Source organism: Rhinolophus ferrumequinum, chromosome 7 (assembly GCF_004115265.2).
Source record: "Rhinolophus ferrumequinum isolate MPI-CBG mRhiFer1 chromosome 7, mRhiFer1_v1.p, whole genome shotgun sequence".
Taxonomy (NCBI): domain Eukaryota; kingdom Metazoa; phylum Chordata; class Mammalia; order Chiroptera; family Rhinolophidae; genus Rhinolophus; species Rhinolophus ferrumequinum.
Genome location: NC_046290.1, coordinates 12,426,136 through 12,498,224, shown reverse-complemented (window position 1 = coordinate 12,498,224; position 72,089 = coordinate 12,426,136).

The following is a 72,089-nucleotide window of genomic DNA, read 5'->3' as shown; positions in this document are numbered from 1 at the left end:
TGTCCATTTCAGTTATTTTGTTGGTGGTGGTAGCGGTGGTGATTTAATATGTAGGTACCTCACCTCCACTTCGTCCTGTATAACATTCTGGATCACCTTTACAGGTACCACAAACACAGTATCTGTAGTTCCTTTTGATCAAATTCCAACTCATGTTTTACTGATTGGATACGCTGCTCCTTATAAATAACAGGAAAATATTTTATCATTTAGGCCAATTGCTTTGGACTAGTGTTAAAAGACAAATTGAGGCATATTACAATTTTTAGGAGTTCATTTGAGCAAAAATTGATTTGCATTGGGGGCATCTAATCTAGGAGATAGGAAGGAGCTCCACGGATCTGTACAAAATGAAAATTGTTTTACAGGCAGAAGGGAATAGGAAAAAGGAAATTACACTAGGCAAAAAAGTGGGTTGATTATTGCCAGGTTATTTTCCTTTAGGGGATGGCAGGGGCCTGTCAGGCAGATGACCTCACTAGTGCTGATCAGGTGATTCCTGATTGACTGGGTTAAGATTTCAATTCTGGGAGAGGCTGAGACTAATTACGTTGTCTCAGTTTGGTGAGGTAAGACTTAGCATAAGCAATTTTATTTGGGGCCTGCTGTCTTTTTTCGCCCCCTAGAAACATCATATTTTTAGAGAAGAATTGCTACAAATACTTTCTATATCCTTTCCTCCTTAATTTCATTAAATATTTAATTTCTTTCTATGAATTAAGTCAATTACCAGGCTAAAAACATAAAGAACTCAAATTTTCAATGTAGTAAATTTAGGAAAAATTAAGGATAAAATACATATAAATATTAAAAGTAACTGAAAAAGAGGTGGTTGAAAATGCACCTATTTTGTTTTCCCCTTTTTAAATTTGTAGAGTTATCCTATCATGGAGTTCGAAAACTAAAGTGATTTTTGAAGAAGTCAAATGTAGACAAATTTGCTTTTGAATCAAGCACAAAAAGTTAACCCAATTTTACCATTTCCTCAGTTAATTTTAACTCAATATAAAATTTCTGAAATTTTAACATATTGCTAAATAATAATTAAAATGAAAAGTGATTGTAAAATACCTTTTAGTTCTTGGGAAAGCTTTTTGTATTCAAGTTATTACACTGAAAGTGAGTTTAGAAAGCAGAAGTGTGGGTTTGATGATGTCTTCAGATATATTTTTATATTATTCATATCTACTTTTGATTAAGTTAAAAATTAAATACAGTTCACAAAAAATCATAAAATAGACATATCTACAGATTACCAAAAAGGAATATAAGTATTAAAACAAATTAATAATAATCAGAAATCAGAAAAGTTATGCCTCACAGTTTTTTATGTCTTAAATAGAACAGTCGTGTTTTATGTTACTGATTATAAGATTGACTTTTTCTCTTAATCTCCAATAGATGTGTGTTTTTTAAATTATAAATAACCTGAATCTTTGGAAGAAGTAATAACCTGACTTTGCATTCATTAGAGTTGCACTCATTTCTTTTTGCTTGGTCATAAGATGAGGAGCTTTGACTTGGGTAGGAAATAGTTTCATTTTCTGATATTATAGTTTCTCTTATCTTTAATTTCAGTAACTGATGTAATGAATAGTATATTTAAGTGTCTTCTATTTGTCTGCTGGAGATGTTAGCTAATGTTAGTCAGTACTCCATTCACATCAAGAACTTAGATTCTTTGCCTTGCAGGCTTCAGATGTTGTAAATCCTCACATTTCTTTAGCATTATAATACACAGAAATTCCCTCCAGCCCTATTTTTGGATTTATTTGCAAAATTTTCACTCATCTTGAATATGCCCTGGAAAGACCTCTGCTAGTGCATATTATTTATGCCTTCTTGCATATTAAAAAAAAAGAAGTGTTCTGTTTATTATTATGGGAAGAGGGGAATTGTGTGTTTGGACAAATTGAAAAGTTTGCTTCCTTCTGGCTTGGTTCATACAAGGGCTTATATAGCAAAGCTTGGAGTGGAATTTACCCTTAATTAATTCACCACCTTGGCCAGGCACGAAAGAGAATTAAACCCCATGAACAATTAGTCTAGTCTTCTATGTATTATTTGTATTATATTGTAGCTTTGAGAAAAATTATTTCTGTAGGCTGACTTTAAACTGGCTATTGTATGGCTCGGGAGTGCTGGAGTAATGTCAATTAGTGAGTGCTAAGTACCCCAACTTTTCTGATCCAACTCAGATCTGTTCTCTATGTTATTCAAATTTGATGACTTCAGGAATCTGAGTGGTGCCCTTTCAAGCTACATGCTTGCCAGGAAGAAAAAAAAAGATACTTTGATTTTCGGTAGACTATGGCCTTTTGACTTTAGAAAGATTAATTTTATTGCTCAGCACACAGCTATGTAGCTGCGAATCTCTTTTTTTTTCCTTTCATCTTTAATTCACCAGACACTTAGAGACCATAGAGCGAATCCGTTACATTTGCCCATCTAGCTCTACCTTCCCTCACACCCTGTCCCTTGTCCATCCTGCTGTCTGTCCTGAGAGGTTTACCTCTGTACACTGTACCTTTGAACTTCGTAGCCTGTGGTTTCTGATGGTGTTTGGCCAATGGTCAGCCAAAGCAGGAAATAGGGTCAAGGGGTTTGTTTCCCAGCCTGTGAATGGTGGTGGCCTCCAGCTAGCTGAGGCTCATACTAAGGTAAAATTGACTCTTACCACATGACTTTCTCCTGCCATAAAACAATCTCCTTCCCTCTAGTGCCAGGGGATCTGGTGTCTACAGTCTTATAAATAATGCTGGGTTTGTAATATTATTCAGTAACGATTTCAGGTACCATGTATACATACATGAATAAGAAACTTGTACATAGCTCAGAAATCTCTTGGTATACTGAATCTCTTGATATAACATTCACTTAAGTATTGGGATATGTAATATAAAATGTGTTTCTTTTTCTATTACTAAATAAAGGAAATGGTAACTAAACATCGAAGGGGGAGAATATTTTTTAAAATGGGGAAATTCGCATTTTACTCTCAAACTTGTATAATTTCTTCCTCTTCAGCAGTGTTTTTAGGTGATATTTTAGAGTCGATAGACATCAAAATCATTTTATACGTGAATGACATATAAATCTTTTTCTACTTTAAGAAAAAAATGAGTTCTCCTTTGAGCAATACATAAAATACTGGCTAAGATTATGTATATTGTTGAAATATTTGATAATTTGTCATCTGATGTGAATTCATGACTCAGGAACTTTGAACCATCAGGCCTTTTAGGTATATGATAACCTTAAAATACACTCATATTTAATTAATTGAAAACTATTTTAATAATTTAGAGCTGATGAATTGTGTATTGATGCCAAGTTTTTATGTATTATAAATGATTTCAAATTAGATATGAAATAATAAGGCTTAGAAATCAACTGAAAATCTGTGGTCACTAAGTCACTGTGCACTTTATAGGTACATTTCATGGCACAAGTATTTGGAAAGTACTGTTTTTAATTTCTATAAAAATGATAGTCAGTGCTCTGAATTTTACTCCAGTTCCCAAGCTACACATTTCAAATATCTTTTCTGACATCTTTCACTTCTTCATCAATATTTACTGTACGTGATTTCTAGAGTCAAGCATGCAAGGAGCAAGATTTGCACTTTCTACTCAGTACATTTTTTGAGATTTTTGTTTTTTGAAGACTTTATTTACTGGATGTGAGATGTATATAAATAAATATCCATAATAATATTGAGTCTATCCCAAATTACAAGTGAAAATCCTATAGAAATACACAATAAAAATGAGTGAACAGTATTAAAAATAAAGTTAACAGAACAAAACTCTAGTAGTGAATTCAGGAAATGAAGCTTGGCTTATTTGAAATTATTAGCTAATGACCTAGAATCTGTCAGATGTAATGAAAAAAATAGAAATTCTACCTTGCCTTTAACCTGAATTAACTCAACTAACAGGAATGTGATTAGATTTGCACACCCAACAGTATTGGGAAAAGGGTAGGGTTATCCACTTCTGCCTGAACAAAGTCTGAAAGAATGAACTGAAATTTGGGTCTGAACAAAGCAGAGATGAATATTTATGTCATGGCAAACCACATGAGTAAAAACATAGGAGTCTGAACTATATATTGTTTCTGGAAAATTACAGGTAAAATAAGTTTTACAATAGTGTACATTGCAAAGGGAGGAACAAAGAGGAAATTAGTATCAAATGCCACAATATAAGGAATGTTTGTAAATTATAATATGCTAAATAAATGGTACGTATTTCAATTACTTATGTCAAAGTATTATTATAAAGATTAATCAATTAGTCTAAAACATTTCCCTTTGTTTAGTTTGGGTTTGCTCAGAAGCGGATCTTGAGTCAGGGTTAAAATATGCAAGTAGTTTATTTTGAAGGTCATCCTAAGAAACCCCAAAACAAAGGTAGAGGACTGGTGAACTAAAAGGGGAGGTCCAGGCAGTCAATAAAAATATGTTACCAAGGAAATTACTACTGTGAACGTCTGGAGCTTAATCCTGCCCTAAGACAATAGCAGAAAATTTAGAATACGAGGTCAGACAATTAAGTTTGAGAATTTATTGCAATGATGTTGCTAACATTTTTGATATTAGAGGGATTATTCATTATGAATTTGTACCAACTGTACAAACAGTTAACCAACCTGACTATTTGGAAGTGCTGAACAGGCTGTGTGAAAAAGTTAGACGCCAAGTGAACTTTTCGCCAACAATTCATGGCTCTTGCATCATGACAACATACCAGCTCACAGGGCACTGTGTATAAAGGAGTTTTTAGCCAATAAATAAAGAACTGTATTGAACACCCTCCCTACTCACCTGATCTGGCCCCCAGTGACTTCTTTCTTTACTCGAAGATAAAGAAAATACTGAAAGGAAGACATTTTGATGACATTCAGGACATCAAGAGTAGTATGATGACAGCTCTGTAGGCCATTCCAGAAAAAGAGTTCCAAAATTGCTTTGAAGTGTGGACTGGATGCTGGTGTCAGTGCACAGCTTCCCATGGGGAGTACTTCAAAGGCGACCATAGTGATATTCAGCAATTGAGTATGTAGCAATTTTTCTAGGATTAGTTTGCAAACTTAATTGTCCAAACTCATATGTGCCTTCTAGTTTTTCCAACCAATGGGTAAGGAAAGTAGGACTATTTTTTCCATCAAACTTAGGTTGAAGGATGCTGAAGAAAAATGTTATTTTCTAGCATTGCTGACGTGTTGTATGCCCTGGTGAAGCAGATTTTTGTCAACAAAGGAAGCCTTCAGGCAAAGAAATGCAGATGTTACAGCATTGGAAGTCATTGCAGTGAAGTGCTAAGGACCAGCAGCTAGTATATGGGCAATGTCCCATCAGAACTGGCTACATACTCATAATATTCATCCAATGTTATTGGGTAAACATTATATAAATATTTCTATACAAATGATTTTTAGAAATAGAGAGATTAAGCACAGACAAAAATACTATAGCAAAACAAATATAGCTGCAGGTTGTGTTATATTGCTTTCTTAAAATTATCTTTAGGTTGTGAATATTTTTTCCCAAAACTATTTATTTGAAGATATTTTTGTAAACTTTACTATCTATTAACATATGTCTATGTTGTATAATTATGTTGTATAATCATGTTGATTTTCTGGTTACAGTTACATGGCAAAAATTAGATCTGAAGTCTTCAAAATCATTGGAGGCATTTTTATGGTATATGACAAAGTCTAGTCATCTTTTTAATCAAGATTATTTCTCAGCTATATATCTTTATGATGAAAACTCTACCCCTTATTTTCTAACTTAGGCATTGTTCACATCGAATATATTATAACTTTTTATTAGCATCAGTTTCTGCTGCCTGTAGTGTACTTATTCTCAAATCACTCCCATTAGTTGCTCAAACATTCAACACAATTTCATAATTCAGTATAAAGTTTATACACTATAGACAGTGTGATCTATCAGGAGATAGAAATAGTCGGTTGTAAATGAGGTTTTTACATTCTTATGGAAATTTCAATCATGATAATTGAAATTTTAAGACAAATCAGTAGGTTTTTCATCTGACTAGAAATAGAAACAAGGCCAGATGATGTTTACATTTTATGTAATGAGTATGTTTTCACTCAAAATTAATCATTATTCAAACATAATTCTGTATTATTCAACATGACACAAGAAGTAGAATTTTCATATATATTAACATTTTCTAGTAAGTATACTCTAACCCTTTAGTTTGTAAGAGTATATGTGTTAAAGTTTTCACTTGCAAGCAATGGAAATTCACTCAGGCTAACTTGAATAGGGAAACGATTGGATAGAAAAAATATCAGGTATTTTACAGAATCAAAGAAAGACTAGAGACCCCAGATTAGCAAAAGGCAGCATTAGGCAGTTCTGAGGGCTATGCATATAAAAAAAATCTCTCAATAGTTTCACTAGAAAGCTTCCATCACAAGTAATGAACTTCTGTTTTATTTACTTCATCATTGAATCATGTATCTAAAGATTGAAAATTTCAGGAGAATGAGGCATATTAATCTAAGTCACTGACTCTTTCTGTGTGAAGGAACTAATACTGTTCTCAAAGGGGAAGATATAATTCCCTAGAAAGAAATCAGGCTAGTCTTTGCAAAATAAGAGGGAAAGAATACTTGGTTATAAATAATCTGAGAAGTTTTACTACCTGGAAAAATATCTTTCTCTTGAAAGTAAGAATTAAGCCAATTTAATATGAAATATAAGAACTAAAACCAGTTTTGGCTCAATAGAACTAAGCCAATTAAATATATAAACCCAAATTCTTAATGTAATAGCCTTAGAAAAAAGGACACATGTAGAAACAGGTTCTTTTGTGGTAATGGACTGAGGTTAAAAGGAGATCATGATAAATATCCAAGGCCTGTTCAAGACTTAAGCTAATATGACTGAGAACCACTATGTTGAAGTCATCTATAATTCTGTCATGGTACTGAGAATTAGAATCCTAAATCTGTGGCTTTTCCTGAGCCTGGAAAAATGCTTGATACATATATTATACATATATTATAAATCATGTATAAATACATATATTATAAATCATGTATATTGCATAAAGAAACGTGTCCAGATCATGAAAGTTATGTACCATGGGAACAGGGAGAATGGGTTATGACAGCAGGGATGGCAGAATTAAATTCTGGGCTTTCGATACCATTTCTGTTGACTCTTTATTCATGTACAGAATAAAAAGTAAATTTTTGTTTTTGATTATCTAATTCAAAAAATGATTAAGTTGAAATACGTGGATATTCAGACACACCTTATTTCTGGTCTTCAGACAAGGTCTGGTAAATTATGAAAATGGCCACAAATTCTTCAGGTCCTTGAATTCAGACCCTTGTAGTGGGATGGTACAGATCCTCAACTCAAGGGTTAAAATCTATATCTCTACCCGTTGAATCTGAGTGTGACGTACTTTGATCAATGAGACATCAGCAAACATGAAACAAGCAGGGGTTCAGATAACATTTACACATTGTGCATTTTCTTGTGTTGCTCTTGGGGAAATTATTGACAACGTGAAAAACTCCAGGATCCCCGGTAGATGATGAAAGACATAGCCTAGGTGTACCTGTCATCTCAACCACTAATCAGCCAACTACTAGAAGTAGAGCTGCTTCATTAATCATCAGCTGAACACAAATCTATTGGTGAACCTCGTTAAGCCACCAACTGATTCTGGCTCTAGCTGCAAACACAGGAAATTATGGGTGAAATAAATAGCTGATGTCTAAAGCCACTAAAGTTTTGTGTATTTTGTTACACGGCAAAAGCTTACTGTTATATAATCAATTATGGGTTGAATTGTAACCTCACCAAATTCATATGTTGAAGCCCCAACCCCTAGAATATCAGAATATGACCTTACCTGGAAATAAGGTTGTTGTAGATATCATAACTCATGATGAAGCCATAGTGGAGTGGGCTGGATTCCCAATTCAATATGACTGGTATCCTTATAGAAAGGGAAACTTTGGACATGCACACAGGGAGAATGCCATGTGAAGATGAAAGAAGAGATTAGAGTGATGCTTTTATGAGCCAAGTAACACAAAAGATTGCTAACAAACCACCCGAAGCTAGGGGAGTAGTGGAACTGATTCTTCCCCACAGCAATCAGAAGGAGGCAATTCTACCAACACTTTGTTCTCAGTCTTCTAGCCTTCAGGACTGTTAAACAATAAATTTCTATTATTAAGCCACCAGTTTGTGGTACTTTATTATGGCAGCAAACCAATATACAACTAAACTCAGTTTTACCTGGTAGTCTTTTTAGTTTCTATTTCCTCTGCCCAAATAAGAATTTCCTCACCTTATATTTCATTTAAATTCTAGCTATAGTGTTGTCTTATCAGAGATTCCTTGATTACATAATACAAATTATCCTTCTGGTCTGCCTCTATCAACTAGTTTTATTTTCTCCATTATACTTATCTCTATCTGAGGTTACTTATAATCTTTGTTTACCTATTTCTAAATCTCTACTAAAATGTAAGATCCATGGAAACAGACCCTTTATTGTGTTTATATTACTGTATCTACAAGACTTAGCATATAGTAGGTCCTTAATAAATATTAATTATATAAAATAATACATAGATAAGCCAGAAAACATTTAAATAGGTTATCTCATAATTTAAAAAATAACCCATATATTTTTTGTCAAATAAACTCTTGAATAACTTTAACATTTGCATGGAGTGTGATTGTTTACTTAGAAACCCATGTAGGGTTTACACATAATTTATTAGTAATGTAGCTAGAATTATCAATCTTTGGGGTTTTCCTTTTCTCACCTCTTAGGGATAATCTACTAACCATTGAGAGGAACAAATATAGTCTCCATGATAATTAAAATATTAAATATCGGGGCATAAAGAGAAAGACTCAGTAACTGACAAAATTGAATTTAAAGAAAGATAAATGAAAGCCTGATGGATGCCGGGAAAAGAGATTAGACCCTAACACTGGAACTAGACAGAGTGGTGAATAGAAGAGGAATAATCCTCTGAAACCCCCATCCTCACTAAGGCTGAATAAGAGGCACCTGAAGAAAAGGGAAGGGGCGGGGCGATGTTTAATGGCATGGAGGAAGATTGTAATGTATGTAAGTAGTAGGTACCAGAGGATCATGTAGAAAGCAAATAGCGTCAGAATTGGAGGACTGTGAAACACCATCTGGTGCTATATTCTAGTAGTGGGAAATAAAAGCAAGATGGTTAAAGTCACTCATTTCCACTTCTGTGAAAGTCACACAGCCCACAGGGAGGAGCAACTCATCTTGACATGGGCATTTGATTGTTGCCTGCTTGATTCCCATGAATCTTTCAAGAAAATGTCACCTTCTTACCTGTGTCTAAATTGCTTTCTGTCAAAATCTACCCTATAAAATAGCCCAGGATGTTTCAAGCATTTGTCCCCAGACAAGGTGCATTCCTGGACACCCAGAGGAGTTGTTATGGAGTAAAAACTGAAGCTTCAGAATCTGTTTGCTGCTATATAGATAAATAAGACTGGATTCAGATGGAAAGGCGAAATGTGAATATGCAAAAATAATTGGGTTCCTAGTATACGAACATTAATTACTCCGATGATACTGTGAAGGAGATGTCATTTTAAATAGATACGAATCCTCTTAGCACTAAAGAAAATCTGAGTTACATTCAGAGGGAGGACCATCCCCATCAGTTCTGTTCTTTCAAACTATGTAATCTTCTCTTAAAGCAGAGAGAAGTCTGTACACAGAGACTTTAAAAATAAATCTTTCTATTTCAAGAATTTGAGCATTCAGAGATATGAGATTCTAATTGTTCCCTCTATATGTCTTGTTCTATTAATTAGAAATAAAATGCATTTTCACCATAAATAATCCAGTCTGAAAAGTTTTAACCTTGCTTTACCATAGACCATATTTTACCTTAGGTAATGTAAAAATTAATATCCGAAACTAGTGCAGTACCCTGAATCTCTCTCTTTTTAAAGAAAGTATTCTGAATTTGTGTATTATGACAAGTATTTTTATTGGTCTCCCAAAACAAAGATGTCACCAACTTAAAGGAATATTAAAACCTCTTCCTTTTGAGTTTATATAAACTTAAAGCAGCGTAGACACTATGTGTGTATGTGATGAGTAATGTGTGCATTAAAAATATAAACCCATTTTATACATAAATATATATATATATATTGCATCTATGTATATCTGTATATAAAGAATCTATGTATATCTGTATAGAGAGAATATACATATAATATATGTGTGCATTGGTTTATATAATACACATAGATTCTATATACCTGTATGTACGAGGTCTGACAATTAAGTTCGCGAACTCATCCTAGAAAAAGTGCTACATACCTCATTGCTGAATATTACTACAATCGATCACCTTCGAAGTACTACCTTTGGGAAGCTATGCACTGAAGCCAGTGTCTAGTTCACCCTTCAAAGTAATTTTGGAACTCTTTTTCTGGAATGGCCATCAGAGCTGTCGCTATGTTACCTTTGATGTCATGAATGTCATCAAAATGTCTTCCTTTCCATATTTCCTTTATCTTCAGGTAAAGAAAGAAGTCAATGAGGGCCATATCAGGTGAGTAGGGAGGGTGTTCCAATACACTTATTTGTTTACTGGCTAAAAACTCCCTCACAGCCAGTGCTATGTGAGCTGGTGCATCACCATGATGAATTGTTGGTGAAAAGTTCAAGTTGTCTAACCTTTTCAGCACTTCCAGATAATCAAGTTGATTAACTGTTCGTCCAGTTGGTACAAATTCATAAAGAATAATCCATTTGATATCAAAAAAGATTAGCAAAAGCGTTCCAACAAGTTTGTGAATTTAATTGTCAGACCCTGTACACACACACACACACACACAGGGGGTGTGATCAAAAAACAACAGTGAATGTTTAAATTAAAAAAAAAATGATTACAGTAAAAGACACATTGCCATTAATCCCTCTCAAAATACTCCTCCTTACTTTGAACACATTGTCCCATCGTTCTTGCCTCTTTCTGAAGCAGTTCTGGAAGTCCTCTTTTGTGAGTGTCTTCAGTTGTGCTGTCACGGCTGCCTCAATGTCCTGAATCATTTTGACTTTGGGGAAGAGCTAGAAGTTGCATGGTGCCAGATCTGGTGAATAAGATGGATGAGGGCACACCGTAATGTTTTTATTTTAGAAATTGCGGTACCAGAAGCGATGTGTGACACAGATAATTGTCATGATGGAGGATGAAGTAAAGACACTCACAAAACAGGACTTCCAGAACTGCTTCAGAAAGTGGCAAGAATGAAGGGATAAGTGAGGTCAAAGTGAGGGGGAGTATTTTGAGGGGAATTTATGACAATGTGTCTTTTACTGTAATAATTGTTTTTTAAACATTCACCATATTTTGAGATCTCAGCATATCTATATATTTAATCATATATGTACATATATATATCATCTATATATATCTATATATATCATCTACATATATCTATAGAATATATGTAGAAAGAGAATCATATATATATATATTATTTAATATGTATTACATGCACACAAAATCCCATCTTGTGGCCTTCACAACAGATTTATTAGTTTTATGATCTATTTTGGAGAAGACATTACAGATTCAATTGGAGTGAAATCAATTTTATAATGATATGGTATAAACTGATTTCAGAATAAGTTACAAGGTGCTATAAAATATGTGGCACATAAATGATGTAGACCAATGGACTCCATCTTTTTGCATACTACAGCCTTAATAGTAGAAACATTGATAATAACTACCAGCATTTAATTATTAAGTTTTATTTATGCCCCACACTACATACCCCAAGCAAAAAAATTTTTTTTTTAAATAGAAGTTCCAATATTTACCCTTCTCACATAGGTTTATTGCATATACCCCCAGGAATCTTATAGTATTTTGGGAAATTTTGAGAGTGCAATACTTAATTTCAGACAGTTGCTTCAGTCATCATGCAAGTTTTAAAGCATATTTTTGGTTTGTATAACAAGTGGTATGTATGAAATCACTGTTACTCATATTTCCTGAAGGTCAGTTGCTTGATCCATTAAAAGTCTAGACCTAGTTTACTTCCAATTAAATCAGAATAACAATTGTATGTGTGTGTATATGTGTGTGAGTGTGAGTGTGTGTGTGTGTGTGTGTGTACTTTGTCAAAAGTCAAAATTTAAAACTTATTGCTGTTTTAGGATACAACAGCCCATATTCTCATGGCTTTCTGTGGAAAATCTCTTCTCTACTTCAGATTCTTCATATCTAAAAATCTTTTCATGTCTTTGTTTTCTGTCCTTATTAAAGGTCATGAAAATTAAAGTCACATACACAACACAAATGTATAGGTACAGATATAAATATATAGATATAGATGGAGGTATGACATTTTAAAGAGCATCGTTGTAAATTATGGCATTTTGAGACAAACATCAGTATCCATCCAATACTGTAAAAGTCATAGCTTATATTTTGAATACAAATTTATTATGGCAAATATTATATCTCATTCCCAAAATGGTATTTCTATAAATTTAGCAGATAGCTTAAAAAACTGTGACATATCTCGTGTTTACTAGGATGAACTCAGCTCAAAATTTGTGAAACATTTCCATGGTTTTCCACTCATTATCACTTATAACATTTATAAAATCCATCCTGTCCTGTGCTCAGAGGCATGTCTATACCCTTTATCTTTATAATGATAAATAGTAGGACGAGCAGTTATTATTTATTAACCACTTCATTCGGAACAGTTAGCGAGGCTGTCAGGACCCATAACTGGAGTGCGAGTTTATCTTGATAGTGTGTGCGCACAACATGTGGATACAACAAGCTGTAGACAATGGAAGGCGTCATCTGTACATGCGAGAAAAAAAAGTCTTATCTTTTACACTGTTCTAAAACTGTGAGATTTAGCTAATTTTTCTGGCTCAAAACAATGCAGTGTATCTCCATTGTCTATTTCCTTTGAAACACTAACATGAGGTGTATATATTTCCTTAACTTTGTAAACACTTGTAACACGCTGACCATGACATAAGACATTGAAGGGAACCTGAGTTAGTAGCAGTAGAAAATTAAGAAAGATTTTTATATAAGGCAATGTTACAGAATTATGGCCTTCTGTACTTGGCCATTGTTGTGCTACATTGCACAAGTAAAAGGGGTAGTTCAGGGCAAGTTCAAGTTTCTAACCTCTATAACTCAGTACCTGACGATGCTAGGCACAAGTGCAGGAATTGTAGTAGGAGGTACATATTATGGGGGAAGTGCATTGCTTTTGTATTTGTACAAATATGAGTTTGACATTCCTGTGGGATGCCTGGTTGGAAAAGATGATCCTAATACATAGTATTAATTGTCTTTTTTATTCATGTCATTGTGATGTGTCCTACCACCACTTCAGATAAAATATATTTAAAAATTGAATACATTTATAAGGGTTAAGTAGAATGAAATTATCTGGAGAGGAGCTGTGACTGCTGGTATATAGCCCGTTGGCTTCTGAGTCCAGGAACTAAACTCTCAGTATGGACAGGAATTTAGATTGTGTAGGAGAATGTGGACTGCAGTGGGATAAGGGGAAACTTACACATTAAAGCCGTCTCTGAATGATGTGCCATTCACTGAGAAGAGGTTGCAGGAGACTGAGAAAACCACTCCCATAGCTGCAGCCAGTAACTCCATAGTTGCGTGCGTCCCTGAGGTGGCTGAAGGTCTGTCCCTGGGAATCTGACCCAGCAGCACAGTGTTCCAGAGGCTGGTTTGGACATCATCTGGCAATGGCAGGCAAGATCTCCCAATATAAAATAGGGTTCAAAATAGGGTGTGTTGAAGGCAACACTAACATGGAAAGGAAGGAAAACAAACTTACCCCCCAAATTTTTGCAAATGGCATTTTTCAAAACAAAAGAAGAAAATAAATACCCTTTAACGATCAACAAATAGGATAAATAATTTCATGGAATAAAAAGAAGCCTAAGGCATGCTGATAAAGGCTTAAGTTCATCGTGGCATACATAAAACAATAATAAAAAATTGGACCCATAAATATAGGTTAAGCAACCCAAATAGATTTGAATCAAGAAGAAGGGATGTGAAAAAAAGTCAAACACTGAAAGAAATGTTTTTATTGAAACAAGAAATTTAGCACTTGGGCTATATTATCTTCTTCAGTTCTCTGTAAAATGCAGTTCTCTTATTTATCAGATGCTGCCATTGAAACACTAAAGGTGAAGTGCAATATTCAACACCATATAACTAGAACACCACTCTCACTCAGCTGTTACAGAGTCTAAAAGACATATTTCCAAAACTTTGTTACCCTTCTGTGGCATACAATTCAGCTGGATTTACAGGACTAGAGCTTATATATACAATCTCCATGAATATCTTTGGAAAATACTCATTCACAGAGCCTAGAAAATACATAACAATGAAAACAGTTACTCATCTCTACTTTCATTATATCTATTCAAAACTTGATTAAATATGCAAAGGGAAATAAGAACCAACTTCCATTTTTTCAGCTTTCAAAATATTTTGAGGCTTTCTTTATTTCAGTCACTAGGCTAAAAGTCAGAAAACAAGGTTGAACAAATAGACACAGTTGTTTTCTGAGCCTACAGTCTCAGGATTAGGAAAGATACTAGTAAAAATAATTTGAAAAATGTGGTAAGTTTTGTATAAAATACAAGAGGCAACATGACAAATCAGAATTATCTTGAATGAACTCTAGATTTTATAGTAGAAAATGCCCAATCGTGATGCATTTGGAGTAAAAATAGTAAATATGAGTTCATACACTGTCTATTAGTGTATGAATAAAAATGACATTGATTAATAGTGTCCCTGGAATTTTATTAATACCATAGGAATTTTAGCACCTGGCCAGCTCTGTTGGCATGAAAAGTAGAGAGTATACACGAAGGACGAGAGATGATTAAACCTGTCTCGTCAGGTTAAGTTCAGAGAAGTATTGCCACCCACCAGTTATAGCTCAAAAGAGACTATGAATAATAAACCAACTTCCTGAAACTGAGGAAAGGAATGATGAACGGGTAACGAATGATCAGGGCATTATGAATAAACATATGGATGGAGTTTCTCCCGAGTAAGTTCAGCACCATGAATTTTTTAAAAGAGGTTTAAACCATGAGTTATCAGTAGGGAAGAATATAGCATCGTGTCTGTTGTTTTAAATTGGGGCTCTGGAAAAACATATTAGAAGTGCAGTGGCAGTGCACTATATTAAAAACAACAATAACAAAACAACACAGATGTAAGCCAACTTAATGCGAAGGGAATACAGTAAAGCAAGTTTAGTAGGAAAGGGAGAATATGAAACAGTCCCTGTTGATTTTGTTTTGAAAGAAAACACTTTGAAAAGGAAAATTACTGGTTTTGGCGCGATGGTGTGATGGTGTCACAGACAGGAAAGAGAAAATGCAACAAGAAAGAAAGGAGCTATGTAATTTCAGCACCATCATTATCTTTAGTTAGAAATTTGCAGAGGTAGATTTTAAGTAAAAGGAAATTGGCTATTAAAGAATGGTGTAAATGATTGCATGTCTAAACAAATCCTTCCCAAAGAAATCTCAGAGACTTCAAAGGAATAAATATATTAAACAGAAAATGATTTCATGAAAAAATGTTTTTAACCAAATATCATATTCTTTCTCTTTTGCCCTTGTTCTTTTTCTTTCTCCCTCTTTCTCAATGCCCTCTCTCTCACACCCAAACAGCCAGACACACACACACACACACACACACACACACACACACTCAAAATTCAAATGTATTTTCTCTTCTTTTCATAAAACAGTTGGCTCTTGAACAATGTGGAGGATGGAGGGATGAGAGTAGGGGTGGGGGAGAGGTGCCAGGTTAGGGGCACCCACCTCCCAGCAGTCAAAAGTCCACATATAACTTAAATTGGCCCTCTGCTTATGCAGATTCCCGAAGGGCGTATTTTACCCTTGATAAGCCAAGTTTGAACTGTGGGGGTAAATTGAATTACAAGGATAAATTCAACTGGGATCAATTGAAAAATATCTGTATATACTCATACATGGACCCACAAATTTGAAACCAGTGTTATTCAAGGATCAACTGTAGTGTCATAACGTCTTCATAACGTTTTGTCAGTGCCATCTTTCTGTAAGGAGCATTTCTTAAAAGTTCAGTTCATATTTTTTAAGTCATCAGTATTATAAGATCTGCCTTTCAAAATAATATAAATACAGTGTGGATAAATGCATATATTTATTAAATGAGAATATTTGACTAACTTAAGGTTATCTTAAAACCATTAAGGTAGGCAGAATACCCACCCACCCCATACCCCAAAAATGTCCATGTCCTAATCCCCAGAATTTGTGAATACATCAGTTCGCAGGGCAAAGCAGAAGTAAGGTGGGCAATCAGCTGACTTTAAAATATAGAGATTAGGTGGTCTCACATTTGAGGAGATATGGCAGAAACGGGGATGGGATGGGGTGTCGGAGTCGCTCTCGCAGCCACTGTCCCCCATCCATCACAGGTGGAGCAGTTGGTCTGGGAACTGGCCCGGTGAGTGAGACAGCTGGAGGGGGTGTTTAAGATGCAGAGACCCAGCCCCAAACAGAGTGAGGTGCCCTTTTGTAGAGGTGGGTGGGTGTAGAGGGGTTACCAGGAGATGGAATTGGTGCCTTTGCCTCAGGATGATAGGAGGTGAGAATAGAGAAGATTGCTAACCTTTATTTTTGTCCCTGTAAGAGCAGCAGGCTGTGAATACAATACCAACCCTGCCTGGAGGAAAAAGCCTCCTGCCCCAGAAGAGGCAGCTCCTGAGCTCCTTGTCTGGGGACTACAGGGCTCAGATGGCTCTCAGGGCTGTTGAGGAGCCGGCAAACTGGTTGATTCAGGACTGACTGGTTTAAGGGGGTAAGAAGGAAGAGTCTAGAGAATGAAAACAGGACACCCAGAGCATCAGGGCTGGTTGGGAGGAGAATGGCTCAGGGAGCCTAGGGGAGCAGGGACAGAGAAAGCCTGGGCCTCTCCAGAGCACAGAACTCAGGACTGGACAGGGGAGGTGGGGCCTGGAGCCTGGTGTCCCTCTGCCCCTGCTTCTGGGTTGGAGAAAGTTGCCTCACCCTGTCTGTGTGTTGGCTTTCCCTGCTGGTCATACAGCTCCATCGGATCCCACAGCCATTTAAGTACAAGTCCTGGACCCAAAAGACCTGGATTCAAATTCTGAATCTACTGTTTAGTAGCTGTAATACCTCTGGCAAATTAGTGAATCTCTTTGTGATTCTAAATGGTGGTGATGATACCTACCTTATAATTTTGAGAAGTCATCTGGTTAATTAATACAAAAAGAGCTAGGGTGGTATGGGCAGAATCGATATTAGCTATAATTATTCAGTTTTCACACTGTCCCTCCCCTCCCACACAGCGGCTCACTCAGCCAAGGTGTAGCTTGTAGGTGAAGCCACCAGAATGAAGAGCTAAAGGGTCTGCTGGCCTCACCTACAGATGGTGCCCCGGGCCACCCTGGGCATTCCTGATAATGAGTCTAGGTTCCGTTTCTTTCAGCTTGCTCCCCATCTTGGCACAGTCCCCATTCCCTGGTGGTGTTAGGCTTTGTCTTGTGTACAGAGCCTTTCCAGAAATTCTCTGTTGGGAAGAAGTAGGGTGGGTTTGGCTCTGGCTGGCCAGTCACTTTGGTGTCATGGCCATGGGCAGATGTGAGACCAGCATGTGGAAGTGATGACTGTCAGACAAGCACAAGACCCCACTTGTAGGTTTTCAGATGATGTGCGTCCCCTGGCAGAAGAGCCTGGTTCATTTAGAAACGGTGAAGTGAGTGTTCAGCATGGTGTAGAAAGACTATTTTGGTCAATCTTTAGGATTCAATTAAGTTGCTGTAAGTAACAAGGATTAGTGGGAAAGCTATATAATCATATGTTGGTGCTCACTTTTGAAAGAACGTCCTGTCAAATGGTTTAGTGCTTTGTGCTGTTAGATCACATTGCCCTAATAAAACTCTAATTTTGATCTAAAATATAAAATAACATGGGGAGATTATTATGGATTACCTGGCGGGCCCAATGTAACTACAATAGTTCTTAATGGTGGAGGGGGAGGCAGAATGGGAGAAATTAGAGCCAGATAAGATGTGAGGACAGAAGCAGAGGTCAGAGGGATGTCATGTGAGAAGGACTGTACCCTCCCTTGTTGACTTTGAAAGTGAAGGAGGAGGGCTGGTAGGCCTGGGATGGAGGCCATCTTTAAAAGCTGAAAAATGCAAGGAAGGGCTTTTCTCTTAGAACCTCCACAAAGAAACAAACCGTGCCAACACCTGGATTTTAACCCAGTGAGATTTCTAACCTGGGTTAGAACTGTAAGATACCACTAAAGTGCTGGTAATTTGTTAACAGCAGCAATAGGGAACTAACCCAGCTACCTAAGTTTCACCGTCTTACAACACTGTCTTAATCAAAATTGGTTACTCAGACATGTCAGACATGTAGAATATTTTCATGATATCCTCCTTAATGTTGCATTTATTACATCCACAATTAAAAATAAGCAAAAAGGTAGACCAAAACATATTTAAAGGGACATATTTAGTACTTTAGACACTTATTCACAATGGCATTTTTACTGAAAATCTGTAAGGGTTATGATGTTTGTTGCCCAAAATACCAACTTTAATTACTGGTTGGTAATCTGCCTATAATTCTTTGCAATTATTACAATTTAGATAAAACTTCATGTATGTTATTTATGCGATGCTTGGACTAGAAACTCAGGAATGCCAAAAGGACATGGTAAAAAAATAAAACATACAAATAAACCCAACTTAAGTGTGACACTATCCTTATATCCCAGTAGTCTTATGGAAGGAACACTTAATCTCAGTCATTATGACGGTTTTCTTTCTATCCCAATTTTATATAAAGATGGCAGAGGTCTGACATAGATTAACAAATGAACAGCAGTGTTATAGCTGACAGGACCATTGTTCAGAGCCCCAGGGTCCAAATGTAGATCTAAGACGCATTCATGCTATCTGTGGTCCTGTTACCCTCATGAGAGTTTATTGTCCCTTTTCCATTGATTTATTTCACCAAACATTTCATTTGACTTAATAATCAAGTAAATCCTTCATGTATATTTGTTGTATATTCTTTGTACTGGGAAGAAAGCACTAGTTAAACTCAACTAAATGCCTTTCCTCTGCAGTTTCAGTGTGGTCTTTCATTGAAAATTAAAAGTTACCATCGAGCAGTTTCGGCTGTGTGCTTTGGTTTCTTTCTGAGAATTGGGGGTGGGGGAGTTGACTGCGGAGTTGGTGAACAGAACTCAAATTCATGTCTAAACAAATACTGCACCACACGTGAAATATATGATATTGCATTAAGGAAATCCAATACTGTTAGTAATCCAAGTGTACCTTGGTGAATAGCTGATATTTGCCAAGAATAATAAAATTCCCTCAGCCTTTGAGAGATCAGATCTGTTAAAAACAAATAAAGACATGATAGGAATGATTTATGCTATAGGGTTAAGTTGCTACATGTAAAGCTTTATAATCTAAAAAAGTACTTAATTTTTTTTTTCCTGTTACAATAGCATCATTACAAATTGTGATCATATAAGGCTACAAATAATCGATTTTATTACATGTGAAAACATATGAATGGGCCATAGATTTCAGAGGGAAATTCATATCTCATTAAATGCTTTTTTGTGAGAGGCAGCCTCTAAGATGACCCCCAGTGATCTCTATCCTGGATTCATGTCCTTGTGTAGGATTTGCCTCTTGAGTGTGGGCTGGACTTATCTGACTAACTTTTAAGGATTAGACCAAAAATGATGGCATGCCATTTCTAAAATCAGGTTAAAACACAAAGTCTGTGGCTTTCATCTTGGAAATTCTCTCATTTATACAGGAAGAGAGAAGAGAGAACGGGTAAGAGGGAGTATTTAAAGACAGAAATAGTGGATCATTTCCCAGATATTAATATAGATGTGAATCTTGACTAGAACAGAAAATATGTTCACATCTAGACACATTTTAATGAAATTGCAATTGTTGGAAAGAAAACAGAATGTTTACTTTTGAAAAGAAAAAAAATAGAAGCAGAAAAGTAGATCAACCTAAAAAAACAGAAAGAGAAAAGATAAACTTTTGGTATATGTAAAATTAAAAGATAAAAATAATTGTAAGTCTATTAATCACAATAAATACACAATAAATAAACACAATAAATACAATGTTATCTATTTTAAATATATTATAGATTAGAGGTGTGTGTGTGTGTGTGTGTGTGTGTGTGTGTGTGTGTGTGTGTTTGCCTAATGTAGACATAGTACCTCAGATTGGCTTAACCATTTATAAGAATACCACCTCAAAATGGTATTATACTGAATAATTCTCTCTTGTAGTTTAAAATCATATTTTAGTATCTTAAAAACAATAGTAATTCAAAATGTAGGGGTGGCTGGTTAGCTCAGTTAGAGTGTGGTGCTGATAACATCAAGGTTGCCAGTTTGATCCCCGCATGGGCCACTGTGAGCTGCACCCTCCTTTAAATAAAAAAAAAAAAAAAAAAAAAAAATCAAAATGTTGTATACACTAGCAAATACTGATTTAAAAAAAATAGAGCATTACAAATTTATAAAAGTAAAGAGAAAACTAAAAACAAAACTATGGAATATATATGCAAAATTCTACATAGAATAATAGTCTTTAAAAGAATTATAACCTATATTGAAATATTTGTACCTGTATGAAGAAAGCATGTTTATCATACAGCTGATAAAAATTTGCAAAGATAAAATTAATGCTGAAGCATATTGAATAAAATACAAAATCCACAGCTATAAACAACAAACAAGTGAATTAGTCAACAGACTAATAATAGAAGCCACCTTCTTAACCTGAAAAAACATAATTGTTTCAAACTAACAACAAATAATCCTCACTATGAAATGCTGGCAGCATTACTTTTAACATATGAGCACCAATGAATTTGCTTGCTGTCATTATTCTTAGTTTTCCTTTTTTAAGTTGACCCAATGTAAGGAGCATTATACAAAAGTAGGAACTATGAGCAGTTTCACATAAGAATCATTAGTTTTTCATATATATAATATATATATATTATATATATATATATATATATTATATATATATATATATAATATATATATCAGAAAATACAGTTAGAAGACATATTGGGCATAAATATTCCTTTAAAAGCAGCAATTGAAAAAAACTTAAAATATCTAGATATAATCCAAATAGGAAATGTTAGCAATTCTCGTGAGGGCAGTTATAGTTACTCAATATAAGAATAATCGTAAGTGTGTGTGTGTGTGTGTGTGTGTGTGTGTGTGTGTGTGGTCACAGCAAGCGAAAGAACACTAACAAATGAGTTTGAGAACGAAAATTTTAAAATGTCCAAGAAAGAAACAGATTTCTGGGAGAAAGATATGTAAAAAGAGGAAGAGTGAAAGAGACAGAGAGAATGTGAAAGACAAAGGAAGGAGAGAAAACAAAATAGTATTAAAGAGGAAATTACAAGTTCATCATTGGACAGATCGTGATAAAAGGAGGTATTTTCAATTGATGGGAAAAGTTTTACATTTTATTCAAAATAAGATTATGAGTTTTGCAAATTTTGTAGTAAGCATACATCAATTTTACAATTCGACAATAAAAAATAAGTTTTGAAATAGAAAACAAAATAAGTTGCAAATTTTGTCAATTGCATGGGAGAGTAGTTGTATAAAGTCAAAAAACAGCACAAACAGGATTTACATTAGCATGTAAATGACAGGAAATTAGAAGACTGTAGGAATTTATAAGATGCAGTGTTTACTCAGATAAACATTCTCTGGTCAGGTTGCAAGGTTTTAACCTCATTACATAATTAATGTACAAGAGGAGGCCAGGTGGAAATGAGTTTGCCCAGGTGGGCGTTTTCACCCAAAGCTGAATACATTATCAGGCATAAATACATACACACAGCTTCTCATTTGGAGCATTAGTTCAAGTTAATTTGGTTTATGGCTCTGCTTTAGAGAAATGACAGTCTTCAAGTAGAGATTAGGTGCACTATAATAAGTTCTTTACTGTAATTTAATACTTTCTAGGAGAATTTCATTTCCCATTTGGTTCATCTGCAGTTCTGTTTATCAAGTCTTATGCAAGATTTTTGTAAACAAGTTATCACCACCCCCACTGAATGAACGTTCAAGGGGACATTTATAGGAATACTTATAAGTACATAAATGCTGTGAATGAGAAGACATCCTTTCTTCTCTGTAACTTCTCATAGAATGATCTCACATTGATATCCATATTAAGAGACCTACATGGACAATTCGGGATCTTTCTCAACTTCAAAAGTGTATAAATGTGAAGTTATCATTGGACAGAACTATTCAATACTGAATTTGAAGTAGGAGGACTATTATCAACTGTATTGTATTTCAAAACATTCAACACACTGATGTCCAAGGATAACATCTAAAAGAGAAAGCCCTGAGTGGGAGAGGGGCAATTGGGCTTGTCTCCATCACACCTCCTCTTTCGTATCCGTTTGTGGGATTTATTGAGCCTGTGCTGAACATTTTGTTTAAAGAAATTTTGTTAATCCTAATGAGTTAGATGTTAACTGTGAGCCTTCATAAAAAATGAACACTTGATGAAATAGTCCTAACAGTGTTTGATAGGGCAAGAAAATAAAGTTAGTCAGACAATGCTGACCACTGAGCTGTAAAGATAAAGAAAAAAAGATGAAAGACCATGGAGAAAAGACAAGAAAAAATGGGGAGATAATGACCAGTGGGAATCATTTCACAAATGCTATACTTGAAATACCCGTAGGTAACTGCGTGTAGAAATGTGGAGACAAGTGATCTCCGTGACATAGTAGAGAAATCTGCTTAGAGTTGATGATTTAAAGTCAGCACATATTTGCTATTAGTTTCCACTTTATTGATTGAGTCCAAAATAAGTGAATGCAACATATGGTGGGTTCATATAAAGATGATTAAAAATTATATACTTGTCAAATTAAAGAAAATCCTAATGAAAACATTACTGAAAATGGGCCCATTGTATATTATAGATTGTTGCCATTAAAAATGCACAAAATAAGGAACAGAAAATTCATGTCAAAATTCTCTATTCTGATATTTTTCCCATAATTTAGAAATTCATCCCTCATTTCGTTTATGGAGGCAAGGCAAGCATTGGTTTAATCTGTGTTTTAACCTGAACTTCTGGGCTCTGAGTTCTTTGAAATGCTGCTCTTCTGCAAATGCCTGCACCAACAATTAATTGCCCTCTCTTTTATTTATTTATTTTTAAATTTAATTTATTGGGGTGATTGGTTAATAAAATTATATAGGTTTCAAGCGTACAATTCTATAATACATAATCTATACATTGCATTGTGTGTTTGCTATCCAGAGTCAAATCTCCTTCCGTCACCATGTATTTGATCCCCTTACCTTCTTTCTAAATTTCATTTCCCTTAGAAAATTGTCATATCAAAAATACAGAGAAAAAGTCACAAGAGTACGGAGTGTAGAAGAAGGTTGATGAGGAACCACTGAGGTGAGGGGCAGTGAGGACTGTGAGAAACAGTGAGAACTAAAACGAGAGCCTGGGGGCAATTTCTCCCACTGAGCTTTCCTTTTCTTGGGGAAATCACGCTTAACTTCTCTTGTGACCAAGAAAATTGACCGTTGTTTGACAGGAGGATATATATTTATATATCTCCATCATTAAAAGTGATGAAGAAAAGTTTGAAAACCTCTGCTTAAGACACATTTTCTAAATATTTATTGTACCTGGAGAAACTGAATAATACCTTTAAATTGTAGAGTATAAGTGAAAGCAAGCCTAGGTTTGGTCTTATGCAGATAATAAAACACATAATAAATTATATGCTGTGATACAGGTAGAGAGCTGACAGAAAGTGAAATTACTCAACTCTAATTTGTATGACCATTTTTAAAATCAGTGAATAAAAGAATTATATTCTACATATAAAGGAATAAATGCAGCATATATGGTGGAACCACAGCTTATGGCAACCTCCTGTGTATCTATCTGTGTGTGTGTGTTAGTGTGTTCTTCTTTTAGGATGGATGGTACGGTTTAGTGTGCATGAATATGCAGTAAACAAAAGGACATCTGTGAATAAATTTTTAGTTAAGACGGTAGTTGAACTTAATAATCTTTGTTCACAATTGTCCTAATCTTTCATCCATGAAACATCATCTTTCTAACCTCAAGCAATTGGTACGGACAATCCATGGCACCTGAGATGTGTATTGACACAATGTACTGATTTTTCCTTTTCCTCAGAACAAGGTGAGACTAGTAAATCACAACTATTGACAATTATCTGCAAATCCTCTGCTATCAGCAGACTCATTTCTCCTAGGCATCAGTAACAGGTGAACTGATTAGAAAAGTTGAGTTCCTAAAATAACAGTTTAACTCATAAATACCATTCCTCAGAGCTCCACAGCGTTCCTTTCTAGTTCTTACTTCAAGAGGCCATTTTAGTAACTATTGTCAATTTATAATATCACCGTATTATGTGATGAGTGGTTGGGCTTACTAAACAATCTTGTATAGCACTGCTAAACTGAATGGTAATAAATTTTCTTCCATAAGAAAGAGAACCATATTTTGTTTTTGTGGTTTAAACTATTGTAGTGCAGGGGATCCTGCCGACTATGCCAAGTGTCATGCGGGGTGTCCGGCGGGGTCTCTGCTCCCGCTCCCCACATAAGAACGCAGGATATAGTGAGGCCAAAAAGGAACACCCACGGAGCCATAGGTAGGGGAGTCATACCACTATACTCTCACTGGCGGCTGGGTTGGAGACACAGGAACCAGGAGCCACACAATTCTCAACCCTCACTGTGCCGCTTGCAGACTCAGCCACCATCTTCTTGCTAGCTCCCCTTTTTTCCTTTTTGCTACTAGCCTAGCCACGGCAGTTATATTCATGGCTAATGGCTCACTGGTTACAGCTGACGGCCAACTAGTCACAGCTGCTGGCCATTTGATCACAGTCGATGGCCATTTACTACCTGAGCCAGCACCTTTCTATGTGAGGCCAAGAGCCTGGAAACTGCTTTTTGGGGCTCTGTCCCCACAACTATGAAATAAATATACTTTATGCTGGTAAAAGCTCTGCTAATAGCGAGCTTCCTTCTATGTTGTAGAATATTTCTGATTTTTCAAGGCAAAGGGTTTCTTTTAGGTCATAAAGTCTGCTTATTTCAAATATGTTATATATTCCATGAAGTCAAAGGAAATTTTATATATTAGTGTCAATTTTACTTGAACACAATGATTGTTTTTGAACAAGGTATGCCAACCACACCGTTCTATTCATGTCTATTTTAAGGATAATATCTTAGATCTTTTTTTATTCTTTAAAGCTATCTTTTAGGGATCAATTTTGCTTGCTCTTTTTTCTGTTTGTATATTTAGAAAAATATACATCTTTGTTTCAAAAAACGAATTTGTAAATGTCCGTCTTATGAACTTCAAACTAATGCCACAGTACAAGCAATAGCATGGTTTAAAATTCTCTTCAATTTTGAGAATTGCCATCCAATGATCTCTGACAGATCTAAATTGTAGACTTGAAATTCAGCCTTCTGATATCTCCTTCCCTACCACCATCTTGGTTGTTATTAAATTGCAGTCCGGAGCTTCAACTACTTTTAGAAAAGTAAGGACAGATAAATAAATTATCCATCACTAGGCAAAAGACTGAAGCAAACAAGAAACTATCTCAATAGTGTTAAGAATTACTGTTGAAAGAGAACAGATTTATGAAACCCTTTGATTGGTCTCTATCTCTTGGTGTCCTGATTTCAACTCCAATATAATCAAGAGTACCTAGGTATGTTCTGTTCCATTACAAAAGTAGCCACTCCAAAGTCTGAGAGGTAATACAATAGAAATTGTATGTTGGAAGAATTATTGATGATTTCTGAATAAATACTGAGAATAAAAAAGCAGCACAAAATAGAGAATGGCAACACTAAGCCACAATCTTTGATTTAATGAATAGAAGATTAATGATAATAGCAAAATATTGAAATGGATAACTTTATAAATGGTTTTTGAGTCCTTCCGATGTTAAATAATGGTTTAAAATTATATTAGTCCCCATTCGAAGACTTCATGCAAAATTAACCCCATATTTTAAAAAAAGATATAGGATATAGCATATATTGATTTTAGGAGCCACTTGAAAAAAAAATCTGTGTTTTTCTTTATGGAAAAGATGGAGAAATATTTGTTGCTAAAGTTAGGATAAACTTTATTGACTGTAAAGTTAGGATAAACATATATATGTTTAGTATATATCCCTGGAAAATTACTGACTTTTTTAATTAGAAAAATGAATTTTAATATCTTGTGATAAAGGATAAATGATGAGAATATTAAAAAGTATTGAAAAGGCATACTATTTAACAAGGAGTCTGTCATTAAATTTTAATACCTTTAAACAACTTAAACAAAAATAATGTACTGTTTTAATAGTAATAAAAATAGGTTACAAAAACAGAGAGTCCAAAATTATATTCTAGTATGAAATAAAAGGGTAGTCCTTAATATCTATGGAAATAGTACTTTTGCTGGAAAAAAAAATAGGCTATGCACCTGGAAAAATATCTTTGGAATTTTGCTTCATATCATAGAGAAGTCAATGTAAATTATATAAAAGGTAAAATATTTTTTAAAGTATCAGGAATAAAGAATGAATGTTAGTGAGATAAATACGTACACTAAGGAAAGGGAGATTTAGAAATAAAAGAAGAAACCCAGAAGCAATACAGTATATAATATTTGACTGTACAAAGTTTTATACTTTTTAATTTAAAATTATACCATTACACGAGTTCAAAACAAAGTGATTAGCAAATGTTTACAGAGATAAGTTTTTGATACTTATATTATCCAGACACCTGATACTAATTAAGAAAATAAATACAGTGTGATAAAAAAATAAAATTGGCAGAGGATTTGAATTCATAAAAGGGAATATCCAAAGAGAATCCCCAAGCTGCTAATAGACTGAAGGAAAGATGCTCAATCTTAGAGGTTGTCAAAGAAATTGAATAAAAATGAAAATAAAATTAACTTCTTATCATTAGGAAAAAAGTGAATGAATAACAACACCCAGTGATTTTGGAAATATAAGGAATGTGGAGTTTTTATACATTGCTGTTATAAATATGTATTAGAGAAGTTTTTTTTTAAGCAATCTGCCAATAGCAATTGAAATTAAAATATACATTCTTTAGTCAAAAATTCCACTTTGTACAAGAATCTACAGCGGTGAAACATCAGGATATAAAATTATATGCTGATTAGTTTGACATCTTTTATAGCAGCAGAAAGTTGGGAACTTCTGAAATATCCACCAACAGTAAATAGTTGAGTAAACAGTAATACATTTTAATGGGGAATATTATGTAGCTATTAAAAGTTATATATATGTGTATATATAATATGACTATACATATAGTTCTAGTTATCAACGGGCTTGGAGGCATCATCATGATATTTTGTTAAGTGATAAAAAATGTAAGAGAAGATAACACAGAATTATAACATCTTTACTCCAATATATATATCGGGGGTACCAAAAAAATGTCTACACATGACTTGTATTCATCTTTTGTTGTCGGTATATATTGAGTATTACAATTTTAACACATTTTTTCCTTTCTTAAAATAGGTATACACCCTATGTATAAATATATATATATATAAACACACACACACACACACATACATACATATATATATATGTTTACTAAATATGCAATGGCTTGAGTGAAGGGGCATGTACAGTATCAAAGATGAGGCAGAAATAAAGAGACCATAGAGTAATGGATTACCATTTCATTATGAAGTCTAAATAAATGTTACATATGCGATGATTTTATGAACATATAAATATATAAAAAATCAGTGTGTACATGGTAAAGACTAAAAATTAGCATTGACAAATGAAATGTTTGACTACATTGAATAAAATTCTACATAAATTTCGGAATGAATTTCTGCTCTTTCAAATAATATCGTATTATAGTATCAAAACTAGGCAACGATTGGAAAAAACACTGTGTGATGTGTTTGTCTTCAGGAAGAATGGAAGTGTTCCACTGTAGTGTTCCACTGCCTCTCAAATTTTAAAATGCATGAACACAATTATATAAGTGACATCACATCTGTTAATAATTCAAAGCTCAAAATGGTAGCTAATACCTTATTGAACTAATTAAACCATTATTTAAATAAAATACAGAAATACATGGATAAAACTTCCATAGGAAAGTTAGAATTAGGTTTAATATTGGAAGGTGACATTACGGGTTCCAGTGTCGAATGAACACTCTAGGGAAAGGCAGAGGAAAATATCATTGGAGGCTGTGGGTCCACAAGTAGTAGATTTGCAAAGAAGACTTGCTTTATAGGCTTGTTGCAATTAGGTCAGTGTGTGCAGGGCACTGCTGATCTCATGTGACTGTTGTTGTTGGAAAGCAGCTGTGACAGTGCATCATACATGGCGCATGTCAGGGCACATCCTTTATGTGGGTTGTTCAGCTGCACACAGGACTCTGCAAATGACTTTTCCCAAGTTGCAGTCACCTGACTATTTTCCTCAGCAAGCCCTTGCATCCAAATGTTGTGACTCACAAGTTGATAGTTTGTGAGTTTCTGCTATGTAAGTCTTAATTCCCATAAAAATCTTGGCCCTCACCAGAAATAAAACCTGTCCTCTTCCTCATATGTGTTTTCAAGAATGCATTTATCTTTGTGGAAGAAGATACCATTCTTTGCTTGGTTATTAATGTTGATAAAATTTCTTCCTCACTTGTTTATGGTCAGTTCAATAGAAATGGAGTTGGGGGAGTGGGATTTAAGAGTTTATATTTACATTTTAACCAGAAGTCATCTTGTCAAATCTGTTTACTAAGTTTTCTGTTCTGTAGTTTTATTGTTTGTTTGTTTGTTTTAACTTTTATTTTGTGACATGTTTTCTAGCAGTTAACTTTATAATTATGCCTTTTATCATACATTTATCCATTGGGATTAAGCTCTCTATATTAGTTTCCTAATATGAGCAGAGAAAAAAAATGTTTCAACATTTAAAAAAACTTTAGTGACTGAAAGCAGAACAGTGGTGGCCTAAGTACATGGAGGTGATGGATATATATATACTTTTATCGTGATGGTAGTTTCACTGGCAATAATTATGGCAAAGTTAACAAATTTAAAATTTTATTGGTGAGGTAATGGATGGAAGTACACATGTGGACAGGTTACCAAAGAAGCACAGAATGACAGACTCTACCTTCAGTGGAGAATGAAACATTCAGAATTGATAATGATAGCACTTAATGCATTAGTGGGAGGTACCAAGGAAGAGTACAGGAAGTAGGTATATAGAAGAAAGGAGTTATTTGAGACCACAGCAGATTGAATAAAACATCTTCTATAAATGAGTAAATATGAATTCAAAGTATTATTCTAATATAAGAAATATATAACTCTTTTATTCTCTACTCAATTTATATTATCTCATTAGACAAAACCAGCCATGAGCAGCAACTTAGACAGAATTTAAGGCAGTAAACAAGGTAAGTTTCAACTTTAAATTCAATTTTTTCCAGCATCAACATTTTGCTTCACATGTTATTATTAATGTCACTTTGGCATGGCATGATTTATAGAGGAATCAATAATTTTATACTGAATCTTTCACTAGAGAAAAAAGCAAACATGCTATCCCCTTCTAAATTTAGACAGTGCACACCCCTTTATAACTTCCACCACTATTTCTTTGTGGTACATTATATACTGTGAGAAGAATTAAGGGAAGATATTGAAATCCAAACTCTACCAATTATTGCTTTTGTTATAAACAAATTATTTAAAATTGTTAGCTTTACTTCTTTTCTAACCTGGTATATAATACCTACCTGACGAAGCTACTGTTAAGAAAAAATAGAATAACTTGTATATGACTGTTGGCAAAGAGTGTATCCTCAATAAGGTTTAATTTTCTTCTCATTCCTTTATAGTAATAACTTGGATTAAATTGTTTCTTTCTTTTTCTTAGAAGCTCTGTCTGGTTCTAATATTTTATTATTGAAAATAATAATATAGCAAAGACAGAGGAAAGACACTACATAATAAATGGATCCCTTTTATCTCCCTCTGCAAAGTTCCACAACTGTAATTTCTTTAATGTAATGTAATCACACAAGTCAAATTAGCAATTTGAAATTTTGGCAATGTTATTTTGTATATGAGGAGCTTCAGGGATAAAAGCATTAAATAAAAATGGTTGTGCAGATTTTTTTTCTTTTCTAAATAAAATAAGTCAGAATATCTCTCTGGAACCAAGAAGTTCCATTTAAGAAGTATATTTACACCATTTAAAAAAATCCATTTACTGCTTAAATGCCACATTCTAATACCTACTTTATTAAATTGATTGGAGCAATTTAAATTGTCTGCTACTCACCAGGTCAGTGCATTTCCTTAATGCTTATCCTGGACTCCTGCCTCAGCTTTTGTTATTTCCAGCAGTATCTTTAGGGGATGTCATGCTAAGATTCCTGGCACAGAGTGAGGCAAGAAGCAGTTCTACAATCGCTGAAAGAGAACCAGCATTTCAGAAATCAACAAAATATCCCAAAGTACCATGTTCCTTGTATTTGGCAGTGAGGAATATAAGACTTATGCTTAACAGAACTATTACAAGTGTCTGTCATTTTAGATATTTTATTTAAACCAAATTTTCTCTGAAACATGTTTCCTGATAGGTGTTCCTGGCTTATTAAAAGAAAAAAAAATAATAAGTCTCTTTCACTTACAGAACTGTTTTATTATCCTTAGTCTAATCTTATTCAATATAATCATTTATTTACATAGACTTTAAGGTATGAAGTATATAAAATCTGTATTTATGCAGTGGTTCTACCATTAACTGTACAATATAGATATCCGTTAACCTGTTTTAATTAACGCAATCATAGAATGGTAATATGCAGCTATCAATGCTATTATAATTATTAAATATGAAAAATGTAAAATAAAGCTTTGCAAACTAGGAGACTATCTACACATATTGTTAATAGCTATATTATTAAACATGAACCAATATTCTACTTGCTAAGGTACATATGAAATGCATAAAACATGGCAGTCTCTAAAGCAAAATATAAGAATTCAACTAGTTAGGAAAAGAGACACCATAATTGACCTAGAATAAAAAGTACACATCAAGCCAATGTAACATATAGTGAACATAGGTTATAAGGAAGTGCAAGGTACAAGGAAAGGTCCAGGGTTGTTAAAATCAGGGACAAAGTGGGAGAGAGACCAGCAGCAAATCTGAGCATGTTAAGAACTGTCCTCCTCTGTCTATGAGTTTTTGTTTCTTTGTTTGTGTTGTTCCTTTGTTGCCTTCAGTTTTATATCCCACATATCAGTAAAATCATATGATTCTTGATATTTTCTGTCTGATTTATTTTGTTTAGCATAATAATCTCAAGATCTATCCATGTTGTCACAAATGTCACTATTGCATTTTTCTTGGGGCAGAGTAGTATTCCATTGTGTGTATATACACATCTTCTTTATCCAGTCATTTCTCAAAGGACACTTTGGTTGTTTCTATGTCTTGGCCACTGTAAATAAAGCTGCAATGAACAGCAGAGCACTAGTTTAGTGGTTAACCGGAGGCTAAGGGGGGAGGGGGTGTGTAGATGAGGGTAAATAGGATCAAATATATGGTGATAGAAGGAGAACTGATTCTGGGTGGTGAACACACAATGTGAGGTATAGATGATGTATTGTACATTTGAAACTTATGTAATTTTACTAACCATTGTCATTCCAATAAACTTTAAAAAAAGCAAGTATATATAAAGAAAGAACTGACCTTCTATGACAGGTTTTAAAGTCCCCCATTTCTCTGAAGAGAGGAGTGAACTTAATGAAAGTGAGACATAAGTGGGTTTCAGTGGGGAGTAGAAAATATGTAGAGATTGATATTCAGGAAAATAGTCAAGTAAATAGAGAATATTTTCTTAATATTAAAAATAAATCTTGTTTGCCAAATGTCAAGTTTGGCTTCCTACTGAGTAATACCAGAGAATGACAACACAAGGCATCTTTAATAAAAGATGCTTGAACACATTAGTTTGAATGAACACCAGCAATGTGGTGAGGTCATGGTCTCCTTGAGGAAGAACTCATGAATACTGATTTCCTTGTTGCTAATTTACATAGATTCCACTGAGAGCTGTGGATGCTTGTCTGCAGAACCTGCATTCTTTGAGTAGGAATCAAGAGGTTAAAAAGTAGTAGACTGCAGTAGCAAGCAGACTCTAGGATGGCTACCACTAATCACCTCCTTGGTCATAGCCTTGTCAATTTCCCTCCCTTTGAGAGTGGCCTGGTCTCACCGACTCATAAAACTACTGGGTTGGTGCAAAAGTAATTGCGGCTTTTGCAATTATTTTTAACCGTTTAAACCACAATTACTTTTGCAACAACCTAATAATAAAGTACAGAAGTAATGGCAAATCACTTCTGATATTAGGCTATTAAAAAAATATATATGTGATTTTCACCTAGGTTTGTCTTTGTCGTGCTCTCTTGGATTGTTTTCCCTGGTGGAAGCCATCTTTCCTGTTGTGGGATAGCTAACTGCCACGGCATGAAACAGCCCTGTGCAGATATGCCCAGGTAACGAGACTGCAGCCAGCCAACAATCAAGAGGGTGAGCTTACAAGCACATAATTGCCCTCTTAGTTGAGCTTTTAGATAAGTCCACAGCCTCTGCCAACAGTATAACTATGAAACATAAGAGACCTTGAGCCAGAGGGAACCAACTAAGTGACACCTGGATTCCTGACCCTTAGAAAGTACAATAGTAAATGTTTTACTTTCTTAAGATGTTAAATTGTGAGAAAATTTTTTATGCAGGAAAAAAATAGCTAATGCAGCCAACAATTGAAACAAAGATATTGATGCATCAATCTAGTGTTGAAAAACTATGCTGACTGTGCTTCTTGCTGTTCTCAGTGTTTACTCCATGGTCCTCTGATAAATACCAACTTGGAGAACTTGTACAACGTAGCACTGATGTAACATTATTAGAGGACCAGGAACTGTGAAATAGGAAAAGCAGTGATGCAGAGACAAACAGGAGACTGACCTCTATCAGGGAGGTGGAAGAATTTATGCCACTAGAGGATATACAGCAGGCATCACTCTCTGAGAACAAACCTTGACACGCAAGAAGCATTATGTGCCTCTGTTTATTCTTACAAATTCAGGCTTCCTTTCAGATTATTACCCTTAAATAATATTACCCTCCCAAATTTAAAACTCACTGTTAAGAAATTTCATCCTCCAGGCTCGGCCGCGAGCACCTGCAGCCGCTGCAGGTCTGAAGTTTGAGCAATTTGTGGGAAGGAAGGAGGATGGAGAAGAAAAGGAGGCAGGAGGGCGGGATGGGGGGAAAGAAAAAAAAGCTGGGAGAGGGAGAAAAAAATCTTCCTTTTGTCGAAGGAGGCATAATGTGGCTTACAGGTTGCCAAAGCAAAAGGTTTTATTTTATTTTGTTTTTGCAACCGAGGCGTTCAGGGTGGGGCTGAAGGGAGGAAAGGGCGGATGGGCAGAAAGTCTTAGCGGATGGCGACATTTCTTTATTCCTTTGGGTCCTCGCGGGCATGACTGTGATGCTGCACTCCTAAAAATACTTTGAAGGACCCCCGCCCGCGTCCCCACTGTCACCTGCCTTCCTCCTAGGAACCTTTGGAGGCTGCACTAAAAGACATCATTTTCCCAGAACAACCCCAACCCCTTTCTGGGGGAGGCGGGAGGATGTGCACCCCCACCCGGTATTTTGAGCCTCTGCGTGCCGGCCGACCCGGGTTGGCGTCCTCTTCACCACTACTAAGCGGGCAGATATCTTAGCCCCTTTCCAGTGCCGCGTTTTCCACCGAGAACATCAAAAGACCAGTAACTTCCAAGGCTGCCCGCGGACTCAGACGCAGCCTCCGTCCGGTCTTTATCTCTAGGGAAAGTTCCAGTCAGTGTAAGAACCAGATGCCAACGTTCCCGGACAGTTTATGGCATCTGGATCCCTCAAGGGGGCTCCTCTGTAGTTAGAGAGTTAGCAGCAATTATTTGTCGTCTGTTCTGGAGAGGAGTTCCTGAACGTGGGTGTCCTCTGCTGGCCCTAGAACTGGGGCAGTGGAGGGGCGGGGGTGGGGTGGGGAGAGGGGTGCGACTGTTTGGGATCCCTTATCTGGTTTCGCAGAGTTTGTTGTGGTTTTAGTGGAAACAGCATCTGGATTACAGGAGAATTCAAGTTTTTGCTTTCCTTGTTTATTTAATACCTTGGCAAGAGGGAGCCCTTACCCTGAAACCAGATGGCGGAATTTGGGCTTAAAACAGCCTTAGATGAGGGGCAGCCAGAAGGGAGGAAAATGAGCAAAGGCGCAAAAGGCAAACAAGGGGATGTTGATTTTTCTCCCTTTGGGTATTTTTGAAGACCTGCCTAACCTCCTGTACTTCGTGTCGCGCAGTTAATGCATTACCAAAGCACCTCCACCACCACAATGGCCTAGCAGCCGTGCAGCCCCAGGTTCCTTCCAGGATTCGGCGGTCCTGCTGGCCGCAGCCTCAGGAGCACCCGGGAAAACGCGGGGCTGCATCCAACAGCTTTCCGCGGTCTGATCTCCTTGTGGGGAGATCACCTTTCAGCTCCCAGCGTTCAAAGAAAGCTACGTTTGGGAAGTTTGGCGGACGGGCCGAGTTAACGACCAGCCCGGCAAGTTAATTTAGTTACAAATGCTGCTGTGTGAAGTGCCCCGGTTCGTGGCCGCGTTTGGCTTTCACAAAGGATGTTCCTATGACTTTTGTTCAAGTCATCAAATTAAAAAAGGAAATGAACTCGAGCGAAAAATGAGGTCTTAGCAAACAATCCCGGCGGCCCGCAAGCTGGCTGGCGCGGGGCTGGCGTTGCCGAGACTGCGCCCCCGCCTGCCCGGGAACACGGTGCCCGGGCCGCCAGGGCTGCCTCCCGCCCGTGTGAATCCGTGGCCACCTTCTGCAGCCAGCGACCAGGGGCGGGCTTGTCTGGAATCAAGCTCTATCTTAACATCATAGCGCGGCACCAAAAGCAAAACCCGAGTCCCGGCTAACAAGAAACACAGAGTGCACTCCTTCCACTCCCTTTTTTGCCGAAGCCACATTTGTGCCCAAGTCCGTGACTTCAGGAGCGACGGAGGAACCCGCCAGCCCCGCACCACCTGCGCACGGGCCCGGCCACCCCACCGCCTCCCAGTCCCAGCGTCTGGTCAGGGGCCCAAACTACGCGGGGGCGCGCTCGGTGAACACGCATCCTAAGCCCAAGGCACATTAGGCACTGCCCTTTCCCGACCCAGTAGGCCGGGGCTGCCCACCGCCCAGGGCACTGATGGAACCCAGGTGGCGCCAGCGCTGGTAACTAACCACTGCCTTCACAGGTTGGCTGGTGAAGAGCCTTTTGTTTTTAAAATAGTTTGACACTGTTCCCCTGACCCCCACCCCCACCCCGTCTTTGTGGCCTTCACTCCCAGATTCTGCTCCCCGCCACCCATGGTTAGTTACAGACCTCCTCCTTCCTGGTTAGAGGGAAATTCTTGAGGGTTCTGCAAGCTCCCAGCCACATGCCTGTCAAATGTCATTGCTACCTTGTCTATGGGGAGGGGACAAGAGCTAGGGCTGCACCCTCAGGAGGGTGCACGAAGGGGACCTGACGAACAGTGGGGACCTGTAGGAGCTTCTGGAGGAGCAGTTCCTGGGCACCCTGGTCAGTTCTGCGAGGGTGCCGCTGACCTTCTGAAGCCAGAGGCCTTCTCCGTTTAGTGCTGGGGATGCCTGTTAGCCGGATCCCAGAAGAAAGGCTGCGGAAATTAAGTCATACGTTTTATTTTAAGCATGTCTGCCTTTCCCAGTCGGAAGAACACAGAGACATTCCATGTCAAAGAGAGAAGGGCAGCGCTGTGGTCCTCTCTAAGGGGAGGTTAAGCATTTACGTTGGGTGAGAATAACTAACCATTTACAAGCCTGCTCCCGGCTCATCTATTCTGCTCTTCACTTCGACCCCACGAGTGAGGAAAGGCAGATGCTATCCCCATCTTACAGAGGAAGAAACTAAGGCACAGATGAATGTCAGATCCCTCTGTGGCCCACATTCCCTAGGACGACAGCCTGTGATGATGCAGAGGTGAGAGACCTTCACCCCACGTGGGGTATGGATTGCTTTTTTATTTTGAAATTTGTTCCAGTTCTGCAGGCTGGAGAGCCCAGAGCCAGGAATTTGTAAAACATTTTGTTCTCACCTTTTTCAAAACTTCACACTGAGTGATTGAGCTTGAATCTTTATTAACAAAAGGTCAACTCAGATCTGAGGACTTCTCAAACCTTCCCTATGTAAGAATCACCTTTCCATGCAGAGTCCTGGGGCCCACCTCTATGAATTCTGATTCAGGAAACAGCCTTTTGTACAAGCCTCCTGCTGAGACGGTGATGTAGGTGGTGCAGGGACCACACTTTGGTCACAACTGGTGCACTCAGGTGCACAACTGGCCTCTTAAATCCACTCTTTTGTTGGTGAGGTCACCTACCGGGTGACAATCTTGGACACCTTGAGGACATTTGTGTTTAGGAAACTCAAGAGGACAAGGAAAGTTTATTATATTTACCCCTTTTTCCTTTTTCTTCCTTCCTTCCTGCTGTTCCAGTCCTCCTTCTTTTTTTATTGGGGAATATTGGGGAAGAGTGTGTTTCTCCCCAGCTGATAAATAAATAAATAAATAAATAAATAAATAAATAAATAAATAAATAAATAAATAAAAGAAATTCATCCTCCATAAGTTTAACTTTCTCTTGATGACTTAAAAAATTGACTGAAATTTGACTATTTAATTGCAATCTTAGTGTCATTTAAGAATATTAATCCAAGTGCAAAAAGTGAATTAATTTTAAAATCTCTCCTTGAACCATAATTCTTAATATCCTCCTCTTACCAATTACCAATATTTTTAGCTTTGTTGTTAAAAATATTACTTTGTATCATTCCTGTCCAAATAAAAACAAGGAATAGTAGCAAGAAGGAAATTAAAAATCTACATATCAACTGTCACAGAATTACAGAATATCAATGTTGGAGAGGAATTTCCATAGGCACTTCTGGCAAGGGAGAGTCATGAGATGTTGGTGAGAAATAATTTAGCGTATATTGAATAACTCTGCTGATGTTAACTTCTAAGTAAGTAATCTGTTCCATCCTTATAATGTTAAGATTTCTCACCAATAGAAACTTCACAATTTTGAGTCAGAAACTGCTTCTGTATAACTTCCTTATTTTTCTCAAGAGGGTAATTTACATTAAGTCTATTCTCTTTTCCTTACTCCTTGCTTCAAATACTTTAAGGTAACATTTGTTCTTGCATACTTTTCCTTCAAGTAAAATTGGAATACATACTAGGAACTGAGAGTGACCTTGTTTCCCAGACTTGGTAGCCACTGGAGATTTACCAAAAATTAAAATTTTCTTTTATCAGCACATAATCCTTTCAATACTGGTGTGTAAATGTATTAATCCTGTCAAGTAAATACCCCACGTCTGTCTTACATGAATCACTATTGAAATAGCTTATGGTGTTCTCGATCATGGGCTGTTTGTTTTAAAAAATTAACACATACCCCTAATAAAAACGCTGTTATAGATTCACATCAAAGTTGAAGTTATCTGAAATTATGTAAATATGGATTTAGATTTTGTCCATTATACAGGTCTCAAAGCTTTCAGCCATCAATACTGTCATTCAAATTATAGTTTAAAATTATGGGTGGGTGACATATTCCATGGCACATTTCAGAGAATTTTAATTCAAGACGAATCCCTTTGTCTAATAATTTAAGTTTACAACCCAATCGACTTTGAATTTGCTATTCATATAGGTGACTTTTCAGTTTAAGGCCCTGAAGTTATGCAAGATCAAGCTTAGACAGAGCCCCAGAACTTCACCCCGCAAGCATATCAGAGATTCTTTCTTTAGGTAACTTTTTTTGAATCTCTCTCTTCATATGGAAAAACAAACAAACAACAACAACAACAAAAAAAACCTAGAAGTTAGGCAGAATAAAAATAGAAAATCAGCAGCTAGTGTCTTGAAAGCAAAATTATAAAGTTCTAACAGCATATTAAAAGAAGGAAGCCAGCTTGAGAATCAGTAGGGTTACTAAAGAAAGACGGTGTAAAGGAAGTTCTTTTAGATAATAGGGAAATTGCAAAAAGACTAAATAGATTTCTCTCAATTGCCTTGCCTGAGGAAAATGTCAGGGAAATTCCTACATTTGGATCTTCCTTGAAATGGGCAATTAGCAATATTATACTGACAAGTGACATGCTTTTGTCAATGATTTATATTTTAATATGGATTAATCATTTATATACCGCATATGTCCAAAATGCTCTTATTAAGCCATCAACTCGTTTGTGAAAATGTGTAATTCATGTTATCTGGTACTTGGTATCAGATTTTACAAGTAGAAGACATTCATTTAGATGTTTTTTTCTCTATCTCTGGGAGATAAAATGTCATAGACGATGTGATCTTATTTCAAGCTGAAATGGTAGTAAAGAAGAAATGGTGATAGACATTTCATTTAGGAATCAAATAAATGTCATCCGTTGTATGAATCATGTGATTATTACTCTCATTTAATTCATGTGAGATTGTCACACTTATTGTTAAACAAAAATAAATATCAAAATCTCAGGTCTCAAAATATGCCTTATAGGTTCTGTATTAATTTCCGTGTTTTGCAGATGAAGTACATATAAGATTTGCAATAAAAAATAATGAGTGTTATTAGTGGGCACAAATGTGTACCGAATATTTCTGTTGAGAAACAATTCTCAATAGATCTCTTGTTTTTCTGATAATCTAGTGAAAAAGCATTGACAGTTTGTGTTTCAGATTATTTCAAGGGTGTTTGCATAGCAAATATCCTTGGAACATAGATATAGTATCTCCTTCTGTAGTAGAAAGCATCTTTTGTCTTCAGATCAGGACAATAAAAATACCGCCTCTCTCCAGGAAAATGTTGAGCAAGTTTGCACATAGCCTCATTGTGCATATACCTTTCAACTGGGGTACTCTACATCGCCCCAAGAGAACTGGGGGCAGGGCAAACGGAATTGATGTGGATATGAAACTCACGCTAGGCTCTCTGAAGAGTAGCATTCTTTGTCTCTGACCCAGGTGTCTTGTGCTTTCCACTGGCATCTTTGAATCTGGGAAGCTAACTTGTTAGCTTGCAAATAGGACAGAGCTTCAAACCCTCCATAGTATTTCACAGACCCTCTCCAGTGAAGACCCACGCGGCATATCATTTCCTTTATGTTTCAAACTATACTTTCTGAACCACATTACATAAAAGGAAGGATGGAGGTTCAGTTTTCTGTTTTTCACCATAATAGCAAGAGTTCAGCATCCCTCCCCAAACTAGTACGTTTACTGAGACTTCAACCTTTTCATTTTTTCTGAAATGTGTCATTTTGTTACATTAAAGCTTGCACAGTGCTTTCTAGCTAGAAAAGTAGTTTTATATAAATTATCTAATTTAATCTCCCCAGCCTGAGAAATATTATCACAAGCAAGTTTCTAATAAGGAAACAATGAGACTCAAAAATGTAGTAGCAATGCGGCCAGGGATATAGAGTTTATAAATAGTATCTTCTGACACACAGTGCCTTGCTTTACCTGCATATCACTTTATTATTATTATTATTATTATTATTATTATTATTATTACTGTGTAACTCTATACTTTCCAGTAATATGTGTGAAAAAAATTAAACATATATCACCATAAAGGGATTCATGAAAACTTAGAGAACCCACAGGACATTTTGGAATTATTAAGCACTATTACGAGAAATATGCTATTTCTGGGAATACCAGGTATTTATGACAGTGAAAGATATTATTAAAAATAAAAAAATAAGTTCCTTTAAATAACAAGCCAATTACTAATACTGTTATTTTTTTAAATGAATAACAATGGAAACATTACATCTTAAAATTAATGTGGCACAAATAAATCAGTAGATGAAAATATTGTTTATCCTTACATATAAAATTTACAGAATAAAAAATGTTGAAGGTAAAAGGTTCAAAAATTATAATAAGAACAACAAATTCACCCTTAGAGAACAAAAAATAAGAAATAAACTATTATAAAAATAAGAGAATAAATTATTGCATGGAATACAAATAAAATAAAACAAAATATGGTGATAAAATGAAAGGAGAAGGACAAGGAAAGAGGAACCACATTTGGTTTTTGAAAGGATAAGATTTTTAATACTTCAAGACAAATGAAAAAATAAAACACAACTAAAATACATAATGTTTGGAATATAAAACAGATGGGACTAAAGATTGAATAGATATTAAGTAGAAGTACCTCGTGAAAGTAAATTAAAAATAGATAAATGGGTAACTTCCAAGAATGTATATATTTCCAAAACTTTCTCAATAAACATATAAAACCTGAATTTCCTTATCAATAGTAACAAAATTGAATCCTCAGTTTAAATAATAGTCACTGAAAAATCCATATACTCAGTCAATTTTGTGAAATGACCAAGAAAAAGATAATTTTATCCTATACAATTATTGTAGTGTACATGACAGAGGAAAAAGCTTGCCAGCTGTTGTAATTCTAAGGCAATCTGTACCTCATATTCTCTAGATGATTGCTAATGGCTAGTCATCATATTCAATGTAAAAGTAAGGAGAAGAGGGAAGAATTGAAAGGATGCTGCAAATGGTGTCTATCCACTTTGATCAGAAAGTGTAAGCTTTCCCACAGGCCCCATTGTACATGTCAACTGAAGACTCACTCATTGGCCAGCATGACATCAAAACACTGTCAGGGAATGTACCCCTTCAATTTGGAAATATACCTTCTTGAAAGATCTTCCATTCTGTCCTTCCGCGTGCAAGATGGCTGTGTGAGGAGTCTGGACTCACAGAGTGTTACCACAAGTTGAGTAGTTTTATTTCTTGTCTTCCTACATCTTAATAGATGAAGCAGAGTAAAAGTGCCAGAGACAGAAGTATAGTGGAAATCTGGATTTGGTCTTTAAACATATATTCAAATTAAAGTGTTTTTGCCTCATCTCCAAAATTTTGGGCCCAACAATAATATGAATGTTGGCAGGGGGTTTTATACTTACTATTGGCTACATTGGTTTATAGTATCAAGTTTCCCCTGTGGCATCTATCAGCCAAATGGAATTCAAAATAATGAATTATTCTTTCCTATCTACCTATAAAGAATTTATGAGTTTCTTCCTAGATTAACTGATGTTTTCTGATATTCCATTTTTTAGATATTTACTATTTGCTGATTATTCTACACAGGGCACAGTGGCTGGGGTCTTATGCTGAAGCCATAGCCTTCCTATTATTTTGTCTCTGAAATTCGGCTCTTAACACTTCCTCTTTGTATTTCCCATTGAACATTCCATTTCCTTCCTTGTAGACATCCACCCAATCTATCCCAATCTTTATATTTTTTGTGTATTAGGATTCAAGTTAAAATAAAGTATTTTTACTATTCATGTCTGGTAATTTTATTCGTTTTTTTATTCTATTTTTTTTCTTTAAATTAAAGTTTACTTCGGCGACTATTGTTAGCAAAGTTACATAGATTTCAGGTGTACAATTCTGTAATACATCACCTATATATCACATTGTGTATTCACCACCCAGAGTCAGTTCTCTTTCCATCACCATGTGTTAGACCCCATTTACCCTCTTCTAGAGCCCCGCTCCCCCCTCCGCCCTTACCCTCTGGTAACCCCTAAACTATTGTCTGTCTTGGAGTTTTTGTTCTTTCAGTTGTTTGTCTTGTTCTTTTGTTATTTTTGGTTTATATACCACATATCAGGGAAATCATATTGTTCTCTACTTTTTCTGTCTGACTTATTTTGCTTAGCATTGTAATCTCAGGATCCATCATGTTGTCACAAATGGTCCTATTTCATCTTTTCTTACCGCCGCATAGTATTCCAGTGTGTACATATATCACAATTTCTTTATCCATTCATCTATCGAAGGACATTTTGGTTGTTTCCATGTCTTGGCCACTGTAAATAAAGCTGCACTGAACATTGGAGCACACTTGTCTTTATGGATAAATGTTTTCACATTTTTTGGGTAGACACCCAGGAGAGGGATTGCTGGATCACATGGTAATTCTATTCATAACTTTTTGAGGAACGTCCACACTGCCTTCCATAGGGGCTGCACCAATCTCCATTCTCACCAACAGTGTATAAGTGTTCCTTTTTCTCCACAGCCTCTCCAACACTTGTTACTATCTGTCTTGTTGATGAAATTTTATTTATTTTAAAGATGTGTTTTCTCTAAGAACTAACATTTCACTTGATTCACCATTATATTGATATCACATTGTATTTTCCCATAGAATAGCTAATCTGGCTTCCTTCCATATCCAGTTGTAAGGAGCTTACTCCAAGCTAAAGACCTACTTAGATTAGTAACTCCAACTCTCTTAGAGCTAGGCTATTAATATTAGTGCTAATCTGAAGAGTTCTTATTTATTCAAAAACTAGACCTTAAGACATCAAGGATGCATATAGTCCCTAATAGTCACAGAAAAGCCTGTAAAAGAGCATTATTTGCCTCTATTGTACATATAAGAAAACTGAAGCTCCAAGAAGTGAATTAATATAACCAAGTTATTTGTAAATACAGCCAATATTTGTACTCAGACAAGCCCGACTTTAAATCACATGCTTATTTATAACAATCCCCACCAATATCTTTATTCCTATTTTATCCATAAACCATGAACACTTACCTGTATCTTTTTTTGTATATGTAAAGATTTACATTCTTGATAATTATTTTTCAGTTACGTTTGGGTATTTTCCGTAGTCTTTTCATATGAAAAATATCGATTTACATACTATTGTCCTACACAAATTTAAAAGTCTTTTCAAATTAATACAGAAACTAGACTTTTGGATGATTTTCATTGACAGTCAACTGCTTCTTGCTCTGAACAAATTTTGAAAGCATTAGGAGCCTGTACTCAGAATCAAATAAAATACATTTCTAATATGATCATTATTATACTAGTTTAACTGAGAAGTAGATGAAATTTAAACATATCTCATCTACCTCAGGCCACTTTAATTTTCTTTTTATTATGACCTAAGAATCCCATTGAAAATAATATAATATCACTCAGTATTTATTAATTTTTTTTAATCTTAGTGTCCAGGAATAGGCATTAAGTTGTACAAATTCAGCATAGATTCCTTTTAGAAGTTTGTGTAAAGTAAAATTTTGAATCAGGATTATCATGAATTGTCCCTTAACAAATCAGAAAATTAGATGACAAGTATAACAAGGGATATGGGTTTTCTTCTAGTCAGGCATATTCTTACAATGGGCAGAGTCACAGTCAAAACTTCGAGCTATCAGCATTCACCCTTATTTCAAGATTCTTTTCTAGCCCACAGTGACAGATCAAATTGATACTCTTATCCGCTTCCTGTCACAAGAGTACAACTGTAGAAAGTGAATGCATGGAATGCATTTCTCTGTTTTCTGCTTAGCAATTGTACCAAGGTAGGATGAATTCATACTATTTATGGACTGAGGCAATTGATTTTACACATATATCTTGATGATCTGCCAGATTGTATAAGTCAAGTCATTGTTATACTTTCTGGAGAGACAGATGAGTAAAAAGTTTGGCTAAAGACATCTAAAGTATTAGAAGAGGTACTTGTAAAAATGTTCCAGGCTTACCTTCCACTCTGGCTTTAATTTCTCAATATTCATTCTTACATCAGGGTTCAGCGATGGATATTTGGTAACACAAGCTTGAAAACAACATTCTGGTGTTCTTTTTATTTGGGGGGGTTTAGAGGCTCAATTTTATTTTATTTTTTTTTTCGCACCAAGCTAACCCACAATTATTTGCTGAGGAAATCTTTTGCATCTGCTAAGTGCTCCCTTGGTCCACTTCTGTGATATGGTTGAATAGCAGTCTACTCAAGGAGAAGTAATGGTTACACCCTTCAAGTCTCACAAGAGAAATCAATCATTCATGCAACAAATACTTATTGAGTGCCAACCATATGTCAAACATACCATTCAGGTATCTTGGATTATATTAGTGAATAAAGAGATAAAAATATTTGACCTTGTGAAGCATATCAGTTGGGCTGCATAAAGTTGCCATATTGGGTCTGCAATTATAGTGCAACATGGAACATCCATCTCCAGGTATTTTCCTAAGCTTATGTTCTCAGAAACACTGCAGCACAATATTTATCCAAAGCATGGTAGAGAGAAATGTTATTTGTGTTAGTTTGCTGTGGCTGACATAGAAAACTAGCACAAACTCAGTGGCTTACACAACAGAAATGTATTACCTCACATTTCTGAGGACAGAAGTATAAGATCAAAGTGTCAGAAGGGTTGGTTTCTTGGTTTGTAGAAACATCACCTCATCATCACATGATATTGTCCCTCACATTTTCTTTCCTCTACATGTCTCTCAGTCTCTGTATCCAAATTTCCCCTTTTAAGGAGACTGGTTACATTGGATTATTGACACTATTTTCAATGACATTATTTTAACTTGATTAATCCACAATGACCCTATTTCAAAATAAATTTACATTCTGAAATACTGAGGGTTAGGACTTCAAAATATGAATTTTCAGGGAAACATTCAAATCATAACAATGTTTATAGGAGAACATCTGGATAAGGCTTAAGTTTAACCATCAGGCTCTGTACTTGAACCTTGTATGTTGGCATATTCCACTCCTCTTATTCCAACCATAAAAACAACTTTCCTAGAATGTGTTTTGACTTTATGGCATTATTCTACACTGAAGATAGAACTGCATTCTACATGCCAATACATTTTTACAAAATATGTAAATTTTTGTCATATTTACTACAAGCAGTTTATATGTTAGTTACTAAGTAGACAATGGTGTCTAACGATGCAGCTCTGAGGATGCATCTAAGACACTCTTTAGAGGTCTCAGTATTAAGAATATTTGTGGTCTTCAGATAAAGATTTCATAGATGTTTTTTTACTCACGGAAAATGTCATTCACATAACCAATAGTGATTTTGTCTCTTATTTTGCCTTTGGAAACTACAATTAAATGATTGATTTGACTCTGAGGTATTTTACAGCAAAATGCATGTGTACTAATATTTCTGTGTTTATCTATGTCTCCTTTCATTGATCCCTATTTCTTCAACTATGTTAATCTTCATATAGTGTATGCATTTTTTATAATGCTATAACTGTTTTGGGAAAGAATGATGCATTTAAAGAAAGTGAGAATTACTCTAAATAAAATCATAATTGAACATACATTAAATGAGTAAACACATTATGTTTTAATTCAGTAAACATATCAGCAGAAACTTTTTTTCCATTTGTAAATGAGGTCTACTGTGAAAACTTTGACAAAACTTTTTTATTTTATACACACACACACACACACACACGTTTTCTTTTTTTTCTCTTTTTCTATTTTAAGTGTATAAGTGTATTTTGACTCATGGCTACAATATTCTACTTATGTTCCAATTTTTTTCTGGTTTTGTTTACTATTGTTTCTTTTTAATCCAGATGGATCTTTATTCAAGATTGTGGTAAACAATCTATTTCTTCCTTTCTCAAAGGACTATATCAGAGAAATGTTAGAAAAGTACATCTGGGACATTCAAGGAGCTATTTGTCCAATAGTTTCCACCTTCCTTTGTGTCATTTGGGACCAATAAGATAAATTCCTCTACCTCTCAAAGTCTTTATAGGTAATGAACATGTGTGATTCAGAAGTGTTTAATTACATCATGACAGGTTATTCCTCAAAATATTACGTGCCAAGATGGACACAATAGATGTGAATGAACTTCCACTCTTGTTCAGCATATCATTTTAAATTATATCAAATCAAACTCAAATGATATAATTACAATTACATGGATATACATTATTAGATAAGACCAGAACCTAAACAATAAATTCCAACAATTATAAATGGCCTAAATATCTTTTTGTTTAAATTACCTTGTTTTAAATGTGAAAGTACATTATGTTTGCGTGCTCATTGTAAAAATAAGAATGCAGTTGTGTCTAAAGCAAAAAAGGTGCGCCTATTAACTTCCTTCATGTTATTTCTGCAAGTGGTTTACAATATATAAATATTAAACTTTTAATTGCCTGCATTTATTTATTTATATGCATTGGTATTTAAACTTCTATATGAATGTCTATTTGTGTGAATGTCTATATATTATATTTTTCATAATAACGATAGGGTAAAACTGCTAATTGCCTTTTCAAGTAACAGTATAAACAATAAACATCTTGGTGATTATTCTATTTTAAAATATTTTGATAAAATTACCACTTTCTTTTCATCTGTTACATATCATTTTGTTTCAATATCATTTTTGTTTAAGAAACAGTCGTTTCAAAAAGCATCTAATCTGAGGTGCTATCTCATTGTGGTTTTGATTTGCATTTCCCTAATAGTTAGTGAAACAGAACATTTTTTCACACATCTGTTGGCATTTCTTCTTGGGAGAAGTTTCTATTCATGTCCTCTACCCATTTTTTAATTGAATTGTTTGTTTTTTTGTTGTTGAATTCTGTGAGTTCCTTATATTTTTGGACATTAGCTCCTTATCAGAGGCATTTTTTGCAAATATCTTCTCCCATTTGGTTGGTTGCCTGTTTGTTTTGCTGATGGTTTCTTTTGCTGTGCAGAAGGTTTTAGTTTGCTATAATCCCACTCATTTATTTTAGCTTTTACTTTCCTTGCCTTTGAGATCAAATTCACAAAATCTTCTTTGAACCTAAGGTCCTTAAGTTTAGTACCTATGTTTTCTTCTATGCAGTTTATTGTTTCAGGTCTTATGTTTAGGTGTTTGATCCATTTTGAGTTAACTTTTGTGTATGGTGACAGATAACAGTCTAGTTTCATTCTTTTGCATGTGGCTTTCTAATTTTCCCAACACCGTTTATTGAAGAGGCTTTCTTTTCACCATTGTATGTTTTTGGCTCCTTTGTTTAAAATTATCTTTCCATATTTATGTGGGTTTATTTCTGGGTTTTCAGTTCTATTCCATTGGTCTATGTCTGTTTTTCTGCCAATACCATGCTGTTTTGATTACTGTTGCTCTGTAGTAAAAGCTGAAGTCAGGGAGTGTGATGCCTCCAGCCTTAATCTTTTCTCTTAAGAACCATGTGACTTCACTGATATGTGGGATATAAAACTGAAAGCAACAAAGGAACAAGACAAACAAAGAAAGAAACAAAAACTCATAGACACAGACAACAGTTTAGTGGTTACCAGAGGGAAGGGGGAAAAGAGGATGTATAATAGAAGAGGGGAAAGGGGGTCAAATATATGGTGATGGAAGGAGAACTGACTCTGGATGGTGAGCACACAATGTGATATATAGATGATGTATTACAGAATTGTACACTTGAAACCTATATCATTTTACTGACCATTGTCACCCCAACAAATTTAATTAAAACAAAACAAAATAAAATAAAAAGAATACTGCCTAACAGTAAAACATCTATTGATTGGACTAGAAAACTCAGCTCTTGGTAGCTGGGTGATGAGATTCAGCTCTTTATTAAATGCATTAACTACCATACCAACCTGAGAGAATGCTTGCAAGGCAGAGTCAGTGAAATGATACATTAACACGGAATAAATGTTCAAGGAACAATAGTTGTTATTATAGTCCCATGATTAGATTAATTAATATTACCAAAAAAAGGTGTCTGTTTTGATATTGTTTCTTAGTTTTTTTCCTTATAACCAAATTAAATGCAAAACTTGTTTATTATCATTAGTCTATTCCCTCCAGCCTACTTCCTGCTCAATATTTATTGTATGTTAACTACTTAACATGCTTTCCATGTTGTTATTATTCTCTTTTCCCTATTTTATTCTTTATTTAGCAAATAATTTTTAAATTGCTATACCTATATGTGAGGTATATACATATATATGTGTATATACCTCACATACACACACACACACACACACACACACAGACACACATATATAATTAATACGTCAAATTAAATACTAATGACGTCTGTCAAGAAAATGCTTTTAGTAACTTTTATTTCATGGTCTCCAAATCACACTCTTTCATGTGTTTAGTTAGAATAATTAATATATATTTATAAGCAAAATTATGTTTTTAATTTGTCTTTTTATGTAACTCTTAGATTTCAGGTTAAATTTATATAAATTCTTTAGTTTTAAGGGGTAGCATTTCAGTTTTTGTGCACTTAATTTTCCATTTTCCCATCCCCCCTTCTAAAACCGTTTCAGATTTATTGTAATATTGACTACATTTTCCCCCCTTTTCATTATTTTTCTCACCCAATAAGTTATGGTCTTTTAGTTCTCCCATATCTGAAATATATTATTTTGCCTTTCTCATTTGTGATATAATAAAATATCACAAATGACATCAGTATGGGAGGGTTTTGTTTGTTTTTGCTGAGAGGGCAAAATTAAATAGAAGGACAGTCTAGAGAGGGGGATGTTATTGTATAGGAGAAAACAGGTTATCTGGTTAAGATTATATAAGAATAACATAATTTAAGACAGCATATTCAAGGAAACTGGAAAATTTATCAAAACCGTGTTCAGAAAAATGACAAACATAACACACACATGCAAAAAGCAAATGCATAAAAACACAAAGTGAAGTAAGAGGAAGAAAGACAGGCAAAACCATTGAATGTTCTGTATGCTGCCCCCCACCCCCACCCCCAAACCCATCTTGCATTGGTTAGATAAGCCAGGAATTCAGCAGGAGTTATCAGGTAGCACTATATGTGTATTCCCTAGTCTGAATGGCTCACCAGAAGAATGTCCTCCAATGCATTATGGATATACTTACACTAATTGCAATTCATCTGCCACTCCATTTTCCACATAAGAAAACTGAAATTAAGAATTACTTCACAGCTCATCCTAAGTCACACAGGTGAGTAGAAAACCAGCTATTCAAAGCAGCACTTACTCTTTGGAAAGGCAGCGTTTAATACAAAGATAAACATTGACCTCCACAATGTCAGAGAACATAGTTTCAAACAACTATTAACTTTCTATCCTTTTAGCAGAACAAAGACAGCATTTGGTGAGAAATCACTCATGTCACCCTGTGAGATCAGCAGCTTTCTGAAGAGTTGAAAGTTTGGGAAAATACTGCAACTAAAGGAAAGTGGTGATATGTGATAGAACATCAAATAAAGTGGAAAAGTCTTCTTGAAACAGCTCATTTCAAAATCTGAGAGATCTGTGGGTTTACGCCTTCGGCTTGAAGAATTGCTTGAGGAAAAGTGTGGTGATGAAAAACTATGTTCTCTGCTTCTTTAGTTCTCTCTTCAAGGAAAGCTCAATACGTTCAAAACTGAGCAAAGTCAGTCTTACCAGAGGTTTCAGTTGAGGAGTATGTCACAGGCACTTGAATGCAGTCCCGTATCCCCACCGTCCTTTTTTCAGTAAAAGTGTCTCATGGATAATACAGATCTGAGCCGAGGAGTCTGAGAAACACGATATCATAGGCTTCAAATGCCAACACACTTGCTCTTAAAACTCCAACCCTCTCCAGCTACAGATACAACCTCTATAGACTACAATCAAATATATGATCAAGAATGAATAATCATTTTCATGTAGGCATGCTGCTATTCCTATTTATAAGTAACTATATATAAGCCATTCAGATTGATATGTAAGTATTCATTAAGTAAACACATACACTGTCCAAACAGTACTGTAGTTTACAAATGATTGTTTGAGGTGGTTAAAGATAAAAATTGTGAACTGTGGAGTGCAGGTCCTTCATTGGGAAACTAGGAGGAATGCTGCTTTCTAAGTAGAAAGTAAGTTTTCATTTTCATTTTTATTTTTTAAATTTTTAAATCAGGTCATGCTCATCCAAGAAATGCATCTGTTCCTACCACAGAAGCAACTAAATTATTCCCCTATTCAGGAATGTTTGAGAATCCTGAAGAAAATTAGAGAGTGAAGGAAAAAGAGTTAGGAGGAAAGCCACAGAAAAAGTAATTTCCACAAGAAAGAGGAAACACACATTCCACAGAATGAAGTTTCTGAAATGCCTATGATGTTTGCTGTAGAAAGTGTTCATGAAAATTCACTGCTTGAACAAGTAGCGATTGAAAAATTTCAGTGAGTGAGGTCTAAAACCGTGACATTAAATGCAAGAACTGACAGAAGTTGATTGATACAAAATGACTCAAAAAGAGAAAAACACACACCTCAGTACATATCACTTTTAAAATGACATTTGCTAAATCTCTGTATAGGGTGGTTGGTAGTTAAAGTTAAACCCTATATATATATATATATATATATATATATATATATATATATATATGAGAATATATATATATGAGAATATATATATATGAGAATATATATATATATATGGGAATACATATATGAGAATCATATAGAGATTATCACCATATATATATATATACATATATATATATGTGTATATATATATATATATATATAAGAATCATATAGAGGTTATTAACACACCAAAACACCCAGCATGTATGCATATATATATCTTACATACTGGGTGTTTTAGTGTGTTAATAATCTCTATATGATTCTCATTTTGTGATATTGTTTCAGTGGTTATTTATTTTTTATTACAAAGGTCTTTAGCTTATCTATTCTATAAATACTTGTTGAGCATTCATTATCTAATTGGGAGCCAGACCATGCTAAGTTCTGTAGCCAGCAAACCCCAATTTATCAATTTTATTAAGATTCTAATGCCTAGAATGAGAAAAGAACCCAAATAATATTGTTAAGGAGATGTCGTCTCCAAACATCTTATATCTGTCATAGTGGATAATATTTATAGTATCAGAAAAATCCCTTTTTTAAAGATAGTGGGAGGGTTTTCTCTTAATTTAGATACTCAAGAACTTAACTAAATTTCAGAAGCATACACATAGTAAAGTCCATGACTAAACTCTTAATACATTTAAATTTCTAAATAAATGCTTGGCAACAGATGCTGTGCAGTCATTTTAATAACATGATTCTAACGCCTTCAACTTTTTTTCTCAGTGCTAAAATCCCAAAGAGAAGCAAAACATCACCACAAGCACAATGGGAGAAAAACACTGCCTTCTTAATTAGTTCTGTGATTTTAAAATGAGGAAAAACATATTATTTTCTAACATGTAATTTGACATTTTTTTTTCTACTTCGTGTAGCACTGAAAAGTAGCTGGGTCTAAGAATATTGTTTGGCTTATACTGCACAGGAGATTTGTTAAGACACTGTACTAGTTATTAGAAATGGATGAGAAATTTAAAGCAAGGTTTTTGTTTTTTTTATTAGTTTCAGATGTACAAAGCAATATAATAGTTAGACATTTGTACCCCTCACAACGTGATAACCCACCTCCCCCAAGCTACTACCCCTCTGACATCTTATAAAGCTATTACAATACCATATAAAAAAACTCATACAACCCAATACCAAAAAAACAAACAACCCTATTTAAAAAATGGGCAGAGGACATGAAGAGACATTTCTCTAAAGAGGACATACAAATGGCCAACTGACATATGAAAAAATGCTCAACATCACTAATCATTAGAGAAATGCAAATATAAACCACAATGAGATATCACCTCACTCCTGTCAGAATGGCAATCATCAATAAATCAATAAGCAGCAAGTTTGGCAAGATGTGGAGAAAAGGGAACTCTTGTGCACTGTTGGTGGGATTGCAACATAGTTGGTGCAGCCACTATGGAAAACAGTATGGAGGTTCCTCAAAAAATTAAAAATGGAACTACCTTATGACCCAGTAATTCAACTCCTGGGGAGCTATCTAAAACAAGTTATTGATCTCTAAGCCAAAATCAGTCAGGCTATGGTTAAACAAGGACACCAAACTCAAAAGAGAGGAAAAGGAATCATAGTGTTAGGAAAGAGAGAGCCAAAACAAAAGGTAAGCTTATTGGAATCAAATGTGGGGTAGGAGGGTGGTGTGGGGGTGGAGAAGATGATGAGTGAGATGAAGAATAGATACATTTTATTAAAGACTTTGGTGTATCGTGGCCAACTCTTGGATCCTGAACTTTTATTGGCATCCTTCTTTTCTATGTGGCTTTCTGCATATCAGCTGAGTCAGGTCAAGTTATGAAAATGAGTGACCATTAATGGATATTTTATCAAATGGGTCTGGTAGAAGAGAGCTATTTTTTCTTAAAAGTAACCTCCAACTAAAACATCTAATAAAAGCAATTCATGGACCAGCCACAATCATTTCTGTCTAATACACAGAAATTTGATATACTCCTGAGAGAGTGTGCTTAATGGATATTTCTGAAATCCACCACGTGATTCCCTTAGAAATATTTCTGTCATCTTAGAACTGCAAATCCTCATTGGTTTGTTCCTTTTGGAATGACAAAACCATGCTGTATCTTTGCTTTTAAATTAAGCTCCTATAATCCATGCCTGGCTTGCTTTTTCCTTACTGGATCAATAGGATGGAAGTAATTCTGAAGCAAATGGACCTTGCAGACTGAATCTAGGGAATTCCAAATAGATCTATTGGAAAATATAGTTAAAATTCAATAGGTTGTTGGTGTAGCAACTGGAATTTGAAATTCAACATTATGCATATGAACTATCCATGATTCTGATTAGAATTTTTTCACATAAAGTCCATCCAGTTGAGTAAGATCATTTTCAAGGGACTATAAAGCTGACTGAGCATTACTTTGAAGTCTTAAACATTGTATTTTCGCTCCTTGTAAACTTGGCTGTGCCATTCGGAGTTTTACACTTGATATTCTGTAAAATAAAATTGAAACATCTTTAACCATCTGGCAGTTTTGTGGATAATTTAGCATAAATCTACATGTGGCAGTTTATTTCAAATTAGTTCCCATTAAATTCTGATCTTTAAGTATTGGGACTCCATTTTTTAAGTACAAAAGTGTTGTAATTACACATTTCTAGCATGGGCTTTACTAATTGAGGTAAGTACAGTCAATAAAAAGATGACTTGAGGCTCTTTGTCATTATGGAACTGTGATTGCCTACAGGTGGTGGGTAAAAGCGGTTAACCAATAGATCCCCAGTTGCTGGAACCAGGGGAATATTTGTGAGGAATGCACAAACATGACTTTTTTCAGGTTTTACTCAGTTTCTACTTGCTTTCTCCCTGGAAAAGACCATGCAGCTTTTTATAAACTCTCTTAGCCCCTTGGTAATTCTGAAAGAATGTGAGCCCTGAGACTTCACCTAGAGAGAGCTAGTGAGGTCATTCACAATGGGTAGACAGCAAAAACACCATGATGTCTAGAGTAAAAACATTTAATAGTAATGAAAAAGACAAACAATTGCAATATCAACTGAGAAATGTGAAGAGAATATTATTTTTCTTTAATTTATATACAGGGAATGATGCATTTTGAATTTCTCTAGCGATGTAGCACATGAAAGAGCAGAACATAAAGTGCTGGGTAAGGGTAACTTTTCTATTCAAAATAAGGTCAAAATAAAATCCTTCAAGTGTTACTGGGAATGGAAAAATTCCACATAGAGCCTGGACATGGCCCTGATTCCAGAACCACACTGCATGTTACTTGTAGTTAGACTAGCTATGTAAAATGTAAGATATTAACTCTGTTGTCTATTAATAAGAACATAGAGAGCTCAGAAATTAACTGTCTAAATATCTCAGACCTTCTAGAAAGTGGAAACAGCGTTTGAAAGCAGATAAATAAGAACCCAGTAACAACACGTCTTTCCATTAATATGCTTAGACTTTTGACTCTATTTTTAGGATTTATTTTTCTTCTGCTGGTTTCTATTTGATAATGAGCGTATATATAGTTAGCTACCTTCTGAAAACATCAAGTCATAAGCATGTATGTGTTCTGCTTATGGCAAAATTTACTAACGAAAGGACATTAAAATTCATCCATGTTCTAGAGGCAGGATGCGAATTTAATAGTCAATTAATGTGTTTGGTAATTTCCATTCTGAAGTCCATCATAGGAGTTGAAAATTTCCTCATTACAGAGCATAATTACCTGCGTTCGTAAATGTGAAGTTCTGGGGATAATTTCTGTCAAATAACAGAACACAGTAAAAAGTAGTTGATGAAATATATTCAGTATTTTTCTGTGTATGGACAAAGGTAATACAGACTAATGGTAAATGAAGTAGTCTTAATAGGTCAGAGTTCTGTATTTTAAAGTGAAACCTGGGAAATATTCCCAGAATTTCAGGAACTCTTATGAATGTCAGTTTCTCCACTCAACTTATCTTCATACAAGTGAGAACATGTATTATGCTGTTCAGAGTATATTTTCCAGAAATATTAGTAAGCATCTTCCACCAATGAATGAAAAAGACACACCATGTATCTAAATTACAGGAAGGTTTATTTTAAAAATAAATGTTCATGTAGCATTGGAAAATGTTGTGCCAAATATTTGATTCATGTATACCGTTTGGAGAATCTCCTTCATGATTTTAAAACATAATGTATTTTTACAGCTATGTTAACTATCGAAATTAAACAATTAAAATTGTTCATAAGCATCTAAAATTTAAAAACAAAATAATAAGAAAATAAAAATTACTCAACTCTACCATCTGCTTATATTTCTGTTTAATGTGCCAAATCATAATTTGCAGACAGAAATTGGTTTTCAAGTTATAAAATTAAACTTTAAAACGAAAAGACTTCATTTATAAAATACTAATGCTGACTTAAATGTTATTGGCAGTAAACTTTGGGATGTTAGAAGGAGGGATTGAATACTGTGGAAGAGAATATATCACAAATAGGCATCTAAGCAAGTGCTACATCATTTTTTAAAATAATTAATTTTTTCAGTTATAGTTGACATTCAGTATTAGTTTATATTAGTTTCAGGTGTACAGCATAGTGGTTAGACATTTATATAATTTATGCAGCGATTCCCCGATTAGTCTAGTGCCCACCTGGCACTATACATAGTTGTTGCAATATTATTGATTGTATTCCCAGTGCTGTACGCTACATCCCCATGACTATTTTGTAATTACCAATTTGTACTTAATGCCTTCAATATTTTCACCCAGCTCCCCAACCCTGCTCCACTCTGGCAGCCATCAGGTTGTTCTCTGTATCCATGAGTCTGTTTCTGTTTTATTTGTTTATCTTGTCCTTTAGATTTCAAATATAAGTGAGATCATATGGTATTTGTCTTTCTCAGTCTGACATTTCAATTTGCATAATACCTTCTAGGTCCATGTATGTTGTCACAAATGGTAAGATTTCACTCTTTTTATGGACAAGTAATATTACATCATATATATGTACCACTTTTTCTTTATCCAATTTTCTATTGATGGGTACTTAGGTTGTTTCCATATCTTGGCTATTATAAATAGTACTGCAGTGAACATTGGGGTGCATATATCTTTTTGAATTAATGCTTTGTATTTCTTTGGATAAATACCCAGAAGTAAAATTGCTGGGTCATACAGTAGTTCTATTTTTAATATTTGAGGAACCCCCATACTGTTTCCATAGTGACTGCACCAATTTGTAATCCCACCAACAGAGGACACAGCTTCCCTTTTCTCTACATCCTAGCCAACACTTGTTGTTTGTTGATTTATTGATGATAGCAAATCTGACAGGTGTGAGATTATATCTCTTTGTGGTTTTAATTTGCATTTCTCTGACGATTAGTGGCTTTGAGCATCTTTTCATATGTATATTGGTCATCTGTATATCCTCTTTGGAAACTTAAATATAAAGAACTATTTTACTTGTCATCTCAATGCCTGTTTCTCAACTGGTCTTAATACTCTTCAAAGGCATTAAATAATCCTTTACAGAAATCATTGGATGAAATATAAGATATTTCGTGTCTATGAGTTTGTGTTTCTTCATTTGTTTGTCTTGTTCCTTTCTTGTTTTCAGTTTTATATCCCACATGTCAGTGAAATCACATGGTTCTCTACTTTTTCTGTCTGATTTATTTCACTAAGCATAATAATCTCAAGATCTATTCATGTTGTTGCAAATGGCATGCTTCATCTTTTCTTATGGCATCTTGTATCCACTGTGTATATATACCACTTCTTTATCCAATCATGTATCAAAGGACAGTTTGGTTGTTTCCATGTCCTGGCCACCATAAAAAAAGCTACAATGAACATCAGAGCACATATAACTTTACAGATACATGTTTTCATATTTTTTTAGGTAGATACATAGGAGAGGGATTGCATAGACACAGACAATAGTTTAGTGGTTACCAGAGGGTAAGGGGGTTGGGGGGTGGTAGATGAGGGTAAAGGGGATCAACTATATGGTGATGGAAGGAGAACTGACTCTGGGTGGTGAACACACAATGTGATATATAGATGATGTATGACAGAAGTGTACACCTGAAACCTACGTAACTTTACTCATAATTTCACCCCAATAAACTTTAATTTGAATAAAAGATATTTTACAAGTAGTAGTCTAAAGGACTAACCCAAATTTTATGTATTTGCAAAAAAGAAATGTATTAATGGCAAATGCATATAAAAATGCATTGAGTATGAGAAAACAAATCGAAGACGTGTCACCACAGCCTTCACCCTCATTCTCTGTAACTTTTAAATGTCTTGAAAACCGTTATTTTCTGCTTTGCCTTTTTATTTCACTAAGCTCCTCTCTTAGGCTGTGTGTGTGTGTGTGTGTGTGTGTGTGTGTGTGTGTGTGTGTGTGTTTGTGGATATATACATATTTTTTTTCTTCCAGTTTGGATAGCCTAATTCTGGATTATCTTCAGAGAAAATGTTCAGGGAGGAAGAAATCTTTAAGCATAGAGGTCAATGTTTGTGTTGAAGTCAGCTAGAACATCCTAGCTCACAGTAATATAGCTCTATTTCATGGAACATTTATTATTACAACTAAATATGGCACTGCTTCAGCTTGGCTAAAGTGATAGAATACCTCCCGTCAATATTAATAACTTCACAATCTTTATCTTGCACATACATTTCCCCTGATACTTTTGAATTTATCAAAAATGTTTTTGGAATTAGTACCCCATGGCAGAAAGCAGATATTTAATATGGATTCTGAGTGAAATTATTACAAAAGCACTTTCAGATCCCTAAACATTTTCTAAGAGATATCGCAAAACGCCACACATCATTCTGATTTTCTACGAAGTGTTTCCCTTGCCTGTCTGCAAATATCTGAGCTGGAGGATGCTTTCTCACAAGTACATTTGCATTGATGAGTTTATGACAAAGACTTCATTTCTGTTTATCTTCTTTTATCACTTTCTATTGGAGGAAACAAAAAGTGGGGAACTGATATCCACAAATTCATGGAAATTTATGCACAGCCAAAGTATATGCTATTATTATAGTTATAAATGAAACAGAAGACTTTGTGGATTATTTTCTAATACATTTTCATGTCTCTTCTGATGCAAAGAATTATATATCAGTTTCTTCAATTAGTTTTTATTATATCTTCATGTATTCACTGTGTATCTGCAGATATATATGTATACATGCACAGACATCACCTGGCATACATATCAATATAGATGATATATATAGTTTACAGGAAATAAAAGTATTTGTTTTATTTCACAGTCCAAAACCAAGAAATAGGACATGAAGAACATATATTTATAATATTATATACATTAACTACACACAATTTATGCTCATTTACAATGGGATTATAAGCAGAAAATATTTTATGTCTATTTTTATTTTTAAAGTGAATTAAGGGTATATTGACACATTTACCCCAAACATATGTTATGAGTGTTTCAAATAACTGTATATTTTATTTAGGATAACAAATATGTTTATTTGGTTATTCATATAGTTTTAATATTATTTAATTTAGTTTAATATTTTGGCCCCTTGGTCTGTTACTTTCTTTAGGAAATTTATTGTTAGTCTCATAATCATGTCAGTTTATAAATTTTTTGATAGTTTTCTAAAAATATTTGCTTTATAATAATTGCTTATATTATTAGAGACAGACTAGTCCAGTACTATTACAGTTTCCAAATGGAGTATAATTTCATTAAAACATTTTTTCCAACAGGATTTTTCTGATTTGTTTGTATATCTGAAACTATCCCTGTTCTCTCATACTTGAGCATAACTTTGGCTAAATTGAGAGTCCTGTGTTTAAAATTGTTTTTCTTTTACTTTGAGAGATCTAATTCTTGTTGTATTCAATGCTGCTGACTAAAGATATGGTGCTAATATGTTTATTATGAATTACCAGTGGTAAATTAATTTCCATCGCTTTCTGCAAGCTATTTGGGTCTTCTTTTTGTAGTTAGTGAAAACCTGAAGTTTCACTAAGTTATTTATAATATTGATCATTTTATTTTTTAATTATTGTGTTGAACGTTCCATGTTTCAACTACTGTTCGAGGTTGTAATATAATAGAAATATATGATATTTCTTATATTTTCTATTATATTATATATGTATTTTAAAGAGTATTAAGATTAGATTAGTACCATTGGATATTAAAACTTAGGAGAGTTGTGATACCTAAAACCTGTGGTACTAACATAAGGACACACTAAACTAAAAAGAACTGAACAGAAACTCCAGACTTAAATAAATATAAATAAAAATATTAGTATATTATAGAGTATTAGTATACAATCAGAGATTTTTTTTTTTTAATTGCATCAACAACTTGATAGCAATCTGGAAGAAGATTGAAATGAATGTAGACAGACAGAAACAAATATGACAGAGTGGCATCTACAAAAAAAGCTCTCTTTCATAAAAGCAACAAAAAAGCTGTCATAATTGTCAGAATCAACTTTGTTAGTACTCTGGAAATTGACCAAACATTGTAGCCCTCTAGGGAGCATTTATTCAAAAAAAAAAAAAAAAAAAAGGAATCTGAGTAAGAAAAGTGAGTCTTGTGCCGTTTTTTAATTTGTGCTGTGTCATCCTCACTTTTGAGCTCCAGAGTAACCTTGAAACCAAACAGCCTACAATCATAGTGAAAACTAGCAAACTTGCAGCCATTGGCTGAAGCAGAACATGATTGAAATGCCTTCCTTATTTGAGCTATCTGGTGGTTCCCTTGTAGACCTTATGTATAAGGTTGTTTTTATTTTATCTGACTCAAAGCTAACCCTGTATGAAGAGCCTTTTATTAAGGAGCATTTTGGAAAAGTAATAATTAAAGGCAGTTATATAGCAGCTTGGTGTCCTAATAGAGTAGATAGGAATTGGGGGTAACCCAAAGCTTAAAATGAAAAGTTGGGGAGTGAAATGACTATAAAGAAATTTGAAAAACTTTAGTAGTTTTACAGAATCTAGGTCTTGTGAATACGTGCTGCTCAAGTCCAGAGTTGTATGCATGTTCAGGAAAGAACTGAGAGGGCTCTCATCTCTGGCTAATCTTGAGAATCTGTACAAATAGGAAGTGAAGGCTAAGGCAGAGTTGCAATCTGCCTACCTGAGTGTGGAAGACAGCACAGCATGTACACTGAGACCCTTGGAAAACAATGGGAGATTTATTGGTTCAGGCATTTAAGGAAATCTCTGTGAAATAATTAGTTGACCAATAAGCTAACTGAGGAAAGATTTCAGAGACCACACATGATGAATAATATAGAATTTCCAGAATTATTTCAGAAAATTAGTAAATAAATAAGCAAAACAACAGCAACAAACAGCACCAAAACAAAATGAAAACCCTGCAGAAGGCGTAGAGTCTTATTTTCAGAATTTTTGCTTACTATTATTTAAAATATGCTGTTTTCAGCAGTGACAACAACAACATACATGAAACATTCAAAGAAGCAAGAACGTATGGCTCACTGGGGAAAATGTTAATATTTGCTATCCCTGAGGAAGACCAGAGATTGGAATTAATACTGATGGATATATGAAACATTTTGGATAAACCTTGAGAACATTATGCTAAGTGAAAGAAGTGAGATGAAAAAGTATACAGATTGGGAAGAAAGAAAAAATTTTCTGTGGTCACAGATGAAATGATTGTCTATGTAGAAAATCTAAAAGAATGGACAAAAAAACAAAACAAAACAAAAACAAACGGCAAAAAAAAACTTAATTAGTAAGTGACTATAGCAATGTTGTACGATAAAAGGTTAATATACCAGATTCAATTGTTTTTCTGTATACTAACAAATAACAAATAGAAATTGAAATTAAAAACACAATACCATTTACATTTGCACCCTGAAAATGAAACACTTATGTATAAATCTAACAAAATATGTATAAGATCTATATAAGGAAAACTACAAAATTCTTATGAAATTCAAATAAAAACTAAATAAATGGAGAGATATTTCATATTCATGGATAGCAGGAGTCAATATCGTTAAGATGTCAGTTCTTCCAAAATTCATCTATGGATTAATGGAATCCCAATAAAAAGACCAGAAAATTATTTTATGTGTATTGACAAACTGATATTAAGTTTATATGGAGAAGCGTAGGACACCAAATAGCCAACACAATATTGTAAGGGAAAACAACGTTGGAGGACGGATGCTACCTGACTTTCAATATTGACTAGATAGCTACAATAATCAAGACAGTGTGGTATGAACAACAGAATAAATAAATAGACCAATGGAACCAATGAGAAAGCCCAGAAATAGACTTCTATAAATACCATCAACTTATCTTTGACAAGGGAGCAAAAGCAATAAAATGGGGGCAAACATAGTCTCTTCAACAAATAGTGCTGGAACAACTGGAAATCAGGCAAAAACATGAATCTACACACAGACTTTGCATCTTTCATAAAAACTAACTCAAAATGTACCATAGACCTAAGTGTAAAACACAGTACTTTAAAAATCCTAGAAGTTGCTCCTAGTGGAGAAAACCTAGATCGTCTTCTGTATGGTGCTATCCTTTTAGATAAAACTTGAAATGCACAACCCATATGAGAAAACACTGATAAGCTGGACTTCATTAAAATTAAAAACTTCTGCTCTGCCATTGACAACACCAAGCAAATTAAAAGACAAGTCATAGAATGGGAGAAAAATCTTTGTAAAAGACATATCTGATATAGAACAATTATCTAAAATTTACAAAGAACTATTAAAACTTAGCAACAACAAAAAACAAACAACCTGATTAAAATATGAGCCAAAGACCTAAACAGACACTTCACCACAGAAGATAAACAGATGGCAAATATGTGAAAAGTCATTTCACATCATATATTCAGGAAAATGCAAATTAAAACAACAAGGAAATACCACTACACGCCTGTTAGAATGTCTAAACTCCAGAACACTGACACACCAAATGCTTGCAAGGATGCAGAGCAACGGGAATGCTCATACATTGCTAGTGGGGATGCAAAATGGGTCCAGCCACTTTGGAAGACAGTTTGGTGGTGTTTGTTTTTCTTACAAAAATAAACATATTGTTACCATGCAATCCAGTCTTACTCCTTATTATTTGCCTAAAGGCATTGAACACGTATGTCCACTCAAAAATCTACACACTGAAGTGTATGGAAGCTTTATTCATAATTCCTCAAACTTGAAATCAATTAAGATAACCTTCAATAGGTGAATGGATAATCTGTGGTACTTTCAGACAATGGAATCTTATTCAGCTTTAAAACAAAATGAGCTATCAAACCATGAAAAGACATGGAGGGAACAGAAATGTATATTACTAAGAGAAAGAAGCCAGTCTGTATTGGCTGTACATACTGTATGATTCCAACTATATGCCATTCTCGAGATGGCAAAACTATGGACACAATACAAATATCAATGGTTGTGGAAGTGGGAAATGAATAGGCAATGTGCAGAAGATTTTCAGGACAATCAAAATATTCTGAATGCTGTTATAATGATGAATACATGCCATTATACATTTTTCTAAATCCATTGAACATGCACCAAGTTTGAATCTTAGATAGATTACAGAGTTTGGGTGATTATGCTGTGTCAATACAGGTTCATCCTTGGTAAAAATTAAAAAAAAGAAAAAAGTGTTTTTCAGGTGAGTGAGAGCAGGGGGTATATGGAAAATCTCTGTACATTCTTCTCAACTTTATTAAAAACCTAGAATTGTTCTAAAAATCATCTTAAAAAATCTATATTTCAATAAATTTATCATATCCATGAAGTAGAAAATACAAATAAAAGAAGACAGCATTTAGAGTAATACTAGCAGAAAATATCAAATATCTAGTGTTTGATACATTAACCATAAGGGAAATGCAAATCAAAGTCACTTTTTCTTATTTATCATGGTGTAACTAATACCTACCTTCTTCTACCTTCTACCATTTTAGTTGGCCAGAAACATAACATTTCCTGTTCCGTTTTGAAAAGCCAAGAACGCTAGCAAGCTATTGAGCTCCTTTTCAAATATTTCAAACATTTCCAACATAGTCAACTACCTCTGGATGCACTTTCTTACAATAACATCAATTTTCATATCAGGTCCATCTGAATATCATATTAATTTCAAAATTACCTCTACAGAGTTCTGCTTAGCTTATATTATGGTCTCGTCAATCACACTTTCTGATTGCCTAAATTAGGAGATAGCTCTTCCAAATTCTATTTCTACAGTCACATTTTCATCTGGGTCTTTTAACCAGCTCCTATCAGGACTGGCACTAACTGTCCAGAGGTGTTTATTGAAGAAAAATATCTAATCCTTATCACAGAGTTTGACACATTATTCGCAAAATGCATCAACTATTTCTACTACTGTAATTGTGATTATTTAAGATATCTTCCCTATCCTATATAACATAGGTAACCCTGAATTCTTATAATAATGTTTGCACTGCTTTATTATTTCATTCAATTATTGAGGATTTCTGATGTCTGCTAATTGTAAGCCATATGAAAGTACAGATTATATTTTATTCATTTGAACTAAAGGGATAAATATTTGAGGAAAAAATGTCTTCCAGACAGATGGAGTATTACAAAGCCTTTGAGATAGAAATATATTTGGCAATCTAAGAAACAAAGTGTCTTGTGGAACTGATGCAAATTAAGCAAGAAGAAGAAACTTTTGGGAAGTTAGGCAGGCATTCTTATAGAGTATATTGAGAAGGATGAGTTTTAGTCTAATTCCAGTTGGATACCATTGACAATACTTAACTGGGAGTGTTTATTTTAACTTTCACATTTTTAAAAGAACGTTCTAGAACTATATAAAGAATGCAAGTGGATATGTGCAAAAACAGAAGTTACAGTCTTCAGTGAAGAGATGCTTATGGCCTGAATTAAGCCATGGCAATATAGATGAATGTAAATGGACAAACTAATGCTAAATTATGACATTATAATTCAGAGAATTAACTAATAAATTGGATATAGTTTAAATAAAAGTAAGAAATCAAGTTAATCATCATTTCTATAATAAGCGTCTATGAGTATGCAAAATGGTGCTAATTTTCCTGAAACAAAGATTAGGGAGTACAGGTTTAGGGAACAACAATAACAAAAAAAAAATGCATATTTTGTTTAAAATATGACTTCAAGAAAATGAGGTGCCATCAGAAGAAAGTCATATTTCCATTTGAAAAAAAATAAATTTTTAAATGTATTACATTCAAATATTTCTCACATTTACAAAATCAAAAATATAATTATTCCAATTCCCAAGATTGAATAATATTGGTGATAATATTTTGCATAAACCCAATTCAAGATAGAATGATTTCTGTGCCAGAAAGTTAATTGAAGGAGTTTTAATAAGAAAAATAACTGCCAACAGAACTGAATACACACTTCCACTGGTCAGCATGGTTTCTCTCTAGAGAAAACACCAGATGAGATGCCAAATTACAATCCACAGATTTCATGGTAAACTGGGAATCAGGAGGTAATCAAAATGTAATCCGACCAAAATAAGGATATAACTGCTTCTTGTCCTTGATAAGTATAGCCTTCGTGTAAATAAAAAAGAAGTAGGTTGTTAGGAGAAAAACCATAAATTGAGGGTGGCAGTTATTAGTTTTTTGTTTGTTTGTTTGTTTTAGAACACTAACTTTAGTATTATTATAGATATTTTATTCCTGTTATATCAAACTAAATGTTGTGTTACCTATCAGCCATTCATCATTTATGAAGCAAAGAATAAAATAAAAACTATTCACTAGAGCTTTAATTCATCATAATAAGCATCAAAGCCTGCTTTGCATTTCTTCAAATCTGAAAGATAAGCGAGGGTTCCTTTCCAGAGTCACATTTTAATTCTACCTGTTCTAATAGCATGTGAATAATGAAGCCTTCTCTCTGTGAGTGGAAACTGATTAATTGGTTGAAAATACAGGAACAAAGTTGAACGGTCTTTATTTTGAGAAACTAATGATTACATGGTTTCTTTTCAGTAATGAAACCTTTCTTTTCTCAGAGAGAACAAAATGTTATGTAAACAGAAGCCTAAAAATCCATATGAACAATCAGAACAAGATGATACAAAGAAGAAAAACAGTAATTACTGTGATTTCAGTTATAATGAAAGAGATTTAGTTTCTTAAACACAGTAGGAAGAAGCTACCAGAAGGGCTTATTTTACTTAATGTTATAATAATCACATATATACTCCCATTTTGGTCACTTGGTGTTTTATTTGTTTTGCTTTGTTTTGTTGTCTTCAAAGAGGATTTATACTAGTGCTTAAGATTAAGAAAAAGTGGAGCTGCATATGAAAACTAAAAGTTGGTTCCACATTTATCACAGACATTCAAACTGTTTTTCATTATTTGCTAATTATTTCCTGTGCATTAGTTATCCCTGTTTAATTAAATTGTAGTATTATTGAGAATAGGAACTAAATATAATACATCTTTTTTAATACTTTTTTTTCCAGTAGCCAGCATGTGTAGAAATCCTAGTAACAACTTATTAATCGATTAGTCAAAATACATTTGTAGATAAATGTTCCAAGGTCCTAGAACATTACTTAATAGAAATATCTAGTGTTCTGGTTCTGTGACAGTCCCTTTCATGAGTTTACTGTTTGAAAAATGATGAGTTTATAATTTAGTGTGCAATCTCTCCTGTTTATATTTCTATTTTAACAATTCTAATTGAAATATAAAAGTTTTATTCACCACAGGGTAATTACAGATGTAACGCAGGTGATATATTTTAAGGGATATAAGAGCTTGCCTTCATCTTTTAATAATTTAGAATACATGTGTATCCTTACATAAACAATTCTTACCTACATTTATCTGCATCAAAACACAAGACTCATATTTGTAATTGAAAATCTGATCAAGTATAACATTTAAAAAAATTAGACCAGGAGATAAACACTCTTTCCCCATCCCAAATTTTAAGATACTTGTCTTCAAGCTTACTGATTGTGCCCATTGCTTTATTTATGTTTTCCTGTACTTGTTTAGTTGCAATCTCTGAATAGTGGACTCAATACATATTAACACAAGCCTGATAATTTGCAAATGAAGACTGAAATCAATTTAAATATATTTTTTCCCCAAGAAATAAAATGAGTTGGTGAAGAGGTGCAACGTGCTATGTTAGGCTGGCAAAAGTAAAAGACTTGTTTTTTTAGGAATCACAACACTCACCTTCATCCTTCCCTGTAAATGATGCATGATTGCTACCCCATATGAAAAGGGGGAAACCTGTTTTTATGGGCTGCTGCTCCTCCTGGCTGAAGCCTTGGCTTGCCAGCCTCAGTAAACTCCAGGTCTACGACCTGTTACATTTCTATTTCACTTCTCTACACCACTTTCAGAGGCATTAAACTATGCCTTATTTCTCCATACCCACTGCATTTGTTTTCTATTACTGCTGCAATAAATTACCGCACACTGAGTGGCTTACAAAACACTTATTTATCCTCCCTCAGTTTTGTGGGTCAAATGGCTGGTGTCAGTCATTTTCGCACTGATCTGGGGCCTATCCCATAGAATCCACTTAGAGTCTCATTCAGGCAGTTAGCAGAATTCAGTTTCATGAGGGAGGACTGAGGTCCCCATTTCCTTGCTGACCTTTGGAAGGGAAACATTTTTAACTTCTAGGTGCCACTTGCATCCCCTGTTAGTTTATGTTCGAGACGATCAATGGCTTGTCAATTCCTTCTCATGATTTTTAATCTCTCTGATTCTTCTGTTTTCCTTTTCTGCTTTTACAGGCAGGCCCTTGTGATTTCTTTAGGTCTATCTGGGTAATCCTGGATAATCTTCTCTTTTTATGCCATCTGATCAGAAACATTAATCCCATCTTTTCATCCTCAGAGTCCTTTCACAGCAGTACCTACAGTTGTGCTGGATTGAATAGCCAGGCGACTGGAATCTTAGGATGTCTTTAGAATTAAGCCTATCCACCCACATGAACTCTATTTAAAGGCTAAGTGCTCTCACATGCCTTCCTATTTGTTCTTGCTTGAAATCTAAGGACCATGTATAAAATATACCTGCTTCATACTCTCACCCAAGTAAGGCATATATAAATAAAGGAAAGAATAAAGTCATACCAGTCTTTTGGTGGAAATGAAGAAGCACACATGTAAGTGCTGCAGCCAGCTGCTAGCAGCAGGAGTGAACCAATCATGTTTATTTTTTCTGAACTCTGAGTCCCATGACATCACTTTGGTAGCTGCAAATCAGCCTTGGTAGGAGTAGTTATACCGTGGAGAACTAATCCTTTGCAGAGGTGAGTTGCCAGCACATTGCTGCAAATTACTATATATAATGATATGTGCCATGAGGAAGGTTTGCAGAGGCTAAAGGGAGCAGCTATTCAGGCAGGTGAAGAGAGAGGCCAGAGCATATTTCTTTGGAGGAGCGACACAGACACCTTGAAATGCTAAATATGTCTTTCACTAGTTTGGAACTTTAAATATCGTCACTTGGTGATGTGATCAGACAGACCAGAGGTGCAGCTCTGGTTAAAGGACTAGTTAAATGACCTTAAGCAATTGACTTAACCCCTACTTGCTTCACTCTCCAAGTCTGTCAACTTATGTCATGGGTTGGCGGATTATTCAAACATTCAACAAATACTTAAGCATTTCCATATATAATGTGATATACTAACTATGAGAATAATATGGTGAGGAATACATATTTTCATTAATCCAAAAAATATTTAATACACGTTGTACAGAAATTGGAAATGAATAAACAAATAAAATTTAGTGATAATGATCTTTAGTATATTTGGACCTCTTTAACAACTTAAAGAAGTTTGAACGTATATATATATATATATAAAATCTTAAGAACCCCATGCGGCATTCCATACCCATTCGTGGATTTACTTTCTATCCTTGCAACCCATATCATAGTTTTGGAATTTTACTGGGAAATTATTTAGCTCTTCATTTTCAAAGACACGGTAGGGAGAAATAATAGAGACTATACTGAGACCAAAATGCATTTGGTATGACTGAGTCATAGGATAGACATGTGAAAAAAAGCACAATTTAAGAAGCAGTGGGCAAGCCAAATTAAGACCATATACGGCCTTTTGTGTTAAGTGAGTTCACCTTTGGGTTTAAATTTTTTAGCTTGCCATTTTGTCCTCTTGTATAGTATTGTAAGAAGGACCTGAGCCTTCCTTTCCTTTTGGAGGGAATTTGCCCTAAGGAAGCTTGGGGAATGAGATGTTTAAGCTTTGTAAGCCTTAGGGAGGAAGGTACCTTTTTTTCCATTAAAGTTACTTCCCTTATGTTGATTTTTCCCTACTTCTTCATTCCAAACAATTGGTAAGTTCAAAAAACAACTTCCCGGGAAGGGTGAGGGGATTGGAGGGCAGTCGGTGACCACAGGATGGCCACGGGGTTTGAAAATTAATCTGGGGAATGTAATTTAGTGGTTACCAGAGGGTAAGGGGGTTGGGGGGTGGGAGATGAGGGTAAGGGGGATCAAATATATGGTGATAGAAGGAGAACTGACTCTGGGTGGTGAACACACAATGTAATTTATAGATGATGTGATACAGAATTGCACACCTGAAATCTATGTAATTATACTAACAATTGTCACCCCAATAAATAAAAAAAAATAAAAAATACAACTTCCCATAGCATTGGAGCTATTTTAACTGAGAGTCTTCAAAATATTTAAATGAAGCATTTTAACTGGCCTGCAGCTTCCTAACTCTTAAATCTTTTCTTCACCAAACAGCCAGTTTTCATTGCTTTTCACAAGCCTGGAGCAGAAAAGCAAACTTAATTTTGAAATTGTTTTTGGAGCTCTAAAGATAAATACAAAATAGATTATTTTTTAAATAATAAAAGCAAAATCAAGAATTTATCCTCAGGCAAATAAATAGCCAAATAAATTCCTTCTTTTCAGTGTCTTCAGAATGAGTGTTTTGAAAACCAAGTATTGTTTTATTAAATATATTATGTCAATTTTCTTAACATAAATTTAATATTGAAAAGAAAAGCTTCTCAGTTTCTGAGTCATATTTTAATTTGCATTTTTGAGAACCAGTAAGTTTAATTATTTTAAAATAAAAATCAAAGTTATCCCAATTTTCTCACTTCTCATTCATTACACTCTAGACTAAAATTCTATTAGTACTTTTTTATATTGTTCATTAGTTTGCTCTCCAATTTTATAAATTTCCTATGAAACTATACTAGGTTTCTCTTAAGCACATAGACATTATTCTTTTAATTTATTCATTAATTCAGTAGTTATAATTACTGCATTGCAGTAAACATTAAAAATAAATTGGTTTTTTTATGTGAAATTAAAGATAAATAGAGAAAAACTTTATGTTTGACTATTGGGAAATAACAATGATTAACATTATGTAGCTATTCACTAGAGTGTATAGTACACACACACACACACACACATACACACACAGGAATGATAATTAAGTTTGCGAACTTGTTGCACTGATGTTGCTAAACTTTTTTGATATTAGAGGGATTATTCGTTATGAATTTCTACAAACTGGACAAACAGTTGACCAAGTTTACTATTTGGAAGTGCTGAAAAGGCTGCGTGAAAAAGTCAGATGACCTGAATTTTTTGCCAGCAATTCATGGCTCTGGCATCACAACAATTCACCAGCTCACACAGCACTATCTGTGTGGGAGTTTTTAGCCAGTAAACAAATAACTGTATTGGAACACCCTCCCTACTCACGTGATCTGGCCCCAATGACATCTTTCTTTACCTGAAGATAAAGGAAATATTGAAAGGAAGCCATTTTGATGACATTCAGGACATCAAGGGTAATACAATGACAGCTGTGACAGCCATTCCAGAAAAAGAGTTCCAGAATTGCTTTGAAAGGTGGACTAGGCACTCTTGTCAGTGCATAGCTCCCCAAAGCGCGTACTTCAAGGGTGACTAGTGATAGTCAGCAATGAGGTATGTAGCACTTTTTCCAGGAAGAGTTCACAAACTTAATTGTCAGACTGGTGTATGTGTCATATAAAACTGAAAGCAACAATAAGAAAGACAAATAAACAAAAAATCATAGATACAGACAACTTTAGTGGTTACCAGACTGTAAATGGGGAGCGGGGTGGTAGAGGAGGGTAAATGGTGTGAAATACATATATGGTGATAGAAGGGGAACTGATTCTGGGTTGTGAACACACAAGGTGATATACAGATGATGTACATAGACATATACACTTGAAACCTATATAATTTAACACACTATATTTAACACAATATATATTTAACACACTATATATTTAACACAATAGCCCTATTCCAAAATCTTGTAGCACTGTATATACTTCTCACCACAATTACAATTTGAAATTGTCTGGGGAAATTCTGGGTTGATCAGTGTCTTTCACGTGAGATTTTATACTCTCTGTATCTACCTTTGTTCACCGTTTTATATGTTATACCAAGAAAATTGCCTGACAAATAGTATAATGTGAATATTTGCATAAGGAAATTATAGTAACCACCTAACTTATAAAATGAATAAACTAACAAATTTGACACCCAACTGCCCCTATTTTATTCAAACTGTTTTTGACCTCTTCACTCTGTTGAAATGATAGTCAATCAAAAACCATGATTTCTAAGAGCATTATATACATAATTAATCATAACTTTCCAGGGCTTCTCAGCAGCGTTTGCAATGAATATCTATACTTCCTTTTTAAACAATTTCCTCTCTTGATGTTTGTGATTACAAATAATTATTTTGGAAAAGTGGATTAACTAAAGTGAGAGGATGCCAATATATTGTGTACTTTAAGACTATTCACTAATTTCTTAAGAAAGTTCTATTTTGCAAATACTGCGGGGAGGTATAAAAATATAGATTAAATGCAATGGGTGATAATTTAAGTACTTTAATATTAGCACAGGTACAATATATTTCCCAAATTTGGTAGAAATCCGATCAATCTGGTTGACAGAATTTTAGTTTTCCTATTGACAGTTTTTCTTTTTCAATTAAAATTTATTGGCGTGACAATGGTTAGTAAAATTGCACAGTGTACAATTCTGTAATACATCATCTATATCTCACATTGTGTGTTCACCACCCAGAGTCAGTTCTCCTTCCATCTCCATATATTTGAACCCTTTTACCCTCATCTACCACCCGCCTCCTCCCTTACCCTCTGGTAACTACTAAACTATTGTCTCTGTCTATGAGATTTGTTTCTTTATTTGTTTGACTTATTCCTTTGTTGCTTTCAGTTTTATATCACACATATCATTGAAATCATATGGTTCTTGACTTCTGTGTGACAGTTTTTCAAATCATAATTTAAGGAAATTACATTGCACACATAACCTGTGTCCTTTCTAAAAACGTATGCTCTCAGTCATAGGATTAATTCATATGTCTAATTAGAATAATAAATAATAGGATGATGTGACTTGAGTTCATGCGTCTGTTCTTTTTAAATTTAGAAATAACACCAACCTATCACTGTTTAGTTTATAATTTAATATGCATGAGCACATTTGGGGGATTCATGTTATAATACCTATGCATTCTTTGTTTTACATTTTTCAGTCCGAAACATATGAACTGGACAAAGATGTGCACATACAAAGTCACAGCAGAAGACTGGGCAGAAATGCAATGGAAGGCGATATTTCTCCATAGGCCATTGAACAAAATATCTGAGACATGCCGAGCACAAAATTTTTTGTTAAGGCTGATTAGGTTGCAGATTATAAAATGTCCTAATTCTGCCAATAAATTAAAGCCACCTTTCTCTGAAGAAAGTGACTAACAATATTATGTTGCTGAATTTAATAGAATAAATGTCTCAGAACTTGGTCAGAAGTCTGAGATTTTAATTAGCCATTAAGACAGTCAGGTTAATGTAAATTAGATTTGCCTTTTCTGGCTAAGGAATCTAGATTGACAGTAGCATTAAATTTTGAATAAACACTAATTTGTCAGCGCTTGCAAAAACCTGGACTGAAAAAGAAAAGAAAAAAATGTTAATAGAGCATTTGTGTTAATTATCAAGCTTTTCATTTGTACTGTGTTAATCAGAGATGTATGCTTAGATATTTAAACGTAGATATTTAAATGCTGAAAATCAAATGAAATATTTTTAAAATAGCTTGTTGGAGCTATATGATTACTCTTGCGTTTTCTTTCTTTGTTTTTCATTTCCTTGTAATGACTGAAAACAAAGTTTCTTGACAGAATTTATTTCTTTTTGTTCCTAAATAAGTTTATGCCTATTTAGAAATTAAAATGTACTGCAATTCTCTGATTAAGGAAAACAAT